The following is a 72,089-nucleotide window of genomic DNA, read 5'->3' on the forward strand; positions in this document are numbered from 1 at the left end:
AATCGGTGGGGCTGGCAACGCTAGGCGATGTTTGGTAAGAGGGATCCATCAAGGAGTTTATAGAACTCAACGAAGAAGCGGGGCTACACACGGGCCAATATGTCACGTACATTGGATTGGTGCGGATGATTAAGAACACCTGGCCAGAGACAGTTTTGATAGAAGAACCAGATGCAGTTTTGGGAACAATATATGATATATCCGAAGGAGGTCATGAGATCTCGAGACTGTATGAGATGGTGATGGCTAAGGCGGGGAAAGATTTGACACATCTGAGACTGGACTGGGAGGTGGAAGTGGGGACCCCGATGGAGGATGGGGTGTGGGAGCATGCCCTGGGCTACCACAAAAAAAGTGTCTAGAAATGCCAGATTAAAACAAATACAGCTGTATGTAACGCATAGGGCATACATGACCCCCTTGAGGATAACTAAGTTCCGAAACGCTGGGAGACAAGTGTGTCCTAAACGTAACCTGGAAAACGCTGACATGAGACATATGTTTTGGTCGTGCCCGATCATTAGGTGTTTTTGGGGAGAAGTGGCGCAGAAACTGGCTGATAAAGGGGTTACTCTTGTCACAGACACGGCCTGGGCCTGCTTACTGGGCAGGTTCCCTATGCCACGGAAACTCAAGCATATTGAGAAACTGAGAAATCTGGCGTATGTGCCTGCAAAACGTAGGATCGCCATGGGGTGGAAGAAATGCCACAAACCTAAGGTGGATGTATGGTGGAAGGACTTGCAGAAATGGGCGGAGGCTGAAACGGTGGCATGGCAAGAAGCGAGTAGCCGGGCTGATGAAGGGGAGGCGGGCACCCTGTTGGCTTGAAAAACGCTAATAGCAGAATTGTTTGGAGTAATATCAGATCCAACAGACTCCGAAGAGAACAAAACCCGGCCGCATGTGCCAAACATTGAATGAGATTGACAAATAGGCTCACGGGGGGAGGGAGGGATAATGGGAGCAGTGATTAAGATAACTTGATGTGTAATGGAACTATCATGATTATGCTGCTTGTTTGGTTTTTGTTGTTTTGTTGGCATAAAATCAATAAAAGAAATTAAAAAAAAAAAAACACTTTTGTATCGAATATCTCCTGGGGAGTCCGTGGTAGGGATATGTAGTCCCTTGTGTGCTTGAGGAGGGCATCCAGCACTTGGGTCAGTATCCTGGTAAATAAGGGTTGTGATATGCCATGCATGTGCCCCACTGTGTGCTAGTAGGTGCCTGTGGCAAGGAAGTGGAGCACAGACACTACCTTCAGTAGAGGGGGGGTTGCGGTGCGTATTTCTATGAGGCTCACTATGTCATCATGTATCAGGTCCACTATGGTGGTGATGGTGTCCCGGTCAAGCCAGTACAGGGTGTGGATTTGCTCTGGTGTTAGGTTGAAGAGGGTGGCTCTGATGCGAGGGATTGGGGCCTGCCAGCGTGGTAATGGTGCCTGCACCAGTGGGGCATGCTGGGCCTGTCTCACCCTCCTTCTCCTCCTGTGTATCCTCTGTGGTGGGTGCTGTGGTTGTTGTTGTTGTTGCTGTTGCTGTTGCTGTTGTTGCTGCCTTGCAAGCAGGGCCTCCAGCTCCAGTAATGCTACTACTCTTGGTGTCATCTTGGTGTGGGAGAGGGTGTGGTGTGTGGGTGTGCTCCTTTTGTGCTGTGTCAGACTCCATTGCCTCCACCTGTGCTGATTGTGTGCACCTGTGGCTCTTGGAAACACTGCTCAGGGTTCTTAACACCTCCTCGGAGATGGCGGTATTTACTCCATGCCGGTAAGGTACTTTTCGGCCTTCAGTAGGCCATTATTTGCATGTCCGCATGGCTTGTGATCAGGTCCTGTTTACGGCATGTTGGTAATGCCGGCATGTTGTGTGGCGCACGCACGCCTGGCCCGCTATTTACGGCATTGTTAAGTAGGATGCAGTAATTAGCGGTCTGGTTGGTCAGAATGGCCTGTAGCGGTAAGCAATGCCGGTATTTTACCGGCATCGTTCTTACTTACCTCCAACCTCATTGACTTTGGGACACAAATGTCTTTTTGGGATTGCCCCTCAATACCTGATGGAGAAATTGGAGATCTACAAACCGAGTAGGAACCTGCGCTCAACAGAGACTTGCACCCTTAACATCAACTGGTTTAAAAGAGTCTGGGTGAATGGTCGCTCCTTTCCTCTCCGAGTAGCACAGGCCTGGAATGAGCTCCCTGAGTCATTAAGGGGAGAAATCATTTTACCTTCAGGAAGCTCCTGAAGACCAGACTGTTTGCCTAGATAGTGCCCTCTCCATTCACTAACGTAATCTGCTGTTTTTGATTTTGTCTGTTTTATTTCTTTGTGCAGCGCTTGGATGCCTGAGGGCTTTGGGGCTCTATAAATACATAGACATAGACTTGAACAGAAAGGGAGTGCAAATAGCACTGTAGCAGGAGACACATTGCACAGCGGACTCTCTGGCCAAATTAGGCGAGCATTGGGGAGGACAAGGAATTGGAACCACCTACTCCAAATATGCCAGAGGAGTATACACCTGGATTCACCCCCAACTCCCATTACATTTTATTAAGTCCGAGATAGATCCGGAAGGCAGGTTAGCGATACTGTGGGGCCGACTAGAACAGGAAGAGGTGTGTATAGTGAACTCCTATCTTCCCAACACTAATATTCCAGCACATCTGAACTCAATCGCCCCATACAGGCACGGCATCTTTTTGTAGGCAGGGGACTTCAACTGTGTATGAGATCCCAACCTTGATAGGTCCCAGCCCCACCCGAAAGTTCCCTCAGCAGCCACGGTAGCCCTATCCCTATTAATAGACGACTAGATCTTGCTGACACATGGAGGGAGCAGCACCCCAACGCCCGAGGATACTCGTACTTCTCCTCCCCACATGACCTTCATACGAGGTTAGATTACATTTTCATTAGCAAAGAACACCTGTCACAAATAGACAGTGCACAACACCTAGGTGAACCATCTCACACCACTCGCCACTTCTAGTAGAATTGAACCACGCTGGCCCTGGACCCCCTATCCCTATGTGGAGAATGCTGATTGACGCCCTGGGTGATATGGCATTCAGGGAGGAGCTGCACGACTTTATAGACAACTTTATAGAGGTAAATACTGGAAGTGTCGTCCACCTGAGCACGATGTGGGACGCCCTAAAAGTAGTGATAATGGGGGAAACTATAACAAAAGCGGGAGGTATTAGAAAACAGCTGCGAGGCGAACTAGACCAGTGGGAGGCAAGAGATTGAGCAATTTGAGGCCACCCCGGTGAACACTCACCAGAGAGAGGACACCCTCAAAGCACTTGGAGTTAAATGCACATCGGCATGGGACAGATTAGCTAAATTTGACTACACCACCAAGACTAACAGAGCACACACAGAAGCCGACAGGCCGAGTAGAATGCTGGCCTGGCTGTGCAAGAAAGAACACCCCAGGCACACAATCACCAAGATACAGGATGCAGAGGGCAATGAATTCCAAACACAACAAGGCATAAACGACGCCTTCAAGCGTTTTTATGAACGCCTATACTCCCATAAGGACCAAGTTCCCCGAGACCAAATCACAGATACATTGGAGGAAATGGGACTCCCCAGACTAACCCCTGAACAGACTGAGGCCCTAGATGCAGCCATCACGACCGAAGATATAACAGAGGCGATTAAATCGCTGGCCAACTGCAAGACCCCTGGGACCAATGGGCTACCGGCTGAGTTTTATAAAGCGTACAAGACCCCCCTAACACCTTTATTACATTAGGTTTTTCAAGAAGCATATGAGAGAGGGATATTGCCCGACAGCATGGGAGAGACCCTTTTGATCCCGATCATTAAATCTAACAAACCTGTCGACGAATGCGGCTCTTACCGCCCAACAGCCATGCTCAATTATGATGTGAAAATACTGACAACGATATTAGCGAAGAGGTTGGCTAGAATCATAGGGGAGATCATGCACATGGATCAGTGCCGCTTCATACCGAGCCGGAACACGACCATGAATTTACGCAGATTACAACAGGTTATAAACCAAACTGAGGCTAGCACGGAGGCATGTGCACTGCTATCCCTTGATGCCATTAAGGCGTTCGATTCTATATATTGGGAATGGCTCGTAGTGGTTCTAGAAGTTTTCGGCTTTGGCCCGGGGTTCATTAGGTGGATCAAGATACTTTACACAAAACCCAGGGCTATGGTAAAAACCGGAAAGTATGTATCCGAGGTCTGGGACATGTGCAGGGGCACCAGGCAGGGATGTCCACTATCCCCCATGCTTTCTGTGCTAGGACTGGAACCTATTGCCATCTATTTTCGGAAACAATTCTTCGATGCTGGGATACGCCTGGGGGGAGTGGACCACATCATCTCACTTTATGCAGACGATGTGCTGCTATATGTTACGGACCCACACAATAACGTGCCCACAATGCTAGACGTCTGAGAGAACTTTGCGAAGGTCTCAGGCATACAATTTAGCAGGGCGAAGTCCTGCCTCTTCCCTCTAGCTGGCCTCAAGAGCAGGAATATTGTAGAACTTCCTTCTGTGGGGATACAGTGGGAGGTCACCTCGTTTAAATACCTGGGAATACACATAATGCACACCCCCGCAATGATGCATGAACACAACACGAAATCAGCAATCCCCGTCTTGAGAAAATCCATGAACTTCTGGGCAAAACTTCCCCTGTCTATGATGGGCAGAGCCTCAATAATTAAAATGATTGTCCTCCCTAGATTCCTGTACAGGTTCCAAAATGTACATTACTACATCAATGCTTCCTTTTTTCGCATGCTAGAAGTGATACTCCTTGATTTCTTATGGGGAAAGGAAGACGCAAGATAGCACTCACCACCTTGGTCCTACCGCATAGCCAGGGGGGAATTCAACTCCCAAACTTTGAGAAATATTATTTGGCAGCACAACTCAGTTTTGTGACCAAGTGGCTAGCAGACAACACCACATCTGAGACGCCCCTGCTACAACCCTTGGTCTCCCCGATCCATTTGAAGGAACTTATTTGGGCCCCCAGCCACCTGATGCGAAATGCCCCCTTCTTGGCTGCCCTAGGGCGAAAAGTATGGCACAGAGCAGAGGCACTCGCCCACGCAAAGCATCTCTACTCCCCAGACATACCAATGATCTCAGACCTATGCAGATCCGACATAGACCTGCAACACCTCAGACGCTGGGAAGAAAAAGGGATATATACGTGCGGAGACCTATACGACGATGGCACCTTTAAGGAATTTGAAACACTACAGGAGGAAGTTGGAATCCACACGGGCCAGTTTCTGTGGTATCAAAGGATACGGACTACAGCACGAAACAAGTGGACAACATGGCCAGAGGAACCGGAATCAAACCCTCTGATCACACTATTGTATAGCTTGGGAGAGGGATGGAGATCAGTGTCCCAGATCTATGGCCACTTGAGTGACACCCCCAACCCACGAAGTGCCGATCTGAAAAGAAGATGGGAAACGGACATGGGCCGGGAAATGGCTGATGGAGAATGGGAGAGGGCTCTAGCGTACCCTAAAGCAGTCTCCAGAAACCACAGATTTAGACAAATACAACTGAACCTGTTATACCAAACATATTTAACCCCATCCAGGCTGGCAAAATTCATTAGATCACCACACTCCGTCTGCACCTGGTGCGGAGAGAATAATGCAGACTTCATTCACATGTTCTGGTCGTGCACCAAAACACAGTCCCTGTGGGCCACCGTACAGCTGACAAGCGAAAAAGCAGGGTTGACTAGGTACAAGTGGACCCCGGACGATTGCCTTCTGGGAAGGTACCCCAGGCCGGCCAAAGTTAAACACCTGGCCAAATTAACGGACATCATGTGCATACTGGCAAAAAGGACAATTGCAATGTCCTGGAAAAAACCTGCAGGCCCCCAACAAAAGGTATGGCACAGAGAATTGGAACGTTGGGTGCAAGCTGAAACAAAGGCATGGGAAGACAGTGTTGCCAGGTCCACGGATGCCTCGAGCATGACCCTAACGGCCTGGAAAGAACTCACAGGATCCTTGTTTCACCCGTCGGATGACAAGCCCCCATGAACAAGAACAAACCTATGGAAAACGGATTCACAACCAACATCACAGGACCCCGAGAGCAACTAGCCACAACTCCACTGGGTCCTTACAAGTCCCCTCTCCACCCTCCCCCTGGCTTGCTCAACCCCCTCTGAACCGCCAGACTGCCCTGCCATGATGGAAGGAGCACTTGGAGACAGTTAAAGTTGAATTGTTAAATGTTATTGTTTTATTACGAAATGCTTATTATCCTCTAACTATGGACATATTTTATGTCATGCAAATGTAAAAATGATAAATGCCAATAAATAAATTTAAAAATAAATCCAAAACGATGTCTTCCCGATGTCCGTCTTGGCACAAAAGTGTCATTTCTGTTGTCCAGTGCGTTACTGGCCCTGAGGCAATCTCAGTTCCATCGACAGTGGTGACTAAATCTGTAGTTGCCTTTTCGCACAGAGGAAGATTCATCCTTGCAGCCAAATCGCGATCCATATAATTTCCAATGGCTCCGCTATCAATATATGCTCTGACCACATGCATTTGAGAAGGCTGGTGGTGATTTATGAGGATCATTGGCAAAAAGAGGTGCAAGGTCTGAGAGTTCTTCTTTTCGCTCGACAAGCGGACCTCTACGCTTGTCGGGCAAGGAAGTTCTCTGGCTCCGTTTCCACTTTGCCGGCAACTCCGATTGCTTTCTTGGGTGGCTTTACAGGACAGTCTCGAAGAAAGTGGCCAGCAAAGCCGCAGTACAAACATAGCTGTTGTTGTCTTCTTCTGTCTCTTTCTGCTTTGGTTAATGGCCCTCGCACGCCCCCAATTTGCATGGGTTCAGCCACGTCGGAAGTCTTGGATGCATTCTCCTTTGGGCGCAAAAACACCCGAGTGTCCATCCTAGCTCGATCCGCCTTACGGTTCTGTAGTCTATGATGAAGCTGAACCACCAGATCTATGTATTCCGCACAATCACTAGGGGGGTTGACCACTTGGGCTAAAACGTCCTTCAGCTCCCCTCTTAAGCCCCGGTGAAACAGAGTTGTTCTCTTATCTTCTGGCCAATCGGTTTCTATATCAGTCTATTAAAGGTTGCAATGTACGACAACAGATCCTGGTTGCCTTGGCGCAGGGACAAGAGTTCATTATCCAATGCCTGACCCTGAGAGTGGCGGGCAAACAACTTCTCCATGTTCCTTTGGAACCCCTGGAAGTCTCGCAAGATGGGATCGTCCCGATTTACTAGAGGAACCGACCTGTCCGCAGCACTGCCACTGAGATAAGACAATACAAAGGCTACCCTTGATTGGTCATTTGGAAAGGCCCCTGGATTACATAGAAAATGAAGTCGGCACTGGTTCATAAAAAACGCATACCTTTTTGGGTCTCCTGCAAAGCGTTCTGGAGGTGCCAAAGGTACAGCCCCTGGAAGGAACACTTGAACTGGATTGCTGGGTGTAGTCGGAACCGTTGACCCCAATCCAGGCAACAGTGTTTGCCCCGCCTGGGATTGAAGCAATTGTTTAGCAAGCTCATCAGTACGGTCTTTAGCCACGATCAATTCCAGCCTTAAAGCATTGGTCTCCTGCCGGGCCGAATGTACCTCAGCCCTGAGTTCCCCCAAAAGTTGGGCCAGTTGGTCAGTCTCTGAGGTTTCCATGACACCCAGGTAGAGAATTTGTAGAAGGCTTCACGTTCTGTCACGCTCACCTGGTCTCCACGGGGGCGTAGCACGTAGTCGTATGACCAGGAACTGCACTGGTGTAGTTTGATGGTATAGCGGTGTCCTCTCCCTTGATATCTCCCCAGAAGGCGTTAGCCTGTAATGTTGAAACAAGAAGTTAGCTATGAGTGGGTCGGATTGGCCCCAATACCTCCCACCTCCTGGTGCCCGACTCCTCTCCTGCTCACCTATGAGTTTGGTGAGGCTGGCGCTCTGTCCTGCTTGACCTTCAGCAGGGACGCTGTAGGGTCAGTCTTTCTCTGGGCGCAGTTACTTCACTGTTCCAGAGTGCTGTTGCTGCTTTTTCGGAATGCTTGGATAATCTGGTGAGTCTCTATCTCAATAACAGCCTGGTATAGATGCTCATATTGTCCCAACGCTTTAAACGTGTTTGTCTTTCTTGCAGATGCAGTTTCGTGCGTCATCCGGGAGAAGATTCGGCCCTCCTCGGATGCTGAGCTGGTTGCCTCCAGGTGAGTATAGATGCGAATGAGTGGCGCCGGATGACAGAGTAAATGTTTGTTTGTATGGTGCGTGACTAACCTGCTGTTTTTTTTCTATTCCCCTTTTTGCAGGCGCGGCGCGGCCCCAAGATGAAGAATGGGAGAACCGCTCTGAAGAAACCCGGAGGATGCAGAATCCCAGGTGAGTATCGGAATCTGCGTGGAAGTCTTTTCCAACAGGGGCAGCGATCAGAGAACCAGCCGGAGATGAGACCGATGGCCGGAATTGCAGGTAAGGGCTTGTCGCTGTAGTAATTCCTGTTATTCTGCTTATTTTGTTCCAGGCACCGATGGATGGAAAGCACCAACGGGCGTGGCTGAAGAAGCTCGAGGGCAGAGCAGACATGGTGAGCGTTACCCTGCAGGAGTGCAGAATAACGCGAAGTGTGTTCTGCTTGCAGGGTGTGGCTTATATAGCCTTGTAAGTAGTTCCAGGTAAAGTAGTCCCTTTACCACACCCTGTCTCTCAGGAAAAATAGTCCCTCTGCCACACCCTGGATTAAACAGAAGACTCAGCCTCACAGGCAGTTTAAATAGTTCCATAGGTTCAGCCCATTTCATGAGCCTGGCGCCAACGGCGCCAGGACTGAGTCCATGAGACTCTGGGGCACTTCCTTGGGGCCTGCCAAGTCCTTCTGGTTGGCGGGGACTGGGATAGGCCCAACAGCTCCAGGGGTTTTGGAGCACGCACCATGACAGCCACACAAGAATTTGTGCAGGAGTTAAAGCGTGCCTTTGCGCAGACTACCAGAAGGGTGCGCACAGACAGCAGAGAATTTGTTAATACTTTTTTCCATGCCTTACCAAAGTACATCATGCCCCAGCTAGTGAGAGATTTTCATGAGAAAAGATCACTAGACTGGGTCATTGAACAGGCCACCCGAATCTATGAGGTGCAGAAGCCCATAGAAAACAAAAATAATGCTAAAAGTCCCAAACCAACCAGCACCCCTGCTGCTGCTAAGGTAGCAGAGGTAAAGGTTGCCCCCATTATGGATTTGGAGATAGAGGGGCCTAAAAACTTGTCTGCACAACAGAATAATTCCAAGCCCAGAAGGCCCTCGGGCCAGTCACAGACAGGGAGCCAAGGAGGTAGTCCCACAAATGGGGTCCCTCACTCCCCTGACTATGTAAGTCCCCGATATAAGGGGAACAGACCCATCCTGGATTATGTGTGGACTCCTCCAGCCCAAGGGGGGGATCCAGCCAGGCACCTAATCCAGGGAACTTCCCTCCTAACTTCCCCCAGGAGAGCAGAAATTCCCCAAATCCTGGGCAGAACTTTTTCCCCAGGTATCCACAAAACTTTCAACCCCAAAATCATCCATCCTTCTTTCCCCAATTTCCTGAGCCCAGACAACCTAATCAAGGAGAGGGGAGGCCAAGGGTGGAGGGGTACCCACATCTTCCCAACCCGGGGTATTACCAGAGAAGGGATAGCTACCCTTCCCGGGATCAGCCCAGCGGAGAAAACAGAACCCTTATCAAACTGAGCGGGTTTCACAGCTAGAGCGCCAGGTCCAAAATATGGCACAGGATCTGGGTCGCATGCTGCGGGCTCAGAAGAACCCTCAGATGTGCATGCCGGCACATAATGTCTCTAACTCTGGACCTGGTGCTCCATAACAATGACGGGGGCAGCACCCCGACAACCCACCGGTTCCCAGGGAGGAGGCACAAGGGGAAGGGGGGTGTAAAGCCTTGGAGGAAGCTTCCTTCCCCACTTGTAAAAAGCCCCTGGAAACCCAGGAACCGGAAAAATAATATCCTGCCCCTGAAAGTCTGCCACCCAAGGAGCAGAGAGGGGGTAGGAGAAACAAAGGACCCAAACAGACCCATTTTGTGGAGGAGGTACTAATCTTCCAATTTGAAGAAGAGGGATCCTCGGAGGATCCTGGGAAAAGGATCTTCTCCTTCAGAGATGGGGGAACTCCTCCCAAATAAAATGGGTCCCAAAGGATTCAAATCCAGACTGGGTAGATGTGGGGACTGAGCGCCGCCCATCATCCAATCCCAGAACCAACAGCATGAAAATCCCCTGGTTCAAACCCATCCTGGTGACTGCCTCTAAAAAGGGGGAGGCGGCCCAGAACCAGAACCAGGGGAACTCAAGACTTCTCCCATCTCTAGTTGCCACCTTTTCTTTTCAGATTCCCAAGACTCCCCACCAAATTCTGCCCAAATCTCTTCTCTCTATGTCCAAAACTAAAAAACTAGCCCACCAGCTGTCCAAGAATGTGCATTATCTGTGCCTCCTTGCAGAGAAGGAGGGAAGATACTATGCCCCGGTTCAAGTACAGGGGCAGGGTACAATTTTGGCACTGGTGGACACTGGATCCCAAGCTACCCTTCTGTCCAACAAGGCCTTTGATTAACTGAATTCAGGAAGGGGGGAGAATTACCAAATTCCCCTCACCTCTCTTCCTGGACAACTTCAGAACTATGACGGGAAGGAAATTCCCGTCGAGGGGACTGCAGATTTGGACATTAAAATTGTGCGACACAAGGTGAAGCACCCGGTCATAGTTGTGACTCCATAGGACACGCCTTGTTTACTAGGGAATGACCTCCTGCGAAGGTTGTCACCCCTAATAGATTGCGTAAACAAGGTCCTCTGGACCCAGACTAGCCGACCAATAAAGTTAAAACAGAGTATCAAACATGTTAGTTTAAATGGCACATGCCACATGGTTGAACAAAAATCTGACCAAGTAGAATTTCACTTCCAGAACAAACAAATTCCAGACGTGACAGTAATAGCAGTAGGACAACAGACTGGTGATGGGGGGTCCTCTCTATTTCTGAAAATCAACCTTCCTTCCAGTCTAAGGTGGCATTCCACACTGGAAGGAAACACTCTGAAATTCTTTACCAATCCACAATCAGACATTCCCACTCCTATAGCCCAGAAAGATGAGAAATCAACTCAGAGCCAGGCTGGTATTCAGCAAATTGGAGAGCAGTTGTTCATCCCTGTTCAGTTAAATGAAGGGAAGGACTCTGTTCTTGCCCGAGTGTGTGTGAACAACGATAAGAGCTTCATCAGCGAAGCCATGTTCCGCCAACTCCCAAAAGATCCAGCCACTCCCACATTTAGACTGATAGACAAATGGGAAATGGGTCTGGAAACACCCAATTCCAAACATCTCCTGCCAAGCAGGTGTATGCTCAAAATCTCCATAAGCAACAAGAGCATAGTCCATAATTGTTGGGTCGTGCAAGACGTCACTGCTGCCTTTTACTTAGGCAGTGATGTTCTCAATCGCTTTGCCATGAGTTAGGACCTAGTAAACTTCAAGGCTTGGTCCCGATTAGCGGATAATCCAATGGGCTTTGATGATCCAGAGAAAGCATTTAGGTCAGCTCAACTGCTGCCTTATGCAGTTGAAATTCAGATTGGAGAGGAAGTCACCATCCCAGAAAAGACCGACAATTCTCCCTGGAAGTGAAAGTTAAAAGAGGACAGAAATTGAAAAACCCTGATGCTTATATTCATCTAAATGCTTCTCTCCAACAGCAAGGGATGGGGGTAAACCCAACACCATTAGTCAACATAGAACATGACACCATTCCAATAGAGGTGGATAACAGCGACTTAAAGAGTATCACTCGAGCCGCAGGCACCATTATTGAAATGGTGCCTGATGACTGACATTTTTCCATTGATTTAGGAAATGAACTGTTAGGACCAATCCCCAAGGACTGTTTTGACAGTGACAGTGATGACAACACAATACCAGACAGGATCTTTACCCGGCATGGGGGGAAATTTCTGGTGTACACTTCCTGCTCTCATGGTAAGGAAGACGTGACTTGTGACTTCAGGAGGGATGAGGTGATTTTCCAGGTCCATGAGGGCTGCCTTTCCCACCTGAAGCCACCAGTCCAAATCAGCACTCTGACCAGGGACTTCTCCACCCAGCTGGAGAAGGCCGCTGAGATACCGAAACCAGAAGTCTTTCCAGGCTTCAGGCAGATGGTTGAAGAGAGAGTCAACCTAGCTGATGCCTGTGAGACTCGGGAGCAGAAGCAAAAGTTGAAACAAGTTTTCTTGGATTTTCAGGATCTCTTTGCGGTGGACTCATATTACTGTGGTCGCACCGACATCCACACAACAACAATTCCCACGGACCCTGGCATGACTCCAGTGTTTGTGAAGCAATATCGCTTGCCTCTCGCATCAATGGTGTCCCTTACTGAAATAATTAAGAACCTTGGGTCCCGTGGGATAATCCGTGCAGTCCACAGCACCTTCGATAATCCAGTGCTGGGGATATTGAAGACAAACGACCAGTGGAGACTCTGCGCCGACCTTAGGGAGCTCAACAAACGGGCCCATACTTTCCAATGGCCTCTTGCCTACATTGACCAAGGGCTGGCCCAGATCCAGGGGTCACAGGTATTCACTGCAAAAGACCTGACCAATGGATACTGGACTGTGCCTGTCAGTAGGGAGGACCAATACAAGCTGGCTTTTACCTTTGGGGGCCAGCAGTACACATGGACCCGGACTCCTTTTGGATACATCAACTCAGGCAATGAATTCAACATTTTCCTACATAAGGCCATGCCTGACCTGGGTGAAAGGGGTAACCTGGCCTATGTAGATGATGTACTCATCAAAGCTCAACTCTGGAGGAGCACATAACGGAGATCTGTTATGTTCTGACACAGTTGAGGGCCGCCGGAGCAAAACTTTCCTTCCAAAAGGCACAGTGGCGTAGAACACGTGTCAATTTCTTGGGCAATGAGATTACTCCTCAGGGTCTCTGTCCCCAGGAACAGAAAGTGGAAGCGATCCAGAAATTGAAAGACCCCACAACTCTGCGGGAACTAAAGAGCCTCCTTGGACTGACTAATTACAGCAGGAAGTTCATTGAGGGCTACACAGAGATCACAAGACCCCTGATTCATCTTTCGAAGGGGGGGTCAAGTGGGAATGGGGTCCAGAACAAGCTGAGGCAGTAAAAAAACTCAAAAGAAGCCTCTCACAAGTGCCTTGCCTAGCTTACCCTGTCAGAAACAAGGAGTTCTTCTTGGAGACTGGGTTCTCTAATACATGCTTGACTGCAGTATTATACCAAAAGCATGACAAGGTCAATAAAGTAATCTCCTATGTAAGTAAAACGTTATCCTCTGTGGAGGAAAAATTCAACGATTGTGAGAAGGCACTCCTGGCAACGGTGTGGGCATTGAAGAATTACCGCCCGTTTATCCAGGGGGAACAAATCATAGTGGAGGCTCCACACCAGCCTCTGCAATATCTCCAAAGTGACAGAATCCGGGACAGAAATGTGAGTAATTCTCGAATTACTTCATGGATTCTGTCAATGCAAAGCTTTCCTGTGGAGTTCAAATATGGCCAAAACAAGAAGAGTCCCCTCAATCAAGGTCTGGCCGACTTGCATGATTGTGCCAGAGAAAACTGTCTCAAAGATGAGAGTCTAAAAATCAAGGCCAACATGGAGGCATACCATAATTCCCCACACAAAGTCTTTGAAGAAGACAAGTGTAAGGGAACACCCACTGTCTATGTGGATGGATGCTCTTACCATGTTGACAACAACAGGGAAAAAGAACTTGTAGCCGGCGTGGGGAATGCATGGGTGAATGAGACCCCAGAACCCTCAGCTGGGTACAAGATTGGTCCCCGAAGCAGTCAAGTAGCAGAGTTGATGGCCGTGCATCAAGCCATCCTCACTGCTGTCCAACATCAACTCCATGAACTGGTCATAATCACTGATTCGGATTATGTACGGAACTGGTTCGTGGAGCACCTGGTTAATTGGAAAACCAGAGGCATGTTATGTGCTAATAACAAACCCCTTGAAACATGGGAAGTTAATCCAAAATATTGATGATCTGGTCACCTCGAATGGGATGACCATCTACTGGAAAAAGATCAAGGGTCATTCCAAAGTAGAGGGGCCAGATAAAACTGGAAATGACTTAGCTGATCAGCTGGCCAAAACTGGGGCCATACAAGGGGATCTAATAGAGATCGAGTCCCTGTTGGGGGAAATCCAGGTCACTGCTATCACTAGGTCCCAGACAAATGCTCACAATGATCTCTCAACTGCACAATGGAGTAAGGAGACCCCAGATGCTGATTTGATTACGGCTCAGAAGGGGGATCCAATAATTGGTAAGTTTTATCAACACATTGAGAACCCTGAGAACTTTCCCCTGACAGATACCAATTACATTGGGAAAGAGGACCTCAGAGTGTTGATGAAATGTCCAAAAATGTTCAAAATCCAAGACGGTTTGTTGGTGAGGAGATCTCTAACTGGCCTTGATCAGTGGGTGGTCCCTACCTCATTCCGAAGCCTGATGTTAAGTCACGCCCATGATGCAGCCACAGCCGGTCATAGGGGGTTTCATACAACACTTGAAATCTTAAGAGAGGTTGCATACTGGCCACACATGGGGCAGGACCTCGACCAATACTTGAAGGGGTGTCTTGTGTGTGCACAATTTCAGCCAACATCCCTCACACACTGTGCGCCTCTCCAAAAGAGGGGATGACACTGCCATGGTCAGATTTGCAAGTAGATTTCATTGGGCCCGTGATTCGCTCCTCTAGGGGGAACACGTACATGTTGACTGTGACATGCTTGTTTATTAAATGGGTGGAATGTCTCCTGGCCCCAAACTGCAAGGCAGAAACAGCAGCTGCCCTGATGATCAACCACATATTTTTGCCTTTTGGACTACCCCAAAGGATTGAGTCAGACAGAGGTAGCCATTTCACCAGCGAAGTAATAACAAAGATGTGGGAGACACTTGGGGTTAAAAGGAAGCTACATATTGCTTACCGACTAGCCTCTAGTGGTGCAGTCGAGAGATACAACAGAACAATTGTGAGCATATTAAAAAAGTATGTGGCAGATTCTGGGCCAAGTTGGGATATCCGATTACCTCTTGTCCTAATGGCCATCAGATCTACCCCTTCATCTGCAACTAAAATGTCACAGTTTGAGCTGATGACTGGACGCATGATGGTGCTTCCCCAGCATCTGCTCTACAGGACCCAAGAGCAGACATTGATCAATGCCTCCACAACTCATGAGTATGTTGAAAATCTAAGAAAACACCATCAACATGCTTTTGCCTACACTCAAGGAAATCTAGAAAGATCAGCCGACAGCATGAAGACCCACTATGATTTAAAGACTACCAGAAAGGAATACAATGTAGGAGACCAGGTCTACTTGTACAATTTCCAAAGGAACCAGGCCAAACAGCAAAAATGTCTGCCTACATGGAGGGGTCCTTTTGAAATTGTAGACAAAATCTCACCAGTCGCCTACATGATCCGCATCCGCAAAGGCAATTTGGCAGAAGGGGAAGATAAGTGGGTCCATATTAATCAACTAAAGTGTTGCCATCCTAGGCACACTCTGCAGCAACTGGAGGAATCTTCTGGAACCCCAGAGGGGGCCACTCCAGATCCATAAAATTCCAAATCTAAAATATTCCACATATAGTCTATAAAATACAATAATAAAAATGTGTCCTGATTTCTCAAAATGTATATGTCCGCCCCGCTACATTAATAGTGGTGGGGAAATGTCTACAAATATGTTTTTGCTTTGTCATCCTAGGAGAGAGATAAACCATGGAGACTAACCAAGGAGGACTACCCGGGGACCGGGAGCAAAGATCTGAGGGGCCCGGAGTATCGCTCAATACTCCATTCAGAACTGGCGAGGAGAACCGAGTGATCCACCCCTGATGGAGGAAAAGATGCTGAACTTTGCCATTGGTGGAATCTGAAGAGATGAGGCTGACATCCCAGTCTTGCGAGTTTCCACTAATGGACAATCAACGCCAATCACAAGAGGGGGGCTTGTGGGATGTCTCAACCCACTAGTCCAAGCCCTGCAACATTACTGTGCATGGCTTGCAGCAGAAACATCATAATGGTTGCCGGAAAGCATGCTGCTCGCTAAAAATCACCAGAACGTGCGCAGTAAAAATCTGAAAAATAGGCCGCCATCCACTTTTGCCTATGTCAGTGGTAACACAGGAGACCACTGCCAAAACCCATCACTTGGCTACCCACAGAGCAAAATCATTGCAAGAGAAAGACAAAGCTGTTTTAAAAATCTGTTTTTATTGGTTGTCAAAATTGCAAAAATCATGGCTCACAAACCACCCAAAAAGATCCAACCTCCTTGTTGGGTTTTGAACATCATTCTACTCCAAGAATCCACGTAAATACAATGTCCACAGAAGTACACTTATCAGATGAAAATCCACATTGAAGATTGCTCTGGCAGGAAGGCAAGCCATGTGACCCTCTGACTCAGTCCAGCTCTGGAGGCGGGCCAGACTAAAAATGTGGATTGAAGTGGAAGTAAATGTATGTTTTATAAAAATGCTTATATGGAAAGTGTACTGAACTGACAAAAATATGAAACTTAGAGATTGTTAAAAATGAAAAATGAAAATTTTGCTCACAGTTTAAGACTAAGCTGGAGTCTGTGCGATGTTCTGAGACTGAACCCCGGAAATTATTCATATTGTAGCCATGGTGTTTATGTTAGGAACATGAAAATGTACAGGAATGTGCCTGGATGGGATGTGCATGCATGTTTAAAGATTGGGGCAAAACTAACATTGAGAAACCCACCAAAAGCGTGAAAAAGTTGTCATTTATGAACCATAGCTCGTAGGAAGATGAGAGTTGAACAGAAATGTACCTTCAGCAATCTGTCATGTAATTATGTATTATTAACAAGTTGTGCATCTTGGAAATATGTTTTTTGGGGAAAATACATTTTCCTAAGTAAACGCAAAGGGGAGGGATTTCCTTTGGACCATAAACACAGTGTCACGCTGACTCATGATGACACACTGCTCCTGTCTCAAATCAGGAGAGGGGAAATCCTCTGACCTATCAGATCCTTAGAGGGTTGGGCATAGATAATCAGCCTCCCCACCCACTTTGGAAATGGATAAATAGGGACTGTTGAGGGCCCAGAGACACACACTTTCCACTCATCAACTGATTCCTTGGTGAAGCACCCTGCAGGAAGATCCAGGCTCCAGACACAGACCCAGAATCCAGACTGTAGAACTTTGAAGCAGAAGGGCCCAATCCCAAAAGCTGAACTCTTCTCAGCTGGCCTTCAGAATCTTAAGCAACCTGATTTTAACCTCTAAACTTCCAAGGGGCACCACAAAATCCAACAGCCTGGCTGAGCTGTTTTGCTTTTCTAGCTAACAACCCTGTGCTAGAACCAAGATCCAGATCCGTCCAGCAGAGCTGTAACCCGCAACCTGTCAGATCCAGTCCAAGAGGCCACGCAGACCAGAGTGCCTTGCTGAGAGCAGAGTCCAGGTGCCCTGAATCCTGTCAGGTGACGGGTCCATTCCATTCCAAAGCCATAGGAGTGAGTATTTAGTATAGAACTGTCCATAGTCATCTCTTAGTTTAAAGTAATCCTATTCAATCCATCTCAACCGATCCAGAACTGCATTATAGAATCTTGTGAGAATCCTTCTCGTTATATAGTCTGTGATAATTGTAGTGATAATCATCTGTGCACTGATATTTTCTGAAGGAAGTCAAGTGTCCTGGTGCACAACAATCAGAGTGGAAGGCGCCCTGTTCTGGTGGTTGTCCCGTTGGGTATCTTGTACTTTCATAGCCCCTTAGTATAAGTCCATATTGGTTCTGAATCTTTAAAGCGCAATCTTTCATTTTGAAATCTTGACTCTGTTTAAGAAAAATCTACCTTCACAAAAACCTCTGTAACTTTTAAACCATACGTCCTAGAGATGAAATTTAAATGTAATTTTGAAGCTAACATCCTCAGCTTTCAAACGCACCCAAATAGTCTTGCCTTAATCGCGTTTCCCGCACGCGGAAAAGTTGCCGCGATTTCACATTTGACTCCATTTCACCACATGTAAAAATAGCAATTTCTTGATTTCAACTTCTGAATTTCGTTTTCCATCTGCTAATCATTCCACAATCCCTGCTAGTGTTGACTTGAACCTATCCCAAGCCACTCTCACTAGTTCTGAATCTCACTTAGCGAATTAAAATCAATTTTAGAATTTTTCCCATTCATTTCAAATCACATTTAAAAGCATTTTGACCTGTTTTTAAAATCATGACGGTTCTCTCTAAGCTTGCAGGGGGAATTGGGATTGAACTGCATTGGTGATTGATATTCCTGAAACCTGTGTGCCCTCATTCCATCTCTTCATATTGTATACTGGGTGGAGTGAGTAATAACAGGGGGAAGAGTGATCATATTGTCTTTTGATTGAAGTCATACCAAGTTTTATTTCTGTGTTGCATTCCTTTCTATCATTGCAATCTCTTGAACCCATACAAAGGGCCTGATCACGACTTGGCCATTACCGCCGGCGGTATTACCGCCGACGTTAATTGCCCTACCGCCGAACTCCCCGGCGCTAATAGCGCCGGATCACGAGTTCGGCGGTAAAGTAATTCCCCATTCCCCATTGAGCCCATTCGGGAATGCCCCATTCCCCATTGGACTCAATGGGGAATTTTCACGGTCTTACCGCCGGCGGATTTCCCGCCGGCGGTAATAGCGCAAATTTTCAGTGGATTTCCCCCCAGCTCAGAGCTGGGGCGAATTCCGCCGAAGCCCTGATTCGGCGGACCGTTAAATCCGGCGGTATTAGCGCTACCGCCGGATTTAAGGGTTACCACCGAAGTCGTGATCAGGCCCAAAGTATTCTCTGCTAGATTATTCTTCCTATTCCTACTCCTAATTGATTAAAGAGATTGTTGATATTGTAATATTACCCATTGCTGATCATTGTTCAAAATCATAAGTGTGATATTCAGATATTATTCATATTAATAAAAGTATAATCTATATATTGTTCAATTCTTTAAATAAATCTTTTAATTTGCAAAACAAACCTATTTCTTGGTTCAGTGAGACCGGGGGAATTCAAAGAGAGGGGCGTTATATAAGGGTACATCATCCAGAATTAAATGAACTTTGACATAAAAATATATAAATAAGGGTTTCCATTGGGCATCCCATGCTAGGCATTGACTCATTTGGAGTGCTGGATTGAAATCACTTACAATTAGATAGAAAACCTGGCATGGCAAAACCTGGGAGACATCTATTTGGACATCACAGTCACAACACACACTTTACATGGTGGAAAGTGTGGCAACACAGGATAAGGGGATGCACACTAGGTTTTTATCCTGGAATATAAGAGGCCTGTCCAATCCAATCAGCTAGGAAAGTCATGGCGTATGCTGCCAGACACAAAATCAACATACTACTGCTGCGGAGACTCATGCAACTGAAAAGACAGTGAAATCTTTAAGCCGCGCCTGGGGCCATCAAGCGATTACAACTGACTACTTCTCACAATCCAGAGGGGTCACAACAATCATCCACTGAAGAACAAACTTTGTCATAACCAAAACTAACGGTGATCCCGATGGCAGATACATAATAATATGGGTGACGCTTCGAGGTCAGGACGTATAGTCCTCAATACATACGGTCCTAATGTTGACTCTCCAGAGTTTTACCCCCAGATACTAACACTGTTCCTGCCAATAGGAGAGGCAAAGGTAATATGGGGTGGGAACCATAATATCATCCTAGACCCTGAAATGGATAGAACAACGACAAGTAGCAGAAAGGAGACAAAGGCGGCATCTACCATTAAACATGACATGCGACTAATACCATTGGCCGATGCATGGAGAGAGCTACACCCACATCTCAAAGAGTTTGCATTCCACTCATATGTCCATGGTTCGAGCTCCCGGATTGACTACTGGCTATGTTCCACTGAATGTATCCAGGAGATTAAGGAATTAACCATATTGCCCCGCACCCTCTCAGACCACTCCCGATCATACTAGACATTCAATTTGGATCTACACCCAAGAACCAGCGAACGTGGAAAATGCCACCACAACTCCTAAGAGACGAGGCACTGGTGGAGACACTCCGCACAGAAGTGACCAACTTTTTTGAACGCAACAAGTGCTCCATGTCATCGTTCAATACAATATGGATAACCTTTAAGGTGTAGTTGAGAGGACATCTGATCGCCACGGTGCATGGCAGACTCCAAGAGATCCGCTCGACCCTTACCCAGACTGAAGCCAGCATAAAAATGGCAGATGAAGCATATACCAGATAACCAGGGCAAAATACCCTAACCCCCCTACAGGAGGCCACCGAAACATTTAACAAACTGGCTGACCAGGAAGTTTACTACATGAGACGACCCAGGAAAGCCAAGAGGTATGGAGAGGGAAACAAATCAGGCAGACTCCTAGCCAACCTCATCAGGTCGGAGCTAGATCATGGACACATCACAAGCATCACTGATGAACACGGAACAACGCTCACGAATCAGAGAGAGATCAATGAGGTATTCCTTCGATTTTACTCTAAGCTATACCAAAACAGGGACCAGAAGTCTCCCGAAGAGCTTCAGCAACACTTAGATTCTTATCCACCTCCAAAGCTCACAGACGAGGACAGGATGATGTTAGATACCCTGCTGTCGGTGGAAGACATAACCCAAGCAATTAAAGACCTAAAAATGGGCAAAGCACCAGGAACTGACAGCATTACGACAGATCTCTACAAAGCATTCGTCACGTAGCTGGCCCCCCGGCTCTTGAAAATGTGAGAGGAGTCCCTGGAGAGAGGCACCCTACCACCGTCTTTACACAAGGCCATAATCACCGTCCTGCTGAAACCACACAAACCTCCTCAAGACCCCTCCTCTTACAGGCCCCTATCTCTCATTAATGTGGATGCGAAAATCATAGCTAAAGCCATCGCCAACAGACTGAATCCACATATGAACAAACTGATTCACCCAGATCAATCCGGCTTTATACCCTCCCGTTCCACAGCCCTGAACCTCTGCAGATTTTTTGCGATCTCATCCCAAATAGACCCTGGGAAGAAGACAGTTGCAGTGACACTAGACGCAGATAGGTGTTCGATTCCATCTCCTGGAAATTCATGTACGCCATCCTCCAGAAGATGGGATTTGGCACGGGATTCATCCGAAGGGTACAGATTTTATACCATAATCCCACAGCCAAAGTCAGGACTAACACGACCCTTTCAGCCAGCTTTGAACTACAAAGAGGTACGAGACAGGGCTGCCCCCTCTCTCTGCTGATATTTGCGCATACCATGTGGGAATGGTAGCATTCTTGCGGACCAAACATGCATGGAGGGGGATATACATTATGGGGAAGCCTCAATTCATATCTCTTTACGCTGATGACACCATGTTGTACGTCAGAGGCCCAGATACACATCTCCCCCCCGATAATGCAAGACATCGCAGAATTTACAAAATATTCCGGATACAAGATCAACCAATTCAAATCCGAAATAATACCATTAACTAAATCCGCTTCACAATCGGAGGCCACCACCCAGTTTCGCTGGTCACCTACCACTGCTCGATACCTGGGGATCATGCTGGCAACAGATAAGAACACGCTATACTCCAACAACTATGGTCCATTTCTAACACAGCTGGAAACCAAGCTCAACCTCTGGGCAAGACTACCGCTATCCATGTATGGCCGAATATCCCTGCTTAAAATGGTGATCATCCCCAAATTGTTATACCTCTTCAGCGGCATTCCCATTTGGCCGGGTCGAAAATTCTTCAAAGCTATACAGAAAAGCAGTGTACATTTTGTGTGGGGAGGGAACACACCCAGGATCAGCTGGACCAAGATGTGCGAACACTACGACACAGGGGGCCTGGCAGCGCTGGATTACCTGCTATACTACTATGCGGCCCAAGCCCAGTTTGCCAGATATTGGGCCCAGGACACTGAGCAATATGAACACATACACGCCGAAGAGTTTGCAGCGGCACCGAAAGACCTTCAAGGTATGATGTTCACTAAAGTAAAGGAGGAGAGGGTGTGGGCAGACCCAGTGACATCCACAGTTCGGGCATGGATGCAGATCCTGAAGAGAGTCCAATACGATACACCATACTGGCCACACGCCCCACTATGGGCATACCCGGACCTGGAACTAACCATAGATCGCACTCTGCAGAAACGATGGGACCCAGAACGCGGAGCCAAAGTGGGTGACCTCTTTCCGGAGGGCCAGTTTATTACAATTGCTGAAATTCGGGACAGACTAGGCTTCGGCCCAACCCCGATGCTACAGTACCACCGCCTAAAGACGGCTTGCGGAACAATTTGGCCGTCGTTCCCGGAGGAACCTCCCGTACATAAGTTTCTGGCTGACATCCTAACACCGACAGGGCTCAAAAGTGGCAACTCCGAAATATACAGGAAGGTACAGGCACACACCCCCTCGGCCAACACGATGCGATCCAAATGGGAGAAAGACCTTAATATAGAAATTGATGAGCAAAAATTGACACACTACTGTAGATACACTAAAACTATCTCCCTCAATGCCAACTTCCGCCTTATACAATTCAAATTTCTAAACCAGCTACATATTACACCAAAAAAGATCGCCAAATTCGATCCATCCAAACGAGCAACCTGCCCCAAGTTTGGAATGATTGCAGCGGATGCGATCCATATGTACTGGTATTGCCCACTGGTCCGCCAGTTCTGGGAAGAGGTGGCGGAAACGATGAGTGATATACTGGACACCCATATTCCGGCGACCCCATTGAAGTACCTATTAGGAGACATTGGAAAGGCCTCAATAAAAGTCTGAAAACTGTTTGCTGTGGCGGGAGCAGTAGCCAAGAGGCACATACTCCTGAAATGGAAGTCTAGGGCCCCCCCTGCGGTCCAAACATGGCTCCGAAGCCTGGTTCTCACGCAAGAAAACGGAGAGATGTACGTGAAGGACATACAAACACAATCCAGACCTAAGGACATCTTGGCCCCACTCAGAGCATATCTACACACACCGACGAACAATTCGGATGTAGAGGAGGGTTAGACAGAGACAATCAATAAGAACTATGTGCAACGTGAAATACTATTATGTTTAAATGTTGAATTGAATAAGAATATGTTTCTCCCAAATGTTTGAAATAATTTGTCTGATATTTGCCAACTGCCATGCCAATAATAAATAAAGGTTTTTTTTAAAAAAATCAGTTAGGCAACATGAGTTGTGTGACTCAATTATAGCCCTGATTGCTAAAGAGAAAGCTGACTCTGTGTTAAGGATGGCCCGCTTTCTGGAAAATGCAGCACAATCATGCTTGCTTCTGTGCAACTCACTTAAAGTGTACACTAGTCAGAATCCAGCACAGGTAGACATTATGCCTACCTCAGCAAAATTAAGGGACATAGACACAGATGGGACGACTAGAATACCCCGCTATGAATAATAAAGTGCAGATTGAAAGCACATATGACAATTCCTATGCTATACAGCAAACAACTATTCCTACCTCTGAGTATACTGGGGTCAATGGCAATATAAACTACAATCTGAAATGCTTATTACTGAATACACGGTCTCTTATAAAACATGCACTGGAGGTATCTATCTACATATCTGCACAGAGTATTGATCTATGCGCCCTTTCAGTGACTTGGAGTCACCCAGCTGCGGGACCCTCACTTGCTCTGGCCATACCTCAGGGATACAACCGTATGTGTCAGGATAGACAGGAAGGAAAAGGTGGGGGCGTGGCAATAATTTACAAGGAAACATTTGATGTGTGGAGAGTTGATTCTATTACTATAGAGATCTGTGATACCCTTCATATTAAAATCAGAATGGATGCTGAAAATACCACTAATCTTATTCTTGTATATCCACCTCCTTCACACATGAAGGAAATTTCTTATTTTTTTAAAATTTTATTTATTGGCAGAAGTTTACAGCAAACACATACAACAGAGCGTGAGACACAATGTACCCATATACAGTTCAAGGTTCATACAAACAAGGTGATACATTTCCCAAAAGATAATATCTTTAATATACCCCGGCATTTCAGATTACACTTGCATGACTGTAGGTGAGGACGTTCCAGAGGCACTCTCAGCTTGGCTAACAAGCAGAGATGTTTTTATGGGAGGGAAAAAGGGGCACTTGCCCAGGGCCCCCACCTTGGAGGGGGCTCCACAAGGCTGCCTGATCTGAAGTAGTAAGATTGCTTTGTTCACCAGACTTAAATAGCACACAACAGGATATTTTATGGCATGGTGCTGAGGCTCTAAACCTATTGCCTGCCTGTTTTGGTAAGTACATTCTGCCTCGATCAATTCATCATGTAATGCTTTCTGTGTTCACTGTGGTGTATATATAGTTTGTGTGTTCCTTGCGGCACAACTACTGTAGCATTATTTCCTTCCTGTGCGAATTATGTTGATCATGTGCAATAGCCACTTTTGAAATCCATATTGGTAAATTGAGTGCCACACTGGCTCAGAAGTTAGCCCAGTGTCTTAAGCACTCATTGCAGAGATATGTGTTCCTATGCAATATTAGAATAGCACATTCCTCTAAGGCTGGCTGAGCCTTTCCCATTCCTGAAGTTTGGTCTTGCAGGACAATAGGTGCTATTATCAGCAATATACCTGCACCATACAGAGGTTGCAATAAAAACGAACATGTCATCCTTATGGTGAAGGTCTAGAAATGAATTTGTTCAGATGGGGTAAAACCTAGGCCAACACCTCCAATGAGGAGCATAAACTGTTACTCCAAGAGATGAATAAGTATCCAAATTTGGAACCAAAGCATTCATGCTTGAATCCTGGCTTTGCCAGCAGAGAATACAGTGATCCTGGTCAAATCAACTAATATCCTGTATATTACTGTACTGTCTCCTGTGAAGTTTGCATTCTCGTGTGCTAGTGTAATTATTTAGCCCATTACTTGATCTTTCTTCTTTCTTAGGCCATTTGAGCGGAAGGGGTGGTAGACAGAAGGGAGCGGACCAGATGGTGCAGGACTCAGGAAAGCATATTTTAAAGTCTGCTTGTTTGACACAAAAAAAACGCTATGCATTTTTGTAAAAGTCAAAGGTTTTTCTCCACGTTTAGAAATGACAATTTCATAAACCCAGATTAAATATGTTAAATCACACTGATTTGCATGTTGGTACTTATATACTTCTCTTGATGATGGAAAGAGTGAAGTTAGGCTCATTCTGTGTTTCACCCTTCTATAATATTTTGTTTTTAACAATTGTCATGTTTGGTAATGTGATTGCTAGACTTTCCAAGTCAGTTTTATAAAATGAGATTATTTTAGTTCATGGTAAGAACTGGTAATGAAAGTGTTCAAATGCAGAAATTGCAGAGATGGCACAAATCCCAGCTTCACCCCATAACCAGTATGTGTAATACTGGGCATCTAATTTAATCTTTTATTGCCTAGCCTCTCGAAATTGCCAGTCCCTAAACCTTTCAAAATTGTCAGCCCTTCAGAGTGATTTCATTCTCAGGGTATGATCTTCAAAACAGCCTCACTTATGGTGTCACTGGCAATAGTGTTGCTTCCACTATAATAATGAGCATTGATACATTGCACACCAAAGGCTCTTATTCTTTTGATCTCTAATGGGAACGCTCTTTGAAAACCATGTCCCACTTATAATCTCTGCCTGTCTGTATACAGACACCTTCCTGGCAGCTTCTAATCTGCATCCACTATCCATGCTATGGTATGAGTAGCTTTCTCCTTCCTCCCAATTGGTCTGCTCCATCCATGCTTGAGCATGTTTGCATTCTGTGAGGCAGCAAATGTAAGTTCTCTGTCTACTCTGGGTTATGTGTACCTTTTACATACCGTCCTGCATTAATACTACAACCTGAATACCTGCCTGGATGCTATTGATAAAAAGTCTACTGAATCTATGCTAGAACACAAGTTCTACCTCTTGTAGACTGATAATGCTGGCCTTCAAATGGTACTTGTTTATCATTCTGATTAGAGCAAGAATGAAGAGGGTAAGGGTACTTAAAGGCAGTAAACATGCTTATTTGTAATGCTGTGAGGCAGCATATTAACCTATGGGTTGTGATCGCGGTGGGGGGGCAGATATTCTTGATCACTTAATACCTTTGGTTTGGTGGAGGGGGCCCCAAAGATGTCCGTGCCCAGGGCCCCAAAAGTGCTTAACATGGCCCTGCTAACAAGGTAACTATTAACAGTGGACCATAGGGGCGGGAGTGCACTGGGAGTGTGTTAATATACTCTTCCTCGCAGGTCTGGGTCCAAGTGAGTGAATTAAGCCATTTCTGAAAGGTTGGAGGAGATGAGCTCTTCCATCTTTGAAGACCACATGTCTTGGCCACCATGCAATTTATATTCAGAAATTCGGCCATCTTTCTGGTGTCGTCTGTGCTCCATACCCCAAATAGTACTCCCAGTGGGCTAGGATCAACCACTGCACCAATGATGTCTGTGAGAACTTGCAGAATCTCATCCCAAAAGCCTCCCAACATGCAACATGTCCAGAACATGTATAGGTGGTCAGCCCCTTCCATTCGACATCCAGCACAGTTGTGTACACTATGACGAGTAAACTTAGCAACTTTATGGGGAGTATAGTATAATCTATTCAATCATTTATATTGCATACATCTAAACCGGAAGTTGAGGGATACGCTGTTTGTGTGCGAGCACATTTTCTTCCATAAACCATCTGAGATCTCAAGGCACAGTTCATCTGCCCATTCGTTTCGAGCTTTAGGGGATTGGTCTGGAGCCTTTGCTAGCTGCATTTTGTATAGCGAGGACACCACACCACAGACGCCACTTGAGTTGGCTATGTAAGCGACCTCCAGGGTGTCAGGAGGTTCATCCGGGTAGGAGGGACACATGGCGCGAAAGGCAGCCCGGAGCCTATACTACTGCAACATCTCCAATGCTGATCCGGAGTGGCCCTGCCGCCATGTCTGTGGGGTAATACATTTCCCATTGGGGAATAAATCAGTCAGTGCCTGATACCCTAGGGCCAGCCAGTGTTGGGCTAGACGTTTGTCATGCGTGGGTGCAAGTCTGGGAAATCCCCAGATAGGGAGCCACTTGTATTAGCGGTGAGAATCTATCATTGGGCGTAATATTCGGCGCCTTGCTTGCAGCATGGTCATAACGGGATTGGGTGGGGAATCATCTATGTAGTCCCGGCAGAATATCAGCGTCATAATGTTCACCTCGGCCGCCGCCAGCATTTCTAACTTAACATGCGGCAGAGTTGTTGGGCTCGGGTACCAGTAAGTGGCATATTCGGCTTGAGCAGCTGTCCAATACGGAATTAAGTTAGGAGCGGTGAATCCCCCTCTCTCATATGGGAGAGTCATATCTGGCCATTTTTTCCGAACTGCGCCAGCATGCCATAGGAACTGTGGACATAATTTGTGCAACCTCACAAAGTATTGTTTCCCCGGCCAGATAGGTACGTTCCCGAAGATGTAAAGTAATTTAGGAACTAGAATCATCTTGATCAGGGACAGTTTCCCAGCCAGCGATAGCGGGAGAGAGCGCCACCTCGTCATTTTCGACTCAACCTGTTGTGCGACGGCAGTGTAGTTGTCGGCCAGCAGGGTCGGCTTGGACAGAGACACCCGGACTCCCAAATACCTGATTCCTCCCGGGGACCAGCAGAAAGGGTACTCCGACACCGGTTGTTGGGTCGCGTCGGTAAGCGGAAAGATCTCTGACTTGCAGTAGTTAATCGTGAAGCCCGAGAATGTGCCAGTGCGTGTGACATCTCGTAAGATAGGGTCCAGGTGGGTAGTGGGGCACATCATCGGCACATAGGGATATTATTTCCGGGGTGTCTTTCAGGCATATTCCACTATGGGCATGGTGTGCTCTGATATAGTCTGCCATTGGTTCAATTACCAGTGTGAAAAGAATCGGGGAGAACGGGCAGCCTTGCCGAGTGCCCCTGAAAAGTGTAAATAATGTAGATGTTAGGGAATTGACCCGGTTGCTAGCCGCAGGAGCCGTATATAACAGCTTGATATACCTAATCATATTTGGGCCTAACCACATTGTTTCCAGGACTAACCACATGTACTACCACAAGACCATATCGAAAGCCTTTTGAGCATCCAACGTGACCGCCACAGCATCTGATTTCTGGTCAATCCTGGACATAACATTGAAGAGCTGCCTGATATGGTGGGAAGTCGATCTCCCGGGACAAAACTGCCCTGGTCATCATGCAGTAGATACGTCATAATCGAAAGAAATCGGTTCTCTATTATCTTTGCAAATATCTTGGTGTCGATATTAACGAGTTAGAGGGGCCTCTACAAGCCACATTTGTCGCCGGGTTTATCGGGCTCGAGTAATACCGTTATGACTGCTTCGCGCAGGGAATGGGGGAGGATAGATTTGAAAAGTGATTCAGTCCAAACCTCTAACAGTTTGGGTGCGAGTATAGATACATGTTCCTGATAGAATTCAGGAGTGAGTCTGTCCGGTCTAGAGGCCTTACCCTTCAGGAGGTCTGTGATTGCCTTAACAATTTCATCTAACATGATCAGTGAGTCGAGCTGATCCCTGGTGGATTGGGAGATGGATGTCATAGGGATCTGATCAAGAAGGTCACGTATGTGTTGTACACTATGCTCACAAGGTTACGCATATCGATTAGCATAAAACTCAGTAAAGACCTCCAGTATCCGCTGGTCTGACCAATGTGGGACACCTTGCGTATCCTTGACGCACTCGATCTGGGCCTGACACCATTCCCCCCTAACCAGTGTAGCTAGTGTTCTCCCCGGCCTCTTGCCTTCCCCATATTTCTTAGCGGCCTGTTTGCGACTGAAGTAGCAAATCTCCCACAAGGCATGCTATTCGAAGATCTCAAGTTCTTCCCTTATCTGACCAAGTTTAGCAGGGTTGGCTGCCGTGACACATTCCAGTTCCAACCCCCGTAGCCTGGACTCAGATCGGCGTAGATAATTTCTTATTGCCTTTGGTATACCCACCTCCCTTGAGATAGACATTCCCCTAATGTACGCCTTAAAGGCTTCCCAACAGACCCCTGTTGCTGTGGCATGTTGTGTGTTACATTCAAAGAAGGTTTCGATGTCTGCCAGGATATCAGCTTTGAACACTATATCTAGAAGGGCAGCCAACTTAAAGCACCACGAACTACCAGCAGGCGGGGATGATCCTAACTCTATGGACAAGTTAATCAGGGCGTGATCAGACAGTATACGGCTGAGTATCCAGGCATCTTGGACCTTGCCTATTAGTTTGCCCGATACCAAAAAGAAGTCGATCCTAGAGGAGCTGTCATGCACTGATGAGTAGTACGTGTATTCTCGTTGCTGGGGTTTAAGGACCCTCTAAATGTCCCGGACCCCAAGTGCTGTGCATGTGTAGCCTACGTGCTGCTCATGACAGGGTCCTGGGTGCAGCTCCTGTACTATCCAACCCAGTGTCCAGAATCAAGGTCATGTCTCCCTCCCAGATGATCTGAACTCCTACATAACCCATGAGAATGGAGGCAACAGTATCGAAAAAGTCTGGGGTGTCAACATTGGGTCCACACGTATTCACCACAAGGTACATTGTGCAATGTAGGATAACATACCTACCCTCTGGGTCAATGTAGATTTTTTTACATACAGATTTTATTGATTTATGAATTAGTGTCAGGTCTCCCCTAGTCTGTGTAGAATAGGTTGTGTAGAATCTGTATGGCGCCCAGGATGGTGCGATACCCTTTGCCAGCCGACCTCGGGCATGCGTTTCCTGCAACATGATTATCTTTACCCCATGCCTTTGGGCGTAGGCCGTGACCTTGTGGGCTTGTGTCAAATTACTCAATCCCTGAACATTCCATGACATTATTTTTATGGCCATCTCTTTACCTCAGGGGACATCCCAGCAAGTATGACCTTGTATAAGCAGGCCTGCACCAGTGTTACCACTGTGTCACTCGTCCATCATGCGTAGTGCCTTTCCACCTCTGCCATTTTTGGTATAACTTCCCCCAGCAAAACCTCCCCCCTCCCTCACCGCCCCATCCCCATCGGCAGTGTACCATCCCTCCCCCTTCGTACAATTAACAGCGGGCCGTCCCCAACTTGGCCCAGCCGTACCGCAGGCCCAACAGGGGCAAGCAAGTACCAAAATAACCAACACAATCATTGCAGCCACAGTGGGGTGCGCCGCTGCCATGTAACCAACTCAGTAGGAGTTGTGGCATTGCACCAGTCTGCAAAGTAATTATCTGGCGGTGTAAAGTACCACATCATGTTAAGAATACAAACGGATAAGAATAACAAGGAACCATAGTGGAATCTTCAAATAATACACCCTACGAAACTGACCACTGGAACCCGTCACCAAGCATAGTAATCAGCCGATGTACACGTGTGGCCCAGACCACCAGTTCCCAGGGGTCCCTGGGGCCACCTATCAACACAATTGACTGGCGGCATTGTCATTCGGACAACCATACAGTGCCTCCTATGATAGAACAATGTTAAATCTGTATACCGCTATCAGCCCATGAGCAGCAGGTTGACAATGGTCAGGGGCAGAGTAGGTATGGATGTTAGCAGGTTTCATGTCAATCATTTTCCATGAGGTCGCAGGGTTGTTCAGTGGGATCTGCGCCTCGATGAATTTTACTGCCTCATCCGGTACTGTGAAGAAGTAGAGTTTCTCCTTGAAGATGAATTTGAGCCGTGCAGGAAAAAGTATTGCATAAGAGATATTTCGTTCCCTGAGCATTTTCTTTACTCCAGTGAATTGATGTCTCTCCTGCTGGACCCCAAAGGAGAAGTCAGGGAAGATTCTGATGATTTGAGAGTCGAGCTGGAATTCTCCCCTTTCTCTTGCCAGATGGAGGACCTGATCTCTGTCCCTGTAGCTTAAAATTTTAGCAATGATGGGTCTGGGAAAATCTCCAGGTCTGAGACATGGAGCCAAAGTGTGGTGGGCCCACTCAACAGTGAAGAAGGGAGATAGATCTGGATTGTCCAGTAGTCTGGATTGTCCAGTAGTTCTTTGAGCAGGTTTTCAACTGCTAGCATTATTTGCCCTTTAAGAGCGTTCTCTTATGATCCCTTATGACCCCTATGATGCTGATGCTATTTCTGCGTGACCTGGACTCTAAGTCATCGCACTTTGCTTTCACAAATTTCATGTCACAGGTCAGGGAGGCCACCGTATCCTGTAGGATATGTATACCATCTTCATTCGCTCCGATCCTGGATTAGGCCTCGGTGATCCTGTCTATGTATTTGTATTTATGGTTGTTCTTATTTTCATAAATCTGGCCGTAGCTTCTGACCACTAGCCGGATGATCCTCTTGAGCCGACTTGTTGTTCAGATTGCTCGGCTACTTATAGCCAGTACTGACTGAATTATCAGTCGTGTTTTTATAATTACATTGTGTTTAATCATGCACTTTATTTTCTAAATTAAATGTTGCTATTTAAGAAATGAGCTCGAAACAACATGGCTTAATATGTATGTTTTAACATATAATGAAATATAAATAAAATGTTCAAGTTTTCTAATTATCTTTTTTTTCAGTGTGGTTTGATCTGTGGTTTCGAATATGGAGGTCCGTTTCCCTGTCTTTTTGCCGGTTGTTTTCCTCTTTTAACTTGATTTTTTGATTCCGCTGACACACCTTTTGTACATTATTATACTTGGTGATCCTGGTGCCAGCATGGTCTAGTTGCGTTTTGAGTGATGCCACATTAGCATTAATGTCGTCCATTTTTCATGGAAAGAGGCAAAGTTTTTTGCCATGAACTCCATCATGGTAGTTAGGTCAGGGGCAGAGATATCTGCTGGTGCGTTTACGTCCTCCTGGCTGCTTGATGATTGGCCCTGCTCCGATATGGGCGCCGTCTTGGTGAACTTGTCCATGTCACCCACCTTTTTGGCACCCTGATATCTTTCCGAGATGGCGTGTGTGGGCGAGAAATACTTCAGAACCGCGTGTGCCGCGTCAAGAGGCAACCCAGTCCGCAGCTCGGGCGGCAGGAACTTTGTGGACCCAGCAAGATATAGGGAACGTCAACAGGGATGGGATGCCGCCAGAGGCCCAGGGCTTGCCCGCACACCTGTAGGATCCAGGGGGCACTCCGTCACAGACAGGGAAAGGGGGTGATTCCTCAGGCCCGCTGCCGGGTAGGGAATCCTGAATCGCAGCCAACACGGTGACCGCACAGCGGTATAAATCCAGATGGGCCCCGCCGAGACAAGGCCAGTATTACTGCAATTGGTTATTCCCTCAGGTCCAGTGGCGGGAGGCAAGGGATAGGACAAAAGGGCTCAGCTACTGCACAGGATGCAGTGGGAATCGGGCACTGTAGTTGGTGAAGCCGATCTCAGACAAGTTGGATGGGGGAGCCCCGCCACAGAGATATCCCAGAGTGGATAGGTATCTATGGGGCCGGGAGATCAGGTATGAGTCTCTTGGAGCAGGAAAGGGGCCCAATTAGCGCCCATCAGTGAGCCAAGAAGTGCACCAAGGAACAGGCCTAGCAGCACACCCAGAATAGTTTACCGTTGAGCAATGAGGTCCAGGGCAGCTTACATTTTAACATAAATCATCTCTCGGGGCGCAGCACCAGGGCCGGTGCAATGAATTTTGCCACTCTAGGCAAACTGTCAGATTGGCGCTCCACCGTCCCCACTCCACTCCAGATCCTAACCGTTCTCAACAAACCGTCCTCATTATTTCATATTTTAGACTACGTCACAGCTGCTCTAAATGTTGGTGGATTTCCTACACATACTTTCAAACTAGTTTTCCATTTGAAGCTATGTGCTCCAGGGCACTGGGCATTATACACATGGGCCAAGCCCCATCCTCACGTGCCTTGAACTGCCATGCCTCTTCTGGGGGTATTGGAGGTAGTGCCTCGGCAGTGACACTGACTTGAATGACAAGCTTTGAGAGGAGTAGGTAGTGGTGCTCGTGGGCCGGAAGTGACTTTCAGGTGCGGAGGGTAGTTGTGCCTCTTGGAGCTTTACCGCAATTTTGGAAGGCAATCTGAGATTCAAAGGGGGAAGGGAGTGACTCTGGGGTTGTTGTTGGCAGGTGGTGGTTTTGGGCTGGTAGGTGGTGGACCGTATGTTGGTTGTAGCTGGGAAGAGCACAGAAATTGTCAAGTGTAACTTTGGAAGGGGGGGCTATGGTTTCTCTGGGGGGCAGGAGGCTTCCGAGGGTCAGGTGGTGGCTTGGATGGTTGATGAAGGCCCAAGAGGTATAGGTAAATTGGTGGTGCAGAGTCCAACTATTCTCTAGGAAGGTCATTAGTAGCTGCTACAGGTGGCAAGTTTGGGGGTAGGTGGCAGACAGCTGCAGGATCTGCGGCATAAAACTGGCGCAGGCACCAATGAAAATGTGGGCTACAGTTGCAAATAGCAATGTATTCCTTTTGTGATGCACTGTTTGAGCAATACCTAATTTTTTGATAAAATGTGTGGCAAATTCTGCATTTTAAAGGATACGCTTTCAGTATCACTATTCAAAACTACTAGCTGCATACTGAACTAACTAATGAAAGTGGCCCACTCTGGCTAAAATACTGTCCCATTTTGACCAACAGTATGTTGGACCTGCAATTCGGGCATTCCCATATAGGTTAGTCCGAGCCTGGAAAGCAGATCTGAGGGCAGATGATGTTTCTGAGGGGTATTGGTAAATAGGTGGTACATCTGGCTATGGACGGGGCACGTGGAAGCTCTGTTTGAAAGGTAGTAGCCCTGAGGGACAGGTGGTGGCTTTGGGTGCAAGTGGTGACTTTGTCATGGAGCAGGTGGTGATTTCGGGGGTGTAGGGCAGCTAGAAGCTCTCATAGGGGGCATGTCTTTTTTCCTCCTCCTCTTGCATTCCTCGGCGCATGGTAGGGGTGCTAGCAGTCTGTGAGGGGTATCTGCTGACAGCGTCTTCATTAAGTGATCTGCAGACTGCAGGTTAATATTAAACCTCGCCCTTGACAAACCCAGCGCCATGCCTTTCTTCAACCACATACAAATGTAAGTACCCGAGGGGTCCTCCTGGGATTTTAAGAACAGAACTGGGGCTCCCTCTATCTGAAGCATTTCATTGAGGGTTGGGGTGCTAGTCACACGTGTTGGCAGGTGAGTGGCAGTGACCCCGAGGTCACATTTTTCAGTGGTGTTCAGTGGTCAAACACCCCGGAATACTGAGACACTGGCAACTTGCTCTTTACTTATATCACATTTTATAGCGGCTTTAGCTGTCCCCTCCTGTTTATCCGCCGGGAATGATCCATTCTGCATTCAAGTGCACTGTTATCTACTTCTATTTCTAAAAAGTAAACATTTAATGAGGAATAAAATGTATCATTGTTGCCCTCATGTTTTTTGGGGCATATCATATGCTGCTGTGTAGTCTGGGTACAGTCACCATCACTGGCAAAGTCCCATGTATGTCTCAGGCAAACCCCACTGGGTGTCACAGGCACTGCCGCATAGGTACCATAGGGTGCATTCTAGGAGCCGGCCACTCCCCTCCTCCATACCCGGCCCCACCTACCCCACACCGGGTGTCTCAAGCACAGTTCCTAGGGGTGCTCAGTTTCTCAGGTATGGTCAAATCGGTGCTTTGGGTACGTTTCTTTTTGTGTATCTCAGGCATAGTCTGCTGGGTGACTCTGGAACAGCCCAATGGCCTGATACATTCATTTTCAGTGACCATGTGGAAAGTTCTAAATCGCCACAACAGTAAGTGACAAAGTTACCAACTGTGATAGACTATATGCATTTTGAAGTAAGGTTCCCACTTGGCAGTAGCCTGCGAGACCACAGACCCAAAAAGACACAGAGGTAAGGAGGTAGGCAGCCTGCCCGTGCCGCAGAATGGCAGAGGCAGAGCCTCGGAGGCGAGATCGCCGCCCCCTCACCTTTTGCCCTGGCTGGCTGGCCATGAGCTTGGCAGAAGCCAGAGCCAGAGAGAGAACGAATATTGCATTTCATTAAATGACTAGTAGTCTGTACAGCAACAATTTAGGTTCTCCTCACCTGCGTCGGTGTGTCTCGGTGTGTGAGCCACAACCACAGGCAGTGCAAAATGCCACAGAGCCAGAGCCCGGTGCAGTAGAAACAGCTTAGGCAAACACAGCATCACGCACAGAGCACTGGATGCCCCCTTCAGCCAAACAATCATTAGTACCCCCGCCCCTCCCTTAAGAGAAACAACCATTCACTTTATAGGAACACCACCATCCAATATTCCCCCTTTATACCGCTTAGCGCCTTTCACAAACATACATAGACCCTCCCGCATCAGAGAGGTCCTCATCCAAAAAAGACGGCTGCAGCCCTCTCTTGAAAAACACGCCCCATCGAAATAGCCCCCCATAAAAAAAAACATGCCAAAGTCACAGGATTACGACAGCACCTCACATGTATGTGCCTTCTTTAATGTGGCCCACATCACTACTATAACCCTGTTCCTCCCCGAACTCCCTAACAGCCCCTCCACCATCCCACCGCAAAAGAGGAGCAACATGGCAGAAAAAAACACCTGCTAAGGTACACCATCTACTTCCACTAGACTGTAAAATGTTGTGGAACCCTACCTCCATTAGCCATATACATAACTATCCCCCCGCCCTTCCTGCAGAAATGCACCTATGTAAACGCTAGGCTCTTTCACCCCCATCTCCGTGCCAGCCCCATCCTCTTTGGCTAGGCATCCACCAACAGCAGCTTGGATTTTTTCCTCGTCCTCTGCCTTCCAAAAGGAAATGCCGCCCCTTACATTTCCGCATATAGGCAAGTGCCTAAACTTGCCTAATGGACGCGCCGACCCTGCGCAGCACACACCATGTCATTGAGCTCTGGGGCAGAGGAGACCCCTCATGAGAACATACGGATCGGGTGTATGACTAGTGTAGGGTGGATCAGCCCCAGTGCAGTCAAGGGGTCCCAAGCCAGCACAGTTCACCAGGATGCGCAACAGCTTAGCAGTCTAACAAGAGGAGCCCACAGGTGAGTAGTTAGGAAGAGCCCTGAAGTGGTGGTATATGGGGCAGTAGGTGGGGATCCTTGCAGGCTGCTTGGAGGCCCGAAGTGTGTTTACATGTGGTAACAGGCTGTGCAGCAGGAATAGCAGCGTTGATGTGCAGGTGGACAGTAGGGCGGAAGGCAGATGGGGCGGGCTGGGCCAGTAGTGCCTCAAGAGGATGTCGCTGTAGGGAGCGCAGGCCAGGCCCAGGCAGGACCGGCCAGCGGTAATGGAGCTGCACCCCCGCCGGGTAGCCTATCTGTCGCTGCAGGCGTCAGATCAGCCAAGCACATGGCTGCCGGGAAGCAGCCCGCAAGCAGCCCAGGAACCGCAGGGGCAATGGGCACTCCGACACCACCGGCGCCAGAAACCAGGTGAGGCCCTAGGATGTTGCCGGAGATGTCCTCGGCTCCGGGTGTTGGACGTGGTCCACATCCAGCGGGGCAGTCAGCGCTCTCATGCGGCAGGGCTCACTGCAGCGATCCACACCTCTCCGCCTGCCGGGGAGCCGGTAGCATACCAATCCGATGGGGCCTCAGGCGCAGGCCCAGGCTCCCCAGCCACCGAGGGCCAGCCGCTCGCAGAGCAGGTGTCGTGTCCCGACGCACTTCCCCAATGGGGATGATGTCTTCCGGCAACTCGGCGGCAATTTCAGTCGGCTGCAATGTTCAGCCACACGGCCACTGACACCAACGCAGCGCGGGAGGCGAGGCGTCTCACTCCAGCAACCCGGCCACCAGGCCGCGTCTAGCGCACCAGTGTAAGCGCGCTCCAGGTCAGGAGGAAGGGCGCCAAATCTCGGCACCAGCAGGTCAGATCCGCACAGATTTCAAGGCATATGTGCTCCCCTCCTTCACGTCTGGATGCAGTTGTGACCGCAGGGATGAAGAATAACCGCTGTTGTATCCGGATTTTCGGTCAGTGTATCACAGAGCTGACCAGGCAGGCAGCCATTTTCCAGGCTGCTCAACAGCACCCCTACCCCCACTCATGAAGGATTTCACCAATCAAATATGTGATCTTCTTTTAGCCTTCTTAAAACCTTGTTCTAAAGCTATCCTCCTTGGGGATTTCAACTATTGGTTAGATAAAAGTGATGTGCAAGCTAAATCCCTCAATAGGCTCTTATCGACCTGGGCTTCTTTCAATTTGTTAAATCCTCTACACATATAAAGGGTAATATACTTGATTGGATTGTAGGACATAATGTTACCCTCACAGACCAGAATATAAGCCCTTGTCCCTGGTCCGATCATTCCTTTATTTACTTTGAAATTGTGTCTGAAAATAAAGTAATAAGGGAGAAAATGACCTCTACCACAATTCGGTGCAGACATTTGAAAAATCTTACACCAGAAGCACTGGCCCCATGGCTCGTCACAATGCGGCAGAATATGAACGATGATTGTTCAGTAGATGAAATCACTAAAGTATATCAAAATACCCTTCAGAAAGCAGTGAATTCTATAGCTGCATGGTGTAATAAAAAGATCAATCAAAGGGAGACTAAACTTTGGTTTTCTCCTGACCTCCAAACATTTTAAGGTATAAAAATCAAAGCTTTGTATAACTGGAAAAAAGTGTTGACAGATCAAGATAAAGAAAAGTACAAATAATTGTGAAAATATTTAAAACGGCGGTTATTACGGCAAAGAAATCTTATCTGGATGGCTGTACAGCCAAGGCACAGTCCCAACCAAGGGAACTTTTTAAGGTACTGAAAGAACTTGAAAACACTAAATAAAACAATATGGACACAATTATTAAAGATGTGGAATGGTGCAATTCAGTACAAGAGGCCATGGACTCTAAACTTAAGAAAATTAAGGATGGGATTGTTCTATCAGAAGAAGCCATTGCCCAGAAAGCCCCCAACACCCCTAATACGTCGTACAGGAAATGGAAAACTGAGGAGCAGTTCACCTTTAAACTCATAGGTGAACCTGAGTTAGCGCTGATTATTGAGAATTTTAAACCTACAAATTATAAAGGGGACATTTGTCCCGCTTTAACCATTAAGGCTTGTTCCTCCGCCTTGATCTCTACTTTATGTAGGTTTGTTAACACTTCATTTAGGGACAGTTGTGTGCCTGGTTGCATTAAAAACTCCTAGATACACCCTTGTTGAAATAAACAGGACTCTCGCCGAGGGATCCTCTGAACTATCGCCCTATTTTGAACACTCCCTTTCTACTTAAAATGTTAGACAGAGTAGCGTATTTGCAAGCACTCTCTCATCTTAGATCATATAATGTTCTGAATCAGCGGCAATCTGGATTTAGAGAGAGTCATGAAATGGAGACGGCGTTGCTTGATGAAAAATCTAGGCTTCTTCGCCATATGGATCAAAGAGAAACAAGCATGTTGATGCTCCTCGACCTAATGCCGCTTTCAACCTGATGGACCATGTATCTTTGGTCACCAGGTTGGAGGAGGTTGCAGGTTTTGCTACCTCTGCGGCACATTGGGTTAAATCTTTTCTCTGTGAACATCAGTGGAGGCTGAGGTGTGCCCTGGCGGATGCTAGTCCTAAACAGCTGGAACAAGGAGTGCCACAGGGGCCTGTCTATCCCCCATGTTTATAATATATTTACAGCGCCGTTCCTCGATTTTATAGATGATAATGGCATTAAATTTACCAACTATGCCAATGACACTCAATGTATCATCCCTTTAACAGGTGTCTTTGGTGAAGATGAACTTAACATTAATAGGATCTATGGCCTAATACAAAATTGGATGTGAATCAATGGCCTTGCACTTAATACTGCTAAAACAGAGTTAATGCTAGTGGGGACGGAAGCCAAACCCCGTAAGCTAGAAGAGGAAAAAGAGGAGTATGCCCAGCTTCAGATTGATGAATGTATTATTCAGGTAAAAAAGAAGGTTAAAACCCTGAGGGTTTATCTCAACTGCAACCTGAATATGAAAGTTCAAGTGAGCAGTTTGGTTGCATCAGCCTCGTACTATATTAAGTTACTGGCCCATGCGTGCCCCTTTCTCTCAAAAGAGAGTCGAGAAACATTAGCACGAGCACTGATGGGATCACAAATTGACTACTGTAATAGTCTCCTTTTGCGGAAACAAAGCAAGAGAGTTCTGGTCACTATTGAAATCTTCGGCGCCCTCATCCAACAACTCGACCATTAATGCCATGGCTGAGCAAAAATGGATATCTCACTTTACTTCTGTTTTTCAAGCCCCTGATACAACTTCCCCAACTGGATCCAACCCGCTGGAGTCGGACTGGGTAAACCTAGACGACCAAGTTGAAATTGGAGCCCACATAAAAAAATTGAAGACCTCCAGGGCAGCGGGCCCTGATGGAATCTCTAATATAGACCTGAAAGCAAATCAAGCAGAATGGCCACCGATGATTGCATCTATCTTCAAGAAATGTGCGGAGCAGAAATCCCTGCCGCCCTCTTGGACAAATCATCCATCATTGTCCCGATCTACAAGAAAGGAGACATTACTGATCCATTAAACTATCGCCCTATAGCACTTTTGAACTGTACCGGCAAAGTCTATGGGAGTCTACTTCTGAAACGATTCCAATCTTGGGCAGAGTCGGCCCCGTGCCACGACAAGATCCAGACAGGGTTTAAAAAAAAGATGGGCACGGCGGCAAACATATTAACCATCAGAACCCTGAAAAGCATGGTCTGGGAGGGGAAACCTCGAATTTTCGTTGCCTTTAACGATTTCTCCCAGGCCTTTGACCTAGTTTATAGGCAACGTCTGTGGCAAAAACTGGAAGGGTGGAGTTGCCCTCAGGAGATCCTGCAGCCAATCAAAGCCCTACACTCGGACACCACCTTCAGGGTTCGTCTGTCACAAAGGGGAAATCTATCAGGTGAAATCCAGACTGGGCGGGGGGTAAAACAAGGCTGCCCCATGGCCCCAGCACTGTTTCTGGCTTACATCGGCAAGTACGGGGCCTCAGAAGACCTGGCGCGTACTTTTCCACCATCAGTCGCAAATGTTAAAATAAGTCATCTATTGTACGCAGACAATCTAATTTTACTGGATCAGACCCAGACCGGCCTCCAGAGGCAATTATCCAATCTACTCACTTACACCGAGGAAAACAATTTAAAATTAAACAAAGAGAAAACCAAAATCTTGATATTGGCAACTGGTCAGAAAGGAAGTAACGACAAATTCAAATGGCATCTTGAGGGAAATGAGATTGAGAGGGTCACCGAATACAAATACCTGGGCGTTTCGATAGACAGCTCGAAACACGAAACTGAAAGATTTAGATTGGATCCAAACCCAAGAGGCAGCAGCAAACAACAAACTCCTCCTTCATCTCCCGCCCTCATTTTGCAAACTTACCAAGCCGATGAAGTATCTTCAAAAATCCCCTAGCAGGGGGGCCCGAAATTCTCTCTTAAAGATCAGGCTGAACCTGCTAGAGACAAATGAAATTCGGAACATCAGAGGCCTATCGGATTCAAGTTCGTGTGGATCGTGTGAATCGGCCACTGAATCAATCAGACACTTGCTTCTGGCATGCCCGAAAAATTCCGATCTGAGAGTGGTCTACTTTAAACATCTAATCGCGGACGATGATGGGTGGGACGAAGATACCTGGTGGCCAAGACTGTTCGGAGGTGACCGTACGTCCTGGCTCCTAGCAATTACAAAATTCCTTGAACACACCATGAAAATATTAACATCTTGAGGGTCTCACCCTGTGTAGTCACAGTGATTTTCACCTTTTCTCAACTTTTTATTTGTAAAGTTCTATTTTGAACACATACAAATAATTTTAAAAAAATAAAATAAAATAAATAGTCTTCTTATTGGTCTACCAGATTCTGAGGTTAATAGACTGCAAGTGGTGCAAAATAAGGCAGTCAGAGTCATCACGGACCGCAGTAAAAGGGACTATATTTCAGATGCGAGTAGGGACTTCCATTGGCTTCCTATTGAAAACAGAATTTGTTTTCGTTTTATGGTGATCACGCACAAATGTCTAAGAAATACAGCACCAGTGTATCTCAAGGATGAACTGGTTCTAAAAGCCAATACACATAATCTGAGATCCAACAATTCCTCTCAACTAAAAAATCCTGTGTGTAGGCTGATTTGAGTGAAGAAAGGAGCTTTTTATACAGCAGCACCGGCGATTTGGAATGGTCTGCCTCTTAGTTTGAGAGAGGAGACCTCCACTAGAGTCTTCAGGAAAAGATTAAAGAATTTCTTGTTTAACTAACTATATCCTCCTCTTTGATATATAGTAATTTACTGGTAACTCTCCTCCTGTTTTGAGTATATGTATATTGTTTTATGTCCTGTCTACTAGCGCCCTTAAGCCTCCGGGTCAGTGGCAGTGCTATACAAATCATTAAAGTAAAGTAAAGTAAAAGTTGACATTGCTTCTTCATGGCAGTTGCAAGAGGCAGAAGGTTCTGACCGCTCATGCATCGGGAAAGCATTGACGTTACTGGCTGTCCAGGCAAGTTGTATTTATTCAAAATGTGGAAGCGGCCCATGCTTCATCGCTTTGTGTTTGCCTCCAGGGCTGCCATACTTCAGGAGTGTAGGCAGAGCCAGTGCTAACACATGGCCAACTAGGCGCACGCCAATGGTGGTCTCAGCAGAGTGTGCCAGTTTATGAAAGAAGGGGCCGTTCTGCACTTGCCTCCAAAGTCACACTGGCCCTCATTACGACCCTGGCGCTAAGGGGTCTGCGCCAGCGTTAGCTTCGCCGACCCCTTACCGCCAACTACGAGTTCCCGGAGCGCCATGGTCATTTTTCCGCCCGCTTTTTGCGGGCGGAAAAATCCATGGCGCTCTGGGACCTTGGTGTTAATTACGCCACCGTATTTTACGGTGGCGTAATTAACTCCTTCCCCACTCCCATTATACCCTATGGGGCCGAAATGGGAATGGGGAAGGGTAAATGGGTCAATGGGGACTTACCGCCCCGCCGACCTCGGAATGGGGCGGTAAGTCCGCCATCCGCCATGGCGTAAAGGGACTTTGCGCCATGGCCGGAAAGTCCGTCGATGGCGGAAAAAATCCGCCAGGGTCGTAATGAGGGCCACTGTGTTGATAAATGAATTGACTTTGTAGAGTTTGTTTTCACAATTGTCTTTGAAGGTATCCTTGCAGTGATATATCTATGAAGGGGGAGGTGAAGGTGGATTTGGGGTGAGGGCAAGGAGAGGACATGCTGTGCCCATTCACTGCACAGCCTGATGAGAAGCATACCTTGTAATTCCTTTTCTCAGGCTCAGTGCTTGTGAAGGCGTTGTGCAACTGCTCTCCTGCGAGGCAAGCAATGTGTTTATGGACAAACAATTTTCAAGAATTGAACTGTAGCACCAGCACCTTTCCAGGGCTTGGCGGAGCGGTCCTGTCTTCCAAGCCCAGGCCACACCCAAGCCTGAGCGCAGAAGGTATACAGACAGTCCACTAAAAGTCACAGAATTCCATAACCCAGCAGGCCATATAGCAGCAAGGCAGGTCAGTTATTGTATTTTCGTTCTCAGACATCAGTATGCACACTACCCCTAAACTCATTTTGGCTGTGCATATGTATACAGTTGTATGTGGCTGCTGAGGGATAGCCTATGGTTTGCAGCATCCATAGGCTTGGGCTCAATTTGGTTGGTAGTCCAGGTCAGCCCCCAACTCTTTTTTCCATAGCATGTCCCCTCTGTAATGCAAGTCTAAACTTCCAAGCCAGGTTATGAGGAGAACGAGAGTGGTCCAAGAGATCAGGCTCCAGGGATTGCACAGGGCATTAGAGCTTCACTGCAAAAAGGGTGAAAGGCTGAGTATAGAAGGAAATCATGCAAGGAAAGGTTGGGGAGCAGAAGAATGGAGAAAGCATGAGGGCCACAGGAGGTGGTAGGAGGGGAAGGAGAGAGGGTTGTGGTGGAGAGAAAAGGCTGCAGCGAAGGGAAAGTGAACAAAGGGTTTAGGGGTGGGTTAGAAGGAAAGGATTTGCTAATGGGCACAAAATGAGGAGAGAGAAAGAGCAGATGGGTGGAGAATCAAAGGAGGGGAGAAGGTATAAGGAACACAGGAGAGAAAGGTCTCGCAGAACAACACCAATCTCAGGAAGATAGATCAGGGGCAACCCGCTCACCTTGGAAGCAAGCTATGCAGAGCAACACAGGTTCGATCCCCGGGTCCGCGCTTAGAAACCTCTGGGTATTAAGCACATTATAAATAACCAATTACAATTACCACAGAACTGAAGGGTTCCAGGAAGAAGGATGAGACTACTTCCTAATGGTACCATATCATTTGTGACAGTGCCCGCCATGCCTGGCTCTTAAGCCAACACCAAGAACTTGGCATTCTGGGACATGTAGACCCATAGTAGAAAGGCTATCACTGACTGAAGGTGTCAAACACAGTATAGGGGCACTTAGCAGCTATTTGAGTGGGGAAAGGAAGGGCTGAATGTTAGGGAGAATGTTCATTTCTGTGCCAATTCCCTTTACCTTTAGAGACCCCCAGCTCTTTTGCTGAACTCAGGGATTTCTAATGTTTACCACCGAGTGAGTGGGACCTTTTTCTCACTCACTCATGTGTTTTCCTGACTATGCTTTTCTGTGTGCTTTACTGTATTATGGTGTTTGGTAAACTCTGCCTGCATCTTCTTTTGCATTGTGACACACAGCACCTTGTGTGCAGTGCCACTGAGAAGCCCCTTGGACTTCAGTTAATGTTTAAATATATTATCTTGGGTGAACTACTGTTCCCAAGACTAGTAAGATGGCCCCTGTCTCACTTACCTTTACTTTATTGATCCAGCACACACCACTGTATGTGGAGTTCTGGGGGGTTACATAGTAACTCCTTTAATCCATTCCTCATGTAATGCAGTGGTTTCATTTTTACTACCTAGTGACATGCATCGGCAGGCTGATACCTCAGCTGCTGTGCTGCACCTAAGGGTGACCATTTTCACAAAATGGCCCTGTCTTCTTTTTGTGCCATTTCTTGTTAGTTAGTTTCTTGTGGGCTTTTACTCTGTTGTTTGCGTCCTTTGTGTACTTTGCCTTTGGCGGGCTTCAGCCCTGAAGCCCACCCAGGCTCCAGTGTGTCTGGAAACGCAGGAAGTGAGGCAGGGTCCCAAAACCTCCCCGTCAATTATCTCTAGGTGTGCCTGAGTGAAACCAGTTCCTATTGGCCAGCTGGATGTCCTGGAAGACAGCCACCCTGCTGTGTGATTGAGAGCCTAGGGCTGTGAATGAATGGGAACTTGCATAAAAAGTGAGGTTTTTGGGACTAAGAGGAGAGTCAACCACTAGAGGACAACATCCAAAGCAGAAGACGAGAGAAGACACCAGCAGCACCCCCCTGGACCGCGAAGTGCCAGGTGAAGCCCTGCAGCTGTGCTGACCCCATTTTTGTATCAACAGGGAAGACCTGTAAAGGACTCCTTCCTCCCATAGGCTGGTGGGACCAACTAGACTCGAGACAAACTATATTTAGTGCTTTCCAAGGCTGCAGAATGCCAATACCTGGGGTACCTCGACCACCTGTGAGTGCATTCTCTGCCGAAGTGCGAATCTGGCCAAATCTTTGTGGGCATCCAGAGGACCCTACATAAGCAGGAAATCCACATCCAGAGTCGCCCTCACCAGAGTCCGGGACCGAGGGATTAAGGAACTTCTAACCAGAGCTGTTCATTCTTCTTTGGTGCTGAGAAAAAGGCACCAGAACCACAAAGAGCCACTGAATCAATGGAAATCCATTGCTGCCGAGTCCCTCTCTCGAGTGCTGCTGCAGGAGCCCACCAGACGTCCTCCCTTTTGTCACCTCAACCAAGGACCAGGAACAAGGGCCTGCTGCATTGCATCCAGAAGGCATCCAGCTGGAACAACTTCTTCATTTCAAAGGTATTATGGGGCTTACGGTATACTATCCTTTTGCCATTTGAGGTGCTTCCTAGCTTTGGGAGTTCGATTTAACCCTAAACTGAGTTTACCTCAACTGACTTGCACTGGCCTTACAGCATGTGCTTTCTAAAGTTGGCTCCTCTTGAGTTGCTGTGATTTCTTTTTTGACACTGACTATTTAAGAAAAATGTGCTAAGAAGAAGAGCATCAGAACTTTGACTTTGCCCATTGACTTTGGCTGTCCTGGCTCCCTAAAGGCCTCCTTCTGAACCTATTGGCTTTGGCAGTGCGTGCCAGGTTTTAAATGTTGAACACTTTAATGCTGGGATAATAGACTGCATGTATCCCTTTGGGAGACTCTGAATGTTCTTATAGCCTATCAGTCTGTTCTGATCTAACCCTAACCTTTCCTTCCTTAAATACTTCAATACTGCAAAGGTGATACCAATATAAATGTTATACTGACCTCAACTGACTTCACCTGTGGGTGCTGGAACATGGGTGTCATATGAATGAATTACTCACCTGGTTTATTGTTCACTTTTTGAATGGAATCCTACCTTGGGATTAATGTTACAGCTAATTATTGCTTTTTAAAGAATGCTTTAAATATCTTTGTGTACGAATAAATAAATAATGTATTATATAAATTTAAGTGTGTACGTGTTTACTTGGATACCTGTATTTACTGATTTCATTGTACAGCTCTACAGCTCACAGTACCCCTCTTAAGATGAGCCTGGCTGCTCAGTCACACTACCAACTTGTGTAGTACTGGCCTATATTAAAAGGTTGGTTACCTAATACCAAGAGATAAGTCTTGTGTAGTCCCACACCAGTTGGACTGCACTAATTCTTACCTAACACTGAAGGGAGAAGAATTGGAAAGAAAAACGGTTGGTAAGAGGAGGGTGAAGGGGAGAGTAAAGGCTAGCAGGAGAAGGACGAAACACTGCTGAAACCTGTGCACCCCTATTCACCTGAGACCCTGATTGCTTCAGTCGTTTGCAAGGTCAGCACAGATACGGCAGTGGTGAGACATTGGGAAAGGTGGGGTATCTACACCTGGGGTGACCTGTACGGGCAGTTCCTGTGGTATCAAAGGGTCCGGAGGGTGGCGAGGGAGAAATGGAATGGATGGCCTGAAGAGCCGACACCGAGCCCCTTACTGGCCCTAATGCGTAGTCTGGGAGATGGTTGGAAGCTGGTATCCAGACTGTATAGTTTATTAATGGACAAGCCAAACCCCAAAAGTGCAGCATTGAAAGAGAAATGGGAAATAGACCTGGGAACTGACATAATGGAGAAGTAATGGGGGAGGATACTGATATACCCCAAGGAAGTATCAAGGAATTATCGATTTAGGCTGATACAACTGAACGTGCTGTACCGCACATACATGACCTCACACAGGATAGCTACGTTCAGCAACAAAACACGACCAACATGCCACTGGTGGGTGCACACTGGATGGTGCAGATCTGATACACATGTTCTGGGGTTGCGTACAAGTGCAGAGGTTCTGGGTAAAGATAGAACAAGCCTGCAGGAAGGCTGCAAAAGTGAGATATGAATGCATGCTGGGTGCATACCCCAGAAACAGTAAATATAAGCATGTGGACAGGTTTATGGATATGGCGTGTATACTAGCCAAAAGATCCATCGCAATGGCTTGGAAATCGGCTGGGGGTCCACAATATGTGTGCTGGCACCGAGAATTTGAACGTTGGGCAGAGGCTGAAACCAAAGTGTGGATGGAGGGGGCAAGCAGATCAGAGGCAGACGGAAGTGACAGGTGTGTAGCATGGAAAACGTTGGTTTGGGACATGTTGCACACGTCGGACAACAACCCGCCATGAACACTGTCTGGCCCCTATTTACTATTCTTAATCAACCAAAGCTGTTACAAAGTCGAAAGCGGCCTGAATGCCAGAACTAATACTGCTGATATTGCTTACCACTGGTGGGTCACCTGTTACACTGTACACGCACAAAGAAGACGAGTAATACAATGTCTGACAAGTGAAGAAAGGTGTTTGTTTGTTATTTTGTTTATCGTTGACACTGAAGTGCTACTACATAAGCATGGACACATTCAATAAGACGTACGTCATTTGATATATGCACAGCTGTACTTATATAAATGCCAATAAAAACATGTTAAAATTAAACTAGCAGGAGAAAGATGCAGAGAAAAAGGGTGGTGTGGTAGAAAAGAGAAAGTGTCTCTGTAGGAAGACAGGAAGGTAAGAGAAGAACTGTTTGAAGGGTGTGGGCATAGAGTAAGTGCTGCATTCTGTTATATACGGAAATGAGTTTAACAATGCCATTCTGCATATAGTCCTGATGAAGTACAAAACTAATCAAAGGTAGACTAACAGCTCTAACCAATTTTCAGGTAGTTAATTTAGTTATGCAGCTATTTTACAAAATCGTGTGTCCCCCAAGTTGTTTTTTATTTATTGATCTGCATTCCTTATTGCTTATCAGAACATGCCTGGTACTAAATATCTGGTCATCGTGTTACTTAAATAAACTAATAGCTTTGGAATCGGATACAGTTGAGTTACTTCATGATCCTGCTAGAATTAAAACCAATTTGTGGACCCTTGATTGGATCAACACAAGCGAAAGCATTATGAAGTATCAGTTGTTTTCGCAGTCATTGGTTGATGTGAACGTTTTTAACGTACTTTCACGCTATTTAGTAGGCACTAGCCTTCTTTTAGGAACAATTTTATGAGAGTTAAACTCACTTTAACTTCAGCAAATGAAATTAAGGAGCTAGAAGTAATATTCCGAGAGCGTCCAGACTTTGTCGCTTCTGTGGGTCTTATGTTGAAAACTGAATCCTTTGATTATTGAATGTCAACTCTTTGCTTCCCAAAAGTTTACAGTCCAATCAATTTTGGAAATAATTCTTAAAGCAAATCAAATAACTGCATCTATTGTAGTTTGAAACATTTTACAATTAATTTTGGAATCTAATGAATGATGTATTTATAAAAATCAGTTTGTGATGTATTAATGTAGGTGTATTATGTGTGAAATGTAACTTTGTTCTTCTTAAATGCGCTATTATCATATGTACTATTTGTTTTATGTGTATATTGATTGGGAAAGGCTTTATATGTAAACTAAATCACCTAAATAAAAAATTATTGACAAAATGTAGTTGTGAGAACTGCTGAAAAAATGCCATGAATGTTCTAATTAGAATTTGAAATTTGGAAATGACTACTAAGTGCTTCATTTAGTCTGGATTGGTGCCAGGGAAAGATGATACGCAGTTCATCAAACTCTTTAGATATTATTAGTAGAAATATGGGACAGTCCCTAGAGGCAAAATAATAGAGGCAGTGGGGTGGAGACGGCTCAACGGAGTGACGTGTGTTGCAAACTGATCTCGCAAGGACTGTGTTATAGCAGTGGTGCATTTTCCACAGTGAAACCTGGCAATTTCCATATTTAATAACAATAATCAAATGAGCTCTACATTTATTGAGAAGGTCTTTAAAGTAAAGGGTGGACTAAATGGACAGGTGTAGCATGTGAGGCAGCACTATGGCATGCTCACCCCCACAAAATGTGATGTTTAATGTTCTCTCTACTATCCCCTTTCTCCCATTGCTCAAAGGTTACTTTACACCTCTTTGCTCTATATTTAACTCTGCTATTCTACTTCCTCCTCGATTGTCTGTTAGGTCATCTCTTAGTTCAGACTCTCTTCTTCCTTATGACTCTCGCCTCCTCTTTCACTTTCTTTGTATTGTTTTTAAATGCTACCATGGCCTTGCTCCTCCCTCTGTTGCTTCTCTTATCTCACCATATTCTCTGTTGTGCTCTCTCCATTCCCAACACCTTCATCTTCTCACCACCCCTAAAATCCCCTGTGCGTATTCATGCGTTCGCTCTTTTTCTCTTCTTGCCCCCAAGTCATGGAATGCTCTCCCACCTGACATTCGTGCATCACCCTCCCTTCACATTTTTCGATACCGTCTAAAAACGCGCCTCCTTTCTTCTCTTTCTCCTCCGTAACCTTCTGTTATGGCATTGCATGCTACCATTGCCTGATTTTTTGTACCCTTATTTAGTTCTTATATGCAGTGCCTTGGTGGAGGCGCTCAGTGAATTAAAATAAATACAAATACATATATATAGATCCCTATTCATATTTCTCAACAAACATAGGACAAATCCCCACAACCTGAATTATCGGCCTGGGTATTTCAGGAGAGGTGTGTGTGCTGCAATGCTGCCCTCCATGCTGTGCCTGTTTTATGTCAGAGGTAGGCTTGCTTTGCCGCCCATGCTGTATGTTTTTCAAAATGTCAGGGCTCTGCTGCTGCCGATGCTACTTATTCACCTGTTTCCTTTATGGCAGCCTGTACTGCTACTGTTCATTCTGTACCTGTAGCATGTTTAACAATAAGTGGAAGGGAATATTCCCTTCCACTGCTTGTAGTCCACCTATTTTGTGTGGGGGTAATTTTGCACTGCTGCTGACTGTGCTCTACCAATTCTGGGAATGTGAGGAAAGCCTGTGATGTACCTCTTCTGCCTGTGAATGAAGCTTGCACAGTGCCTGCCTTGCTCTGTTTTGTGTGCATGAGGGAAACAGGCACTGCTACTATCTGTGTTGTGCCTTTTCTGTGTGCGAGAGAAGTGTAGGCTGCAACTACATATGCTGAATTTTGAGTGAGTGAAATTTGCGCTGTTAGTGCTGGATTTGTTTAGCGTGTTAAGGAATGGTACAACTAAGGCCTGATTTTTAATCTGGCGGATTTTGTGTGTAGTACCCTCCTAGTTACAGAGCAGCCACGTTAGAGTCCATACAAAATATATTGTAGTGCATCCCAGAGCTATCATCAAGTACGCACTTAATTTACAAACAGCATGGAATTGTGCAAAACGTGCACATTGCTATTTGTTTGATACAACTAGATATTTAACGTTCTTAAAATTGGACACATATGTATACAACAATGTCAGGGATTTGCATTTTAGCATACAAGGTCCAAGAAATCTTTACCAAAAATATAGTGCTTTGCATTGAGGGTGTATTACCAGACCTACAGGTCAAAACCGGCACAGGATCTCCTCCGCAGCGGAATGGGGGTCCTGCAGCCCATCAAGTCACTTACTGATGCATTGTGAGGGTAAGCAACCACATCAATGACTCAAAGTGAGGTGTGACAAGGATAGTCACCATTGTGATGGTTGCTATAACTCTCTGGAAATAGTTAGCATAACCCGGATCATCAGTGCGGACAATCAGACAGACACACTGTTAACAGTAAAAGTTGAATGCCTCCAGCTTAAAATGCTCCGCAGGGGGTTGGCCCACTTTTCCAGTCACCTACTGCATACCACTAATCTGTCACACTCAAAATAGGAACTTACGGTGTCTGTAAGTGGCCTTTTGGTGATAGTGTGTCTGGTGTTAATTGCTTCTTATCCTGCCTGAGATTATCATTGTTTCTAATTCTTTTCAGCTATTTCAGAAACTGCCTGAATGTAAGAGACATGTAAAAGTGTGAATGAATTTGATTGTGTTTTAGCAAAATAATTAAACACTTGAGATATGTTAATCACATGGTGTGTGTGGTCTAGCCAAGCATGTGTCATTGTAGAACACATTTGGAGCAGGATGGCCATGATAAGGGGGCATCAAAATGACCCTTTGCCCAAGTAAGGAAACTTGCTTGCACTGGCCCTGAGTGTAGGTATCAGTGTCTCTAGACCACTGCCTGTACCCCCCTCCCCCAAATTCACATCACCATAGCCCTGTCCGGAGTGGTGCTCCTATACTTTTCATAGCTCTCAACCACTTGTGTCAAAGGCTGGTGAGTCAGCTGTTTACAAGGCGGGTGACACCCGCCAAAAGCGTGTGAGTTCAGACCTTTGACTTTTTATTCTTAAGTTTGACTGTTCCTATACTTTTATTTTAAAAAGAAACAATTCTGGAATGGTTTGGTTTTAAAATAAAAGTGTAGGAAGAAGTTGAAGTTTGCACTTCCAGGTGTGTTTGTTTGGGGGTTTGGATTGGGTGTCGAAGGGGGTGTGGTGATGGGGTTTGTGGGGAGCATGGGCAGGGCAGCAGGGAACGTAGTTCCACTAATTCTTTTTGTACACTTCGACCACTGAATAAAAGCTTCATAACATAGCGCTGCCGCACTTCTTTGATGGTGCTTTCACATAGCTCCCAACTCACACGCTTTTGGCGGGTGTCACCCGCCTTGTAAACAGCGGACTCACCCGCCAAGCCTCCTGCACGCCCATTCATTTCAATGGGCCTCTCACCCGCCAAAAGTAAAATCGGGTGTTTTCACCCGCTTTTGCGACATAAATGGTTGAGAGCTATGGCTTTCATTGTTTTCTAGCTTCCGCATAATGGGCCTGACAATGTGGCCCTTTCTATTGCAAGCGAACGTACCCGAGTCACGCGGCAAGCCTCATTGCTAATCTGTGCACACAGTGGCCCACTGTCCCTTGTAGTCCTCTGTGGCAGTATTGTCTGCTTTGCGCTATGCGGTGTACATTTAAAAGCTGCCCGTCAATGCCCATGCCGCCCGTGACCCGGAACCACTTCAATGAGCGCATACTCTGCTTCTGACAGGGTCTGTACATCCCTTCACCGCGCCATCGACAGGCATGATCTCAGTGCTGCGCGACGGTGCTGAAATTAGAAGTTATTACAGACTTCTGCGCTGTGTGAGTGAGCTTTTCCTTTGTTTACATAGCTCACCGGTGCCTTGCAAGAGAAAAGTAAATGCGTACAGATGTGAGGGATCAGAGGTCTAAGTAAAAAAAAGTGAATTGTGAGGTGAAACAGAACAAATTCTGTTATCTGGAATTCTGGTATTCAGAATTCTCTATTAACTGGTACCTGGGATGCAGCACAGCTTCCTTGGGGACACACCTGTATCCAGAATCCTCTCTATTAACCACCACTGGCTAATACCTAAGGTTAAGGTGCTATGCCCTTTAGAATTGGCACTTTTTTCTTTGGCCTCTCTGGTACTTTTTAATGCTGCTGCAACTTCCACTTCGCAAGGTAAGGAGGTTTTCAGTGTTTCTTTTATGACTGAAAAACAAATCTAGAATTCAGAGAAAGCCACAGTAAATGGAGAATCAGGAATGGATGGGGTACCGTGACTGCCGAGAGACACCTCGAAAGGTCGGCACATATTGTTCCTTTAAGATTTCTTTAGGAATATATTGGAGATTAATTTTGTCTTCAATACATATGCTGCATATTCAGGCTGGCTGCAAAGAAAAGACGTGCTTAATGCCCGTGTCACATATCTCAAATGCCATTTTTGGTTTTGGTGAATTTATGTGGCCAGTGTGTCACAAAATTGCTGAAACCATTGTTACAGAAGCGAGAGATGGAAGAGGAGGTTCTGAACTGAGACTATGTGGTTAGCATAGCAGCCGGCAATGCCACTGAATGAAAATGGCAACTCACTAAAGTATTTTCCCAAACTCCTCCGCCGTACCACCCAATGAGGAGTTACCTAACAATATTTGATCCAATCAGCAGCTCGGTGCTGGCTTTCCATTTCCAAGTCGTGCAATCATTTCTAAGGTTGCATCATTGGGCTATTTTGATCTACTATCAACGGCAGATCTGTTTTTCATCCTCCCTGGGGTGCCCCTCTATCCCCACCCCGTGCCAACTCTTTCTATCACCACCCCCACCCTTTCTAGCCCCACCAAGCCCACTCACACTCTCTCTACTCCCATACACACACCCACAGAGAAAACATGAAGCACAAAGCAGCCTCGGGAGGATTCGTCAAAAGCAGTCCAAAGTGGCCCAAACAAAATCTAACCAGCACATGTACATGTGGGCTACTTTTGACAAGCCCTCCGGGCTGCTTTGTTCTTCATGTTTTCTGCCCCAGACAGCTACCACCAATCACCCACCCCACCCCCTTTACCCCTAATCACTCCCTACCCATACTCTCTCTACCCCCACCCACCCCATCAACTCCCCTGAACCCTGCCCACCCTCCCGACTCTCTCAACCCCCACCACCATACCCACACTTTCTCTAAACCCCCACCCACCCTAGCCCCTCTCTCTACACCAACCCACCCATCTGTTAAATGACTGCAGTTGTGCTACCCATGCATGTCTTTAATAAAACGCTTGCCACCACTGTGTAACTAAGGGCTGACAGGAGGAAGTGAGCTTTGTATCAATCTACTAACATAATATATCACACATGCTTACATTAAAACACAACTTGAGATGAGCGGTCAGAAGAGTCAAGGATGTTTGAATTGTATTTTGACATCCATTATACAAGAGGAAAGTATTGTGCTTCCCAGTACCCTCAGTATCCTCCTGCCCTGCTACCCTTATCTATTCCACCTACATCTGCTACCCCGCCTTAGTACGTCCTCTATACACAGCAGTTTGTTGGTTCCCATGCTGTAAGAGTAATTTGATTTGATTTGTACAAACCATGAAAACTTTTTTCATAGCACTGTGAAGTGCAATACTGTTCTGCCGTCTCAACATTTCTCTGCGGATATTTGAACAAGAAACCATGGCTACCATTATTCCAGGAAGAGGACAAAAGCGAAAGTGTGTTGTGTTGGGAATTATACAGCCTTTTGACATAATTAGGTGCTTAGGAAAATGCAGAAAGTAAGAACAAGTTGATGCATGAATGCAAGGTTGGCTCGTCTACAGTGCATGGCTTAAGGCTGAGTGACTCCAGTTTGTGAAGAATTCCAAGACAAGTACAATGATTGAAAACGCCATACCCGGCACAAACCAAAACTGGAGCAATTATACAGGGTACTGTATACTGGTTTGGCCTGCAACGCTCAGAGTGAGCTCATATATCTGGCCGGATGCTTCCTCAAAAGGCAAATGGTGTCTATCTACAAATAGAAAAGACTGAGGCCTGAGTTTTTTCGGATGGCGGGTTGGCTGCTTCAGGGCTTGCCATAGTATCACAAGGCTTGATGTGTCTTGTGAAAATATATCTGCTGATCGCAAGGCCACTGAAACATATTGTGCATTTTTCCGGAAATGTATTTTGCAGCATGGCATAATTACAGAGCAGAGCTACAAAGCTGATGAAATGACCTTTTGGCATTACTTGCCAACTTCTATCCTCGCTGGTTCCGGTACAGTTGGTGTAACTGGGCTTGATAGAAAAAGGGCTGCCAACCATGCTTACATGTACACATGCATCAGGCATGCCTAGAATCAAGCTGACAGTCGTGGGAACATCCAGGTGGCCAAGAGCATCAAAGTAAGTTATTCATATACCTGTTGTGTACAAGGCGCAAATAAGGAAAGGATGGAGAAGAATGTATGTTTGCACTGGTTCACCATGTGCTTCAACCAGAAGTAAAAGAGCATCTGAGGACAACTGGAAGGCCAGAGGGTGCAAAGGTTATGCTCATTGTATGTAACGGCATAGCTCATCCGCCTGAGGAGGAGCTTGTTTCTGGAGATAGTACTAGTATCTCTGAGACAGTCTCTGCATCAGGAAATTATTGAAAACCTGAAATCCCCTTACAGAAAGGATTTTATGAGGAAGCTAGTCAACAATGAATGCACTATGCAAGAATTGCAGAAGCATGATGTTATGTAGATTTTACACTGTGCCAAATCCCCACAGTATTGGTCTCTGTAGAGAACCTGGCTTGTCCGGGAAGGAGGTGTCTTGTATCCTCTCCAGGTATGACCAGACCATACTCTGAGGAGGGAAGAGGTGTGGGGATAGGAAATGGGGATGGGAAAGCAGTTAAGGTTATTGGCAGACAAAATCGGGAGGGGCGATGTAGCCCGGTAGAGGTAGATTTGATAGTGTGGGTGCTTGCAGGTGTGCTGTAGAACTTTATGTCAGCACTTGACAAAGGTGCTTTCTCCATGTGTTGTGTCGACACTGGTTGAATGATTTATAGTTTGCTTGTAAAACCAGTTGAGGCCCAAAATGATAGGATGTCTGATGGGTGTGAAGTATGCTCAAACCCCTCCAGTTAATGCGGTTCAGGTGCTTGTGGGAGAGATGCCGTTGGGGTTGAGGAGGGATGAGTTGAATATGAGATGGTGGGTGAAAAGCAGTGCGAAGAGTGTGGCTCATCCGGTGCGTGAATGTTTGAAGTATAATTGGAGGTTTGACTATTATAGGGACCGGTGGAGGAGGAAGGGGGGCACTTTTGGGTTTCACATATGGGAGAAAGGGGTGCAGTGGGGTGTGGGCAATATGACGACTGTGACGGGTACAGATTTGGAGAGATGGCCGAGGTGGATGATGGGGTCTCCAAAGGTGTGTTTGGAGTTGGCGAATGTGGTGTTGAATAAGAGAGGATTGCGGGGTGAGATCAAAGCTTTGGGTCAGGCGTATGTGGCAGGAAAGGAAGGAAGCAAGGTGTTCACGGATGGTTCGAAGGATCCTGTGTCTGGGAGAGTGGGTATGGTGTATTATCTGGAAAGCACTGGGGAGTATAAAGTGGGATGATTGATGAATGATGTGTCGATTTGCACGGCTGAGTTGGTGGCGATTGCATTGGCGATTGATAGGGTGTGCGAGTTGGGGTTAGAGAAGGTGGTGATGTTTTCAGATTCATTGAGTGGGTTGCAGGCGATTGTGGCAGGGGATGGTGATAGGAAGGATGTGCTTATGGGCATCAGGGGGAAGATTGATCGGTGTGAGCGTGGGGGAATGGATTTGGAGTTGGCGTGGGTTCCCAGTCACAGTGGCATTTTGGGTAATGAGTTGGTGGATCGGGCGGCGGGTGAGGGTATGAGAAGGGGAGCGATTGACGTGAGGCTGCCTTTGAGTGTGGATGAGGTAAATGCTGTGGTGGTGAGATGGGTCATAGAAGAGTGGCAGGAGAGGTGGGTGAGTGGGGTGAAGAGCAGGTGGATGTTCGGTGTTCGTGGGAAAGTGTCGGTGAAGGTGGATGCAGGGAGCCTGGAATGGAGGAGGGGGGAGGAGGTGATGCTGAATCGGTTGAGGATAGGACATGTGGGGCTGAATGACTGTCTGTTTCGAGTAGGGAAGCGTGAGTCGAGGGATTGTGCGGTGTGTGGGGTGCCTGAGAATGTGGGACATTTTCTGCTTAGGTGTGAGAGACATGTTGAGGAGAGATAATTGTTGAGGGTTCGGTTGTCTGCGCTGGGTGTGGCTGAGCTGAGGGAGAAGGCTTTGCTGGGAGGTGACGGGGTGAGAGTCAGGAGAAGGAACAGTGTGATGTTGGATTTTGTGAGGCAGACTGGGCGGTGGGAGGAGTTGTGAGTTTATGGGAGCTAAGTACTGATTGGTGGGTCTGGTGCACATCATCCTTTAGGATGGGGAAGCGCCTGCGTGGGTCCGCCCACGCATCTGATAATTAAGAAGAAGAAGAAGGGAAGGCCTTGATCTGGATTGGGTTTATCCTGGTATCAGATCAGATCCTGGAGAGATAGGCTGAGGCTGCCAGGCTTGGCCAGGAGATCGCCCCATCCAGGGTGGGCTGTATGCCTGATGAATGTGATTGAATAACAAGCATGGAAGGAGGGGAAGTATTGCATATGAGTGCCCTATGGTATGTCACCCAGAGGCATATGGCAGTACAACAGCCCACACTCGCCCTTAACTATGAAACTGCTGCATGTGCCCTATGGTATGTCACCCAGAAACACAGGACCGTACAAATACCTCACAATCACCCCTAATCTAGAATCTTCTACATGCAGGCTATGGTATAGTGCCTTGAAGCGCAGCACAGAGCACTATACCATAGCCTACATTGTGGGCTATTTTCACCAATAGCCCACAATCACCCATAACTGTGCAGTTTCCATATGTGCCCCATGCTATAGCACCCAGAAGCACAAAGACAGTAAAAACACCCCACACTCACCCCTACCTGTGCAGCTGCTGTGCGTGTCCTCTGTGGCCAAAACAGCAATGTGGCATTGCTCTCTCGTTGTCCCAAGCTAAACCAGCTAAGACAGTTCAAAAAGCTGTCAACTCCCTGAATAAAGAGCAACATGGCTTCTGAGTGCACACAGTCAGCCGTTTTTCCTGGCCTGCTGTGTAAACTGAGTCTAAATGTATGGAATGCTGCCTGGTAAGAGTTGCTTTAGTCTACCCTACCTAGTGTCCATATACATGAATGTATATATGTACATTTATTTTTTTCATTTAAAGTGCATTAGTTCAAGAATTTACGTTTTACACTGAAATTAGCCTTAAAGTATGCATAGCAATACTAATACAGTATAATTAATTATCAAAACATAAATCAAAAACCAGATAATCTAAAAGAAAGCTATAGCATGTTAGATAACACATCTAAAATGAATCATGGGTAATTATTCAAGCTAGACATCTGTAAAACATCTCTAAAACACATTCAAAAATAGACAACTTCCCATACAAGATAATGTGCTCCCATAAATGTCTTGGGGAGCAAAACTATTCCAGCACCTGCATCAGCATGCACAGGGCTGCCCAGGCCCACAAAGTCAGGCATCCAAGCAATACTTTTGCCCAGAGTTCTTCCAACCCTCAAATGTTGAAATCCTTTACTAATGGGCCAAAGAGCAGCGTCCGCACATCTTTAAAAGCTTTGCACTGTAAAATCAGGTGACATAGTGTTTCTACTACCATGACTATTGCAGAATCGGCATATACTCTTATCCCATTGGATACAATTTCTGCCTCCTAGCATCTCGTTAGTCTGATAGAAGTTTAGACGAAGTCCCATAGGTTTTGATCACGAACGGGCATTCAGGAACCTACATAAATAGTTCACGGCAGCATCTGGGGCTATAGACTGACCCATCAGTTGCTTCAATAATTTACATTTCTATAGATCATCACTAGTCTTTATCCAATCCTTTCTATATAATGTGTCCTTTACCTTCATGGGATTTGCCACTATCAACTCGTCAGAAGCTCCAATATCCATTAAAATGTCCAAACAATCCTTGCACCATTTATTAAGTACAGGATTAGATTCACTCCTTCTCAGAGCCCTTAAGAAGTACCAGGTAGAGGTTGGTTAAGCAAGAAGTAGTTTAACAGATAGAGACAATTGTTTCCATCTTACAATTGTATCTAAAGAGGTGCCCTCCCTTGGAGAGTTGTAGAACTCGCTTCCAAAATATTCCTTCTAGAAGAGGCTGTGAACGTTTCATCTCCTCCAACCTCATCTCAGCTCCACAGGTTATGATTGGAGAGACTTTACATTTGTAAAATTCAAATATTTGCAATAGCAAAGGTTGACTGAATCTATGGTTTAAAATGGTTCCTTGCAATGGCAGACTAGACATTTTGCTCCTTAATAACTTAAGTGTAAATCCATTTGTAGACTCGAATAGGCGAAATCTCAAATATTTTTAAAAAGGGAAGTCTCTCGAACTGTTCATTTTTATAAAACCATTTAAAACGACTGTATATTTTGCTTCTACCTGACTTTAATATGAACATCGTATTCTTAGCAATATTTACGCAGAGTTCATTACATTTGGCATACACTTCCTGGGCACTCAGCTGGCGCTGGAGTCCAATTGCAGTGTAATCCAAGAGGGCAAGATCGTCAACATACAGAATCCATTGGATCACCTCAGCACCTATTTCTCGGGGAAAGGAGGCAGACAATTTCAATGCCTCACCAATGTCTGAAATGAAGATTGAAAAGAAGAGGGGTGAGCATGCACCCTTCTTTCAAAGCTCTATTTGTCAGTAGAAGTGTAGAAAGTAACCCATTTACTTTGTTACTGTGCCAGTCACCACCAAAATGGTCTAACAGTGCTGATTCTATGTGCCCTATGTTTTGGTACCCAGAGGCACCAGGCAGTACAAATACCCCATGCTTAACCCTAACTGTGCAGCTGATGTGAGTTCCCTGTGTAACCAGAGGGGCCATGCAACATTGCCCTTCGTCAATCACATGCTAAACCAGCTGAGAAAGTGAAATGAGAGATGAGTAATATTTGTTTGTTTGTTTATTTATTTCAAAGAGAGGTGAATATTGTTGATGACCAAAGGTAAAAGAGTGAGATGGGAGGTGTTAATAAAGTAAATATGTTAAGTCTGGCCCTGTGTGAAAAATAGACGATGTTTGTGTTCTGTGTACTGCTTAAAGCCACAATAAGGCCACCTCAAAGCACTGAAGAGGGATAAGAGGGTGACCCTGAAGACACTTCTAGGTTATGGTGGCTTTCAGAAGGCAGGCTTCCTGCTGAGGGTACAGTCCTGTGGCTGCTGCCCGAGCAGTCATTATGTCGCAGCAGCAAACATTTTAAGGAATCCTAGGTTGTTGTGGAGGCTGGGTGTATCTGAGTGGTTGCTGGGCACCTCTGGGAAGCAGCTGTATATAGACCACCCCTTTCAAGCCCAACTGCCTGAGATGCAGTGGCCTAGTTAGGTGAGTAGTTCAAATTACTGAGTCCATGTACAGTGTTCAGGCCCATAATGGTGAGAATGGGCCTGGAAATACACACGAACCTGCTTTAAGAATTGTACCAGGGACAAGAGAAACATCACCCAGGTAGCCAGCTCCAACTGACCTCCCTGGACCGCTGGGGGAAAACTCTGAGGATAACCTCACATTCATGGCATCACAGCACAGCCATTCATGCAGGCATACAGGGGAAGGAAGGATGATATTTCATATCGCCCTCCATCACATAACACACCAACAAAAGAGTAACAGTGGGATAAACTGAGCCAGAAGGAAAAGGTACGGATATAGTTTTAGACAGAACTGGGGTAGAGTGCAATTGGTGGGAGCCTGACGCAACTGCGATTGCCATTAACAGGTTTCAGAGCCCTGCGCTTCACCGCACTTTCTACTTATTCCAGCTGTAACCTGCACTGGGAACACCCAAAGCGAACATCCTTAGTTATTTCTTTATTCTTTTACGCCGCTCTGTTATCTTCATTACACAGCGCTATTCTTTTCACAGTACCAAATGCCTACCACTTGCCCTAGATGCTTCACTCTGCAAAGCACATTTTGCTTTGCAGCACTTTACCTCTTGTGATGGCATCCCTGGGTGGTGGGGCTTCTTTTGGGGTGGTGGGTCTCTGCTGCTGGCTGCTCTCCCACCTCAGCTTCTGGACAGCACACCTGATTCGTTTCCTGAACCCCTGATCCCTGACTCATCACCAATTTGAGTATATCGCTTTAAAGATCACACTGGACTCTTGAGTTACTTCTTAAAGGTAATTCTCTTTATTCATTTACAAATTACAGGTAAGTAAGTTAGAGAAACCCACTGGCTCCCACCACCCAGGTAGCCAGTTCCAACTGTCTTCCCTGGAACTCTGGGGCAACGCTCTGTAGATGATCTCACATTCATGACATAACAAACAGCCATCCATGCATGCACACATCGAGATATAGAGACACATTGATATTTAGAATCCAGCAAAGACCCAGTCGGCCACCAAAAAAGCCACACTCAGAAACAGAGTCTTATATGTCTTCAGAAATAGCTCTGCAAGTGCACAGCTATTTCAGGATTTTCCACTGATATGAGCACACTTTTTTTAGACATCATCTAAGGTCGTCTGAAGGTGATTGACCTATACCCCAGATCACCATGTTACTGTAAAATGATCAGACACATCCTGATATCAAAATCAAAATGTATTAGTACACTGCCACTATACATACATGGCTGCATATTGGTTGGGTAAGTACAGAACACTGACACTACAATGTCAAAAGTTGTGATTAATATTAATGATGCTGCTTGTGTCAGCTACTGCTTGCTTAAATGTAAAAAAAAACAAAAAAAGAGTCTGGAAGCAGCGAGAAAAGGGGAAATGACTATTTTATCCAACACATGCTCATTTAAGTTTCTTTCAGTGGTTCTGATGGATTGTGAATGGCTTTTGTAGAAAAACTTCCTGTGAGGGTCTGCCACATCCATCTAACTGGAATTTTAGTAACCAGAATGCACATTTCATCAACTGGTATGTTTCTTTAATTTGCACCCAGAAGATGCATGCACTTTATTGAATTAAGCCGTTAATTACTTCATCTGGCATAATTGCTTATCAGGCATCCACTGTTCCCACTGGTTGTCAGATAACAGAGCTTTTACTGCATTAACTATGGCTTATCCAGTCACAGAACTGAGCCTGCTCATACCTAGCAGCTATCACAAGAGGTGGAATTTCGAGGGGGTGTGGTGTGGCTGTTTTAAGAAGCACGCTACAGAGTGACGTAACTCTGTCGCATGAATACACGGGGTGTCCCTGCTACAGCACGCCAGTGCACAAGCGGAGCCCGGACAGCTAACAGTGATTCTGTGTCTTCTGTAGGTCTGGGGCTACTGGTGTACGAGGCCCAGTGGAGGGCCATATAACAATGGCAATGAGGTAGTTGTCGTAACGGATCTCGAGGTCGGGCTAGGTGGCGGTGATCCCTGCTACACTAGCAGTGGGCAGTGTGACACTGAGCAATGCTTGCCGGCCCCGAGCCGACTCACGCACAAAGGTGAGGAGTTTTGCCTTCAACCCGCATCACAGAGGATGCAGCTCCCCTGGGGGGTGCACGTGCACCTCTAAAAAAATATATTTGGAGCATCCACGGATGCAATGATTTTGCAGAAAAAAAATGATGTTTTCTTTTTTTTATAAATCCAATCCATCGCCCAACTCTTCATACGGCAACTCCCAATACTGGTATCTTGATGTGTAATCATGCGGCGGAGGTCAATCTGACATTTTGTTTTTAAGGGGCTGACCGTGGCCCTCCCAGCAGTACGGAAAGGCTGGCAGGGTGGCTGAATCAGCCAGGAACACCCAATTTGTTTCACTTTCTCCTTGCACTCACCCATATGTGGCACTGGGTTGCAGCCCCTGGTAGAAAAGGGGTGCCTGTGCGCCTAGTGCGAGCAGTTTGTGGTGTACAGTGTGCGTCATGGACGGAGGTCAGGGAAATGTGGCTGTGACCTCAATGGCTGCCCCAGCAGGTGCACAACTGCTCAACTTAAATTTCACTTCCTCTGCCTTGTCTTCAAATCTCTCCATGGACTCGCTCCCCCCTTACCTCTCCTCCCTCCTCTCTTTCTACACTCCCTCCCGCTCCCTTTGTTCAGCTGATCAGTTCCTTCTGACTGTCCCTCCGTCCCCTTGTGCCCCTTCCCGTTTCCGCTCCTTCCAGCTCCTAGCTCCCCTGCACTGGAACTCCCTACCTCTCTCAATTCGTTATATTCCTACTTTCTCCTCATTTCGCACCTCCCTTAAATCTGTCCTTCTCCACCCCCCACCTTGAAACTCCCTCCTCTTCCTGCACCCCCTCCTTTCTTTCCCCTTTCCCTTGATTCCCTCCCTCCACTCCCTTACGACCCCTCTCTCACCCTCCCCCCTCTCCTCCTTCTCCTCCCCTCCTCTCCTCTCCCCCACATTTCCACTGCTTTTTTCTCCCTATTCCCTCCAGTCTTATTGCTCTTCTTAATGGTTTGTTAATTGATTGATTCATACTGTAATTTGCTTCTACCGTTATATTGTTATGTTATATTCTTTGTATCAAGTTGTTCGATTGTGCAGCGCTTTGGCGTAAAGAGCTATATAAACTAATAAATACAAATACAACTGCTCCGCCAACAGGGCATCCTTGCCCCAATACCGGAGTTTGACGTCTCTGGTGTCCCATCCAGTCTGGGGCCGAGATGGAACCTATGGATCGAACCCCTGGAGATGTACTTCAGGGCCCCGGGGAGACCAAGGATGAAGCCAAGGTGTCGACCCTCATTTATACGGCAGGACCTGCTGTCCACCAGATCTTCAAGACATTGAAAACAATTGATAACTCCTACGCTGCAGTGAAAAATGTGCTAAGAGAGCATTTCATGCTTTTCGCTAACCTAGATTATGAGAGATTCATTATGTGCAATGCCAAACAGAAAGACAATGAGCCATTGGACCCTTTCTATGGCAGACTGAGACACCTTCATCCACCTGTCCATGGGACAATGAGGAAGGCATGATACGCAATCAGCTAATTGAAGGCTGCGCGCCAGGAAAACTGGGACACTAGGTACTGAGAGAGCCTGGCCTAACCCTGGCACCGATTCTCGGACTATGGAGGTCACATGAACTGGCAGATACGCGTGCTTCCAAAATGGACGTGGCCATATGGCTATACGCACGTTAAACATTGATGACGTTTGTGCTGTGGGGCACCGACAAGGGACAAGAGGGGCGTAGAGAAATATGACATCTGCAAGAGAGAGAGGGGTAAGCCTCCCAACACCTACCCCATGTCTTTAATGTGGGTAAGAACTCCCACATGCAGCTAAGTGTCCCGCAAAGGGTTGAGCATGCGGAAAATGTGGAAACACCGACCTCTATGCATGTATCTGTCAGGCACCGCCTCCAATGGTGGTGCAGAGAGGACCAGCCAGAATCGAGTAATTCGGTCAAAGAGGTCCCCAGAATGTGGCCCGCGTGAATAAGGAGGAAGACCTAAGTGTACAAGACATGGAAGAGGAAGATGATCAGAACATTTTCTTCATCTCCAACGTGAGTGAAATGAAGAAGAGAGCAAGACGACAACCAAAATGTATAGTCAGTGTCAACAGGTGTGAAGTTCCGGTGCTGGTGGATACGGGAGCCTCCATGAACGTTATGGCACTGAGACACTATGAGGCGCTGGCAGACCCTCCAGCTCTAAACCACTCCAGAGCATGTATCTTCACTTTTGGAGGGGACAAACCCATGATAGGTGCATTTGACTCTCATGTCGAGCATGGATCCAATTCAATTAAGGCCAGATTCTTTGTCACGACTGTTAGCAGCAACACCCTACTGAGTTGTGCCATGGCAGAAGCTCTGAAAATCATGAGCTTTTCATATGGGGTATACGTTGAAGATGTCCCGGCGGTGTTAGCAAGATTTGCTGAGGTGTTTGTAGCAATTGGAAAACTGGTAGGTGACCCCCGTCAAACTTCATAAAGACCATTCCATTAGCCCAGCGACACAGGGGGATTCCTTTTCATCTGAGGGAACTGGTGCACAAGGAGTAGGATAATCTGGTCCAGCTCAATGTTATTGAAAAGGTAGAAGAACCAACACCATGGGTGTCCCCTATAGTCGTGGCAAGAAAACCTTAACAACCCGACTAAGTAAGGATTTGCTTGGATATGAGTTTACCAAACAAACCATAAAGAGGGAATGTCACATGACCCCCACCATTGATGACATTGTGGCAGAACTTCAAGGGGTTAGGTTTTTCTCAAAACTTGACTTGAGAGCCGGACATCATCAAGTCGTACTTCACCCCAAGTCGAGGTACATAACCACCTTTACGACACACAGAGGACTGTATCGTTACAAGCGCCTCGGTTTTGGAGTGTCCTCGGCTGCTGAAGTATTTCAGACCATAATGCAGGGCGACCTGGCTGATTTAGAGTGCGTTCTGAATATAAGCATCGATATTCTGGTCTTCGCTGGCTCGGAGGTTGACCACATGGAAAGAATGATTAAAACGCTAGAACAGTTCAAGTCACTGGGTCTCACTCTCCATAAAAAATGTGAGTTCCTCAAGACCAGCATTGATTTCTTCGTATTTGTATTCCTGGAGGGGGGTGTTTTGCCAGATCCAGGGAAAGTCAGAGATATTAAGGATGCCAAATCCTCAGAGCCCATGACACGAGTATGCAGTTTCCTGGGAATGGTGACATACTGCGGTCGCTTCATCAGTAATCGGGCCACCTTATCAGAGCCTTTGAGAAACCTAACCAAGAGGGACACTGTGTGGCAATGGGGCTCACTGGAACAAACTGCATTCGACGATGTCAAGGAAGCCCTCACGGCAAACGACACCATGGCATTCTTTGACCCATCATTGGCATCAGAAATCGTGGCTGATGCAAGCCCATTTGGTCTGGGTGCGGTGCTACCGCAGCTCGACACCAGCAGAACAGTAAGACTAGTGGCATTTACCAGCCATGCCCTCCCAGAGATGGAGCAACGGTATTCCCAAATTGAGCAGGAGGCTCTGGCAGTACTGTGTGGGGGGGAGGGGGTGACACTTCCGTCTATACATTTTGGGAAGACCCATGACTGTGGTCACTGACCATAATCCTCTCATTACGAGCATGGCCGGTTCTTCATCCAAACCACCGGCCAGGATCCAGAGGTGGATGCTAGCACTATTGGAGTATGGAGTATGCCTGGTATACAGGCCCGAGGCCAATAACACAGCTGACTACCTCTCAAGGCATCCGGAGAAGGGCCATGTGGGCAGCGAAAATGAAAATAGTGCAGAGGAGGCAGAAGACTACGTTCGGGTCATCATTGAATCGACCACCCCAAACACAATGCCCATCCAGGAAATAATGGCAGCATCAGAAGAGGACGAGTGTTTCCAACTTTTAGAGGAGTGTTGCAGAGGGGAGAGTGAAAAGGAATTTTGGAAGGTCTAAATAAAAGGACTTGGGAGGCCCGTGCCACTCTCGAACAACTGTGGAAGATCAGAGAAGAGCTAGCATTCACCAACTCAGGGCTACTCCTCAGAGGGCCGAAGATGGTTGTTCCTGCAGGCAAGATGCAGCAAGTAATAACACTGGGGCATCAAGGGACAGCCAAGACTAAAGCATGCCTGAGACTGAAGGTGTGGTTTCCGAACCTGGAGAAGTGAGTAGATGAGTTTGTAGCCGGGTGCGTGTAGTGTCAGGCGACAGCCCAGGTGCAACGTGAACCATCCATCAAATCCATGCCCCGAAGCTCACAACCCTGGAAAAATGTATACGTGGACTTCAGTTCAATCGGAAGAGACACACATTTCATGGTAGTGATTGACCAATGGGCAAGATACCCCGAAGTGGAGTTCCTAGAGTTTGTGGCATTTGACCACATTGCTGCGGCACTGGAAAAAGTATTTGCCATGCATGGTTTTCCGCAAGTAGTCTGTTTGGACAATGGGCCACCTTTACCTTTTCAAGGAGAAGGCTTTGGACAATTCATGAGGGAGTGTGGAATTCACCACCGAAAGATATCACCAGTGTATCCCAGGGAGAACGGTGAAGCTGAACGCATTATGCGGACCCGTAACAAGTTGTTCCGCATTGCCCAGGGACAGGGTCAGTGCCTGAAAAGAGCCCTATATCAATTCCTGAGGGAGTATCAAGCGAATTCCCACTGCTCGCTCGACTGGTGTTGCGCCCAGAGAGTTAATGTCCCTCGAGGAGTGAGGACTGTTCCCGGACACTGGAGTGAGAGCGCCTGCCGAGATCAATGACGAGAGGATGGTGAAGGGAGGAAGGCCAGAAACGAGGGTGAGAACATTCAGAGAGGTCTCCGGGTGCATCAGTTGGCTCCGGGAGATGAAGAGCTCGTGAGGAACCGACATTCGCAAGGGAAGCTATCACTTCTGTACAAGCCCAGCCCCATGGACGTAGTAGAGGTGAAATGCTCAATAGTGACTTTGTCTGATGGGAAAGCCACAGTCACGAAGAGCACCTGTTTTTTCAAGAAAGCAGGTGAGGGCAGTTAGACATGTGTCACGCCATGGAGCGGGTGTGAGGAAGAGCCTGATGAAGGAGGATGGGGTGGCAGCCTCCAAGAGCTGATGGACCGAGGAGATGCAGGTGAGGATAGGCCAAGCTGGGCTGGCATTACCCACAACGCACCAGTCGAAGTAGGCCTTCCCGTCTAAATGACTATGTGCTGGATGCATAATGGTGATGGGACACTGGTTAGATGGTGGTACAAATGTTATAACAGTTACAGATATTAAAATGTGTTACACACTTCTTGCACTGGTATAACAGGGGCCCCCTCACTCCCCGCAGTTGGGCCCCCCCCACCACAGGTCCTGAGAGGGGGGCCTCCTTGGACTTATTTTTAGTCACTTTGCCTGTAACAGAAATTATTTCTTTATGAAGGCAGAGTGACTGCAAAAATAAACTATTTCTTGTTGAAGTCTGAAGGCTCCACCCACCCCATGACATGGAAGCCTCTAGGTTGGAGGCCTCCATGTCGTGTCATGGGGTTGAGGGAGCTCTATGACTTCAAAAAGAAAACGTTAATTTTTTAAGTCACTCTGCCTTCATAAAGAAATTATTTCCATTTTGGTTCGGTCCTTAACGGAAATAATTGTTTTATGAAGTCAGAGTAAAAGGGCTCCCCTCAAGCCCATGATGTGTGCTTGTGTGAGTGTATGGCGAAAGGGTGCACACTTAAATGTATAGGTGGCTGCCTGTGTGAACGTATGGTTAAAGGGTGCACAATTAAATGTATGGGTGGTTGGGTGTGCATGTCGAGTGTATGGTAAAAGGGTGCACACTTAAATGTATGGGTGGCTGCCTGGGTGTTCCTGAATGATGAAAGGGTGCACACTTAAATTTATAGGTGGCTGCCTGTGTGAGTGTATGGTTAAAGGGTGCACAATTAAATGCATGGGTGGTTGGGTGTGTGTGTGTCGAGTTGATGGTGAAAGGGTGCACACTTAAATGTTTGGGTGACTGCCTGAGTGTGCATGTATGGTGAACGGGTGCACATTTAAATGTATGGGTGGCTGCCTGGGTGTGCCTGTATGGTGAAAGCATACACACTTAAAAGTATGGGTGGCTAGGAGTGTGTGTGTGTTTGTGTGTATGGTGAATGGTGTGTGTGCTTGTGTTGAGGGGTGCAACAAAACCTACATTTCCGGGAGGGGTTGCTAACCCTTCAAATGTTGGGAGAGGTGCTAACTTCACAGGCGGTGGGGGAGGGACAAACTTATTTGTGTGGGGGCATCTAACTTCTTTATGTATTCTAATGAGACTATTCTAGTGCCGCTTCAATGTTACAAGTAGTTAACTCTCTCCTTTAAGTCTGAAAGCACCAATTTATGGACTGCTTTGAGAATAAGCAGTCTCCTGTCCCCTCTCTACCCTTCCAATCACTTCCCTGGCAAGCAAGTACTAAACCCACATCAAGATTTCAATTGTCTGAAAAATGATGCATTCGAATGCAGGTACTGTTTGGGGGGCGGACTGTGCGATAAATCATAATGGTCATCCATGTCCAGGCTAAGCAGGCATGATATGTGCTATTAGTGGCTAGAAAGGCATTTTGGTGCAGCCAGTCTAGTCATTTCTTAGCTTGGCTAGACTTTTTGTAACTGGGCATCTCGAAAAAAGCAGTCCTGCTAAGTGTAATTACCTGACTAGTCTGGCATTCAGGTGCCGCCATTCTAGCAGTTTCGTACTGCGGCATTGTATATTTTTATGGGCATCTGTGATAAAATATATATTTGGTTTCGAAAAACCTTTAAAAAGTTCACTCACAGTTACAACACATCATACAAACCCACACCGTCCTTAAAAAGGTTCACAACTATTTCATAGTCTCTCATGGTTAGACTAAGTGGTCTATTAGAGGCAGCACAGGTGTGGGATTCGGTTCAACTAGACACATTTTCAAGTCTTTCAAGAACGTTACTAAACCAAACATGACTTTTCATTCGGAGCCATCAAACATAGATTTCCACCAGTCATTTGCGAAATAAGTTCGACGCCCCTCAGAGAGTGGTCCGAGCACTTTAGTTCGTAGTGATTGAAACTTTAGACAGAATAAAGTCAGATGTTTAAGAGTCTCTGTAGAATGTTCACAGAAACGGAAAGTTAGGTTAGGATTTCCATTCAAATTCCAAGTTCTTGTATGATCTTTAGTCAAATAAAGATTAAGGGCCTCATTACGACTCAGGCGCAAAGCGAAAAACGATGGCGGTAAACGATTACCGCCATCGTCTTCCGCTCGGGCCGATTACGACCCGTGACCGTAAACTACGATGTCACTAGCGGCATCGTAGCTAACGCTGCCGCTGACTGCGCCAAGGGCGCGCGCACGCGAACATCCACACCGTACTTAGCGCCATGGCGGAAAGGTGCCGGAATGCCGACCCAAGCGGACATGCCCCTAACGCCATCACCCAAGCCGTTAAGTACCTTACCGCCATGGTGCAAATTACGCCATCGCGAACCAACCGTAAAGGGCCATGTAAAGTGAATGCAGCTGCCACAGGTGCACAGAAACAGCACAGGTGAAGGCAATACAGACACAGGAAGTACAAAAAGAGCACACCCCACCCCTTCCCACACCCAGTCACACTCCACAATGATACCAATAGGACTAGCAATGTTGGGGCTGGAGGACCTGATAGCAATGCGAGTGCTACAACAGCAACTACAACAACTACAACTACAACAACAACAACAACAACAACAACAACAGCAACAACAACAACAGGCTGCACAGAGGAGACGCAGGAGGAGAAGGAGGGCAAGGCAGGCCCAGCAAGCCCCACCAGCACAGCCAGTGCCACCACGCAGGCAGCCCCCAATCCCACGCATCAGACCCAGCCCATTCAACCTCACCGCTGAGCAGATCCACACCCTGTACCGACTGGACCGGGACACCATCACCACCATTGTGGACATGATACACAACGACATCGTCAGCATGATTGATACACCCACTGCCACCCCCCCCTACTGAAGGTAGTGTCCGTGCTCCACTTCCTGGCCACAGGCACCTACCAGCACACAGTGGGGCACATGCATGGCATATCACAACCATTATTCTCGCGTACACTGATGCAAGTGCTCGATGCCCTCCTCAAGCACACAGATGACCACATCTCATTACCACGGTCTGCCCAGGAGATTGCCAACACCAAAGTGGGTTTCCATGCACTGGCCGGCATACCTGGTTGCATTGGTGCACCCATGTTGAATTGGTGGTCCCACATGCCATGGAGGTACCGTACCGCAACCGTAAACATTTCCACTCAATCAACGTGCAAATGGTCTGTGACTCCAACAGGATCATCACACATTGTTGTGCCAGATTCCCCGGATCAACCCATGATTCTATGGTCCTTCGGAACTCAACAATACCACGCTACATGGAGCGACATGCAGGCCCAAGATCCTACCTACTCGGTGAGTCTAATGACATGAGCATGGAAATGCAAAGTGGGTGTTGAATGACGTACCAATGCATATTACATCTGGCAGATACAGGGGGGTGGGTGCAACTAGCAGTAGCCAGATCATTCCCTGTGGCAGCACTGACGTCAACAGAGAAGTGTACACATCATGCCTGACCTAATCATCCCAACATGTGAATGAAAGTGCATCCCAAAAACGACACAACCATTTGCAAGTGCATTGTGCAAATTGTGGCCGCATTGACCCTAAAGAATAACACCAACATGCACGTCACCATGCACCAACTACTGAAAGGCCTGTCCCCCACAACTGCGCACAAAGGAGGCACATGACAGACAGGGACATCAATGCACCACTACAAGACCCACAAACTGTCCCCATTGACACCAGTAATGCTCACTGGGGTCATAATGAGCCAGACATCGATGTTGCTATCATGTGAGCTTCAAGCTCACAGGACACGTGCAAGGTCACATGAATGACGTCCTGAACGGACACAGTGGATGGCCACTCACAAGGCAATCGTCCCCCCTGCATTGTGTTTTAGCATGCAAAACAGTACATGAGAGCCATGAACACATACTGGTTGCACAGTGTAAATCCATAACCACAACTCCAATTGGTGCACAGTAACAGTCGGAATCAAGGCATGGTTGTGCGTCATGTTCACATTTCAATCTCGTTCCTGACACATTCTTTTCTCACATTTTACAGGTGATGCGGGCTATCCCCTGAAGAGGTGGCTCCTCACACCAGTCCGGAACCCATCGAACCAGCATGAGGAGGACTACAACCATAACCGTGCACGTACCCGTGTGGTGATAGAGCATGCTTTTGGCCTACTGAAGGCACGTTTCCGCTGCCTCAGCAGGTCTGGCGGGGCACTCCTGTACCGCCATGAGAAGGTTGCAAAGATCGTCATGGCATGTGTCATGCTACACAATATGTGCATCAGACGAAACGTGCCTCTGCCCCCTGACGCAGAACCACAACCACCTGATGATGGGGATGATGATGATGGGGATGGGGCAGCACCTCAGGGAGGCAGCGATGCACAGGAGGGCCATATAATGCGTCAGAATGTCATTGACCGATACTTCTAGCACACACAGCGAGTGTGTGACATATGGATGGCACTTGGGGCACTGTGTGTGTCTGGTATGTCTACACTGTGGACTGTAACAATAAAGCACACATACGCAATGAGCAATGTCCACACATTTAGTTTGTGAGTAAAGAAAAAGTGTATTGTACTACTGAATAGGTATAACAGTACCCCTCCCCCTCCCCCCTGCACACTCCAACACACCCAATACCCCCCTCCCCCTCCCCCCTGAACACTCCAACACACCCAATACCCCCCTCCCCCTCCCCCCTGCACACTCCAACACACCCAATACCCCCCTCCCCCTCCCCCCTGAACACCCTGCAAACATGTGACAGTGCCCGTGGTGAAGTGAGTATAGTTCAGCACACTATTGACTGCCCCCTCTCCCGGAACCTGGGGCCCCCCTGCCTGTGCTCCTCAGGGTCCTGGATGACCTGCGGACGGGAGAGGCTTGTGCTGAACTTGCAGCCGAGGATGTACCGGGCTGCTCAGTACGGCATGTGTCCAGAATTGTCTGGATGAGCTGGCTCATCATCTGCCGCCCTGCAGCAAGTTCGGTGCAAATGTCCCTGCTGGCAGTTTGGATGGCAGCCCTGATGCCATCAGCACTCCTCTCCATGGCTGCACTGGTACTCACACATTCTGCTACATGCTGCGTGAGGAGTGTGCCCAGTGCTTCCTGCCTGTTGGCAATCTGCTCCAGCGACAGCTGGAATTCTGGCCCAATGGGGGGTGCCAATGGGGGACCAATGGGACTACTCCCATCTTCCACAACTCCCACTGGGCTTGGAGTTGCTGGCCATGAATTAGCTGGCGATGGGCCCTGGGTGTCATCTCCATGATGGCTGATTGGGGATAGGTGTGGTGAGTGCAGTTGTGTGTTGTGGTCAAGTCCGGTGTCATCCTCCACATCACTGTCGGAGCAGGCAGCGATGGCTGCAGTCTCCCCAACA

Source organism: Ambystoma mexicanum, chromosome 12 (genome assembly GCF_040938575.1).
Source record: "Ambystoma mexicanum isolate Mex_15411 chromosome 12, UKY_AmexF1_1, whole genome shotgun sequence".
NCBI lineage: Eukaryota > Metazoa > Chordata > Amphibia > Caudata > Ambystomatidae > Ambystoma > Ambystoma mexicanum.